We start from the raw sequence: 72,089 nt of genomic DNA, 5'->3' as shown, positions 1-72,089 counted from the left end.
GTTGTCGATCTTTCACTTAATCAATAACTTTCGATTATTTGTTTTATCATCAATACCAACCTGTGGGTGTTCATGTAACAATGCATTAGGAAAACTCCATACTCGATAATTCCAATGATCGATAGACATACATGTTATCCCTTCTCATTATGAATATACCTTGACGATTATTCACATGAGAATCCAATTTTAACGACCCCCAAAGGCTCACATTAGGACATGGGCATACATGTCCAAGGATTATTTTGATGATCGATTGGCATACAAGTTATCATTTCTCAACATGAATAAAACTTGCCAGTTATTCATATGAGAAAACTAATTTCGACTGTGCGCGACAATAATGTGTCGTCAAGTTAGCAAATCTGGACTTTGAATGTTCACATTTTGCATTCTGCTCAATTTTTGAATTTGTGAGGAGAATTAATTTTAACATGATAAAAAATTGAAGTAAAAAATGAGGCTTTATAGATGACTCTTTAACTTACTATCCCGTGTCGAATCTCAGAGAGATTGAGATTTTAATGAGAAGTCATCATATGCCTATTTTTTCTATTTAAGTTCAATTAAACCTCATGACTTGAGAGTGACCAACTAATTTTTATAAAACAAGGAAAACATTTGACGTATTGTGCGCGACAAAAATGTGCCGTCAAGTTTGCAAATATGAGCTTTGAATGTTTAACATTCCGCATTTTGCTCGATTTTTGAAATTACGAGGAAAATTAATTTTAACGTGATCGAAAATTTAAGGGAAAAAATGAGGCTTAGGTTTTGTTTGATAATTTAACTTATCACTTAATTAAATATATTAATAATTTATTTAAAATAAATTTGTTTTATCACTTAATTAAATATATTAATAATTTATTTAAAATAAATTTGTTTGATAACACATATTTATAATCTAATTTAAGTGAAAATATGTTTAAAATAATAAGCTAAAATATGAAGCTTATTTTAAAAGTGAAGAAAAGATGAACACGTTACTCTAACAAAATATCATCAAAATTCTTTTAAATTTAATAAAATTATTAATCTAACAAAATATCCTCAAAATTCTTTTAAATTTAATAAAATTATTTCTGTATATAAATATAAAGTCGTATTACTTTTTTATTTTTTTCTTATTTTTTATTTTCTTTGATGATTTATTTTCAAATATTATAAAATAAAAATAGGATTATTTCTACATTAATTATTAAATAAAAAACAATATATATATATATATATATATTATTAACTCATATTTAATGCAATATATAAATTCATGTTATTTTTTTTCATATTATAAGTACCCGACAATTTTTTTTATTATCATAATTCATTTAATTATGTTTGACGTAGTTATTTTTAAACATTATCAAATAAATAAAAATATAATTATATTTAAACTAATTATAAAATAAAAAATAAGATATTATATATATATATATATTATTATTTATATTATTATTATTATATATATATATATATTACTATCTCTCTTATTTACTATCTCTCTAATTGATTTTTTAAAATTTTCTCATTAAACAAACTTTCTTCTTCTTTTAAGAGAAATATATATATTTTTAATTATCTTTTATAATATATATATATATATATATATATATTACGTTAATAAATTATAATTTAATACACTAGTTAACAAAATATAATATTTATTTTAATTATTTTTTATTTTATATATTAAATTATATAATCAAATATATTAAGTTTGTTAGCTATAAGTAAAATATAAGAGTATAATATATATATATATATATATATATATATATATATTACTTAATAAATTATAATTTAATATACTAATTAACAAAATATAATATTTATTTTTATTATTTTTATTTAATATATTAAATTATTTAATTATTAACTAATATAAGTAAAATATAAGAATATAATAGTGTAGATGTATTTGTTCAGATATTAATTTTAAATATTATGAAACCAACTGAAATATTGAATAGTTAATATTCAGATATTTTTATTTGTTAATTTTTTATTTCTTAATATTTAAGTCATTAAGTACATAGAATTTAGTGTTCATATCTTAATTTTCAGTTTTATTAAACATAGTCTCTGTAGATAACTCCTTAACTTAGTGTCGAATCTGAGAGGTTGAGATTTTAATGGGAAGTAATCAAAGGCCTATTTAATTTTTTTTTAAATTTTAGTTCAATTAAACCTCACGATTTGAGATCATCACCAATTTTTTTTATAAAATGAGGAAAAGTTTTAACATATGAACGTCAAAAGAGATTTTTTTCGAGTTTGATGTTTAATTACGTGTGGGGAAGAGTTTTTTAAACAAGTTATGTCCCACAATGCCTTGATGGTCTCTACTAAATTCTAATTAATCTTGGCCATTTTTTTAATTATTTATACTTTATATATATTTTTTTATATTATTCTAGGATCATATAAATCAAAAACTTAAAACAGTTCAAAAACCAACACAAATCGAAAACATAAAATAAATAAAGTCCAAATCCATTCATAAAATAAAAGGAAAAGGGAGACAAACCATGTGTGATCATCGATCGATCTCTTAAAGAACTCTTAGTCGAAATATATGACGTTGCTTAGGTGTGGTCTGGATCGAGTGCAAAAAATGCGACCAAAAACCATGTCATTCCTCGGTCTCTGAAAGAAGAGTTGATGTTCTCGATTGTGGTAAAAAATTAGGTGCAGAATCCTTGATCTTGATTTACTTCTCGGTCGAGCGCAACCATGGTCGAATGCCAACACCTTTTCTTGGTCGGGTGGAGGCAGCGGTGAATTTCCTTGGACGGGTGTAGTTCCATCTATCGATCGCAATAGTAGCAATACCAATGTCTTCAAATTCTCGGTCATAGCCACGGTCGGGCAGCAAACAGAAGGAAAGAACATCGGTCGAAAATCATGTCTACTCTCGACCCAGTCATGAGCTGCCAACAAACAACGACTATCAGGTGAAAATTTATAGTCAGTAAGTACTTAGTCGCAAGCGTTATGAAATTTAGCCAAGGGTCAACTCTCAGGTGTAGGAAGGTGTCTTCGGTCGGGTGGAAAAAACATGATAAAAATCATGCCAACTCTTGGTCGTAGTATCGGGAAACTTAGTCAGCGACTAAGTTTTTTCGGTTGGGCGAAATCAACACCAACATCGAGACAACAGCAGGCTTCCTCGGTCGGAAGCGTCGCCAAACCTAGCCATGCATGAAATATGGTTCATTTTCTCGGTCGGACGCGCACGCAATAACAGGGGCGTGTCAAACCTCGACATCTGAGCGTCGCAATGCCTTGAAGAAGCGCTAAAATAATTGAAGAACAACGACTACAATAGAAACTTGGTTGTTATTCGGTTTCTCGACCTAGATCCTATTTTTATAACTAAATGGTGGCCAAGATTAAATCCAACTCAAGTAAACTTGCATAGGATTATTATTAACATATAAATAAACAAAATCATGCAAGAGAATTATACAACAAATCGAATCAAAATAAAATAAAAGGAAGAACAAAGCATAATTATTTTTATTTTTGTTCTTAGTGAATTTTAGGATTATTTTGATAACTCTCGGTCAATCACTCTCATTTCGTTATTAAATTTAGATCATTCTGAGCTTAAATGTTCAAAATATTTATTAAGAATTTTGAGGAAAGATCCAAATTCAACCCCGAATTTGGAGCTTTTGAACGATCATCATCAAATGCTCAATGACTATCAGTAACGGTTTTCGAACGCCGTTACTGATACCTGTGAAGTTTCTGTAACGTAATTTTTTGTAACGATTGGTAACGGTTTTATGTGCCGTTACAAATAAGTTTCAGTAACGGCGTTAGATGCTTTCAGTAACGGTTTTAGCCCTTACTAATACCCTTTTTTCTACTAGTGTCATGGACCAATTTTTGTTAGAAATAATTTTGATTTGAGTTTCTGTTTTAATTTTGTCTTCTTAGTTTTCGTTTATAGTATGTACATGTTTATGCATATGTTACATATTTACATGATTAAAGGTAAACAAAGTAAATCAAGATAAAGATAACATGCAAACATGCAAAAGAATTGAAGAAAGTAAAGGCATGCATTCGATTATAGACAAATGCAAAGAAAATATTAAAAGGGGATAAGAAAGCTTACATGAGGAAGCTTTCTTGATCCTAAAGTAATGCTAGTCGAAAATTCCATAGACAATAATCTTGTGACCTCAAAACTAGGAGGTGTTCTTGCTAGGATTTTCTAAAATGGAATGGGCAACCTAGGGGCGTGAAAATGCAAAATCAAGAGATTTGTTGGGAAACCTATGGGCGTTAAGTTGTGAAAAATTGAGGGTCATGTGCAAGTGCGAAAAATTGAGGGTCATGTGCAAGTGCTCTAAGGGTAGTCTTTTATAGGGAAAGTCTAAGAGAAACTTTAAGGCCCAAATCCCATTAAAACTAACTACACCAAGTCATGTGTGGGGCAACTAACATCTCTAAGAGTCTTAAAGAGAATTAAAATGTCATGGAATTTTTAAATTTCGAAATCCCTTAACTCATTTTTCATGTATTGACCATGAGGTGGACACCTATCCATGTCATAAATAAAATAAATAAAATGACATGTCAATTTTCATCCAGGGCCATCTCGTTCATTTTTGGGGCCTGAGCGATCTAAGATCAAATGTTCCTTCCCTACTTCAGTCTAATTAAACTTTGAGTCTTTGTTGAAAGAAGGATTTCAAAGATCTAATTAAACTTTTGAGTCACTAATGAGAGAAGGATTTGAGAGAGACGAATAGAAAGAAACATAAAATCTATTTTTTTTTATAGTACCGCATAAATTTTTTTTTGGCCTTCTTAATTTTGGGGCTCTTAATTTTGGGGCCCTAGGAGGTGGCCCATATTTTCCACCCTAATAGCCGACCCTGTTTTCAACCAATATAATTAAAACACCTCGTGGTTTTAATATCAAGGCTTCATGAACTTGCTTTACACCTCATGAACTTAACATGTGAATTTCGAAATTCAAGCTTCTATCTGTTTTCTTCATGACTCACAACTAGAAGGTTCTAGGAGGTTCCATATGTTTCTTCATGGATCTTTGGTCGGTTGTTAGGTCGACTCACCGGTTGGGCCCCCTCGGTTGGGCTCACTCCTTGACTTGATCTTGACATTAACATGGGCTTGAACCTTCATGATTTCAAAATTAGACCTTCTCCTTGATGGATCTTGGCATTCTTTTGAGTTCTTGACTATTCTATATGGACCTTAGCCCATTCTTGGAGAATTTTCATGGACCCTAGCTTGGTCTTGATGGATTTTTACCCATAAAATTCCATGATCTTCACATTTTTTTGCTATTCCATTTATTCACCTACAAAATAAAATAAAATAATATAATGAAGATAATTAACTAACTTTTAACTAGTCTAACTAATTTTCTAAGAGAAAGGCTAACTAACTTTCCAAAACAAGAAAACTAACCAACTTTCTAATTTAAAATTTAAACAAATTTTTTAATATAAAAGAAAGATTAAGTCTTATATCCTTTCACATAATAATTTTATTTTCTTAATTAACTTAAATCTAATTAAAGAAAATAAAATTAAAACTTTAATAAAAAATCACAAATTCGTTAATATATATAAAATGCATATATATATATATATATATATTATTTTATTATTTAAGGTGATTTAATTAATTAAAATTCTTATTATTTTAAGTTTGATAAAAGTTTCAATTGTTCTATCCTATAAAAATTATCTTCTTAACTTATTAGAAATCTGAAATAAACTATTCTTGAAAATTCAATTATTTCAAAAATAATAGCTTATAAAATATAAAAATTTGGGGTTGAAAAATGAGTGTCTACACGTATGAACATCGATTAAGAGATTCTTTTCTAGTTCGACATTTGGTTACATGTGGGAAATGATTTTTAAACAAGCTTTGTCTCATAACGTCGTGATGATCCCTACTAATTAATCATGGCATTTTACAAAATATATACGCTTTACATTTTGTTTTTATTATTATGCTAACCTAGGATCAAATAAATCGCAAAATTACACCATTTCAAAACTAAAAAAATCCAAAACATAAAATAAATAAATTCTGTGCATAAATTAAAAAGAGAAAAGAAGGATAAACCGTGTGCAACCGATGAATATTGATCGCTTGGAGAGGCTCTCGGTCGAAGATGATGCCATCGCTCGGTCGAAAAGTAGGTAGGAGCACCAGCAAGGTAAGCTCCTTTCTTCGGTCGTAGCAAGAAGCACAGTAAGGCATAGTTCTTTGGTTGCGACATCGATCGACAACAAGTATCGGTTGCAAAAATCTTCGGTCACATCCTACTTCTAGTGTAGAAATCCTCATTCGAAAATAGCACCAGCCTTCGGTTGAGCGCATAACAACACAAGTTCTTCGGTCGGGTGCAGAATCCTCGGCCGGGTCTTGTATCGGGTGCAGAAACCTTCAGTCGCGGCTTACTTCTCAATCGAGCACAACTATGGTCGAAGCCAACACATTTTTCAGTCGGGTGTGATAGAGATTAATCCCATGGTTATTATTGATAAACAATGTTACAATATATACTAGTCAAAAGACTCTTAATAAGGTAAACCACTAATCTAGGAATCTAAACAAGGTAACCCACTAATCTAGGAATCTAAACAAGGTAACAAGATATATACAATATACTAATACACCCCCGCAGTCGAAACGGGAGATTCTCGGACGCTGAGACTGTCTCTGAAATCTTCAAATAGTATGCGCGGAAGTCCTTTGGTGAATATGTCAGCGATTTGAAAACGAGAAGGCATATGAAGAATGCGAACTTTACCTCTATCTACTTTTTCCCTTACAAAGTGTATGTCCATTTCGATGTGTTTGGTACGTTGATGTTGGACCGGATTTTGGGAGAGATAAATCGCACTTATGTTGTCGCAGTAGACCAGTGTGGCTTTGTCCAATGAGATACGAAGTTCTAACAATAAATTGCGAAGCCAACAGGATTCGGAGACAACATTGGCAACTCCTCTATATTCAGCTTCAGCACTAGAACGAGAAAGTGTGGATTGCCGTTTTGACGACCAAGACAGAAGATTATCGCCTAGGAAGACGCAATAGCCAGATGTAGAGCGACGGGTATCTGGACATCCTCCCCAGTCTGCATCAGTATATGAAACGAGTGTAGACAGTGAGGATTTGTAAAGATGAAGGCCATAGTGCTTTGTACCCTGTAAGTATCGAATGATTCTGTGTAAGGCAGCCAAGTGAGCCTCTTTCGGATCATGCATGTGGAGGCAAATTTGCTGGACTGCATATGAAATATCAGGACGTGTGAAAGTAAGATACTGTAGTGCTCCGGCTAAACTTCTGTAATGAGTGGGGTCAGAGACTGGTGGACTAGTTGATTTTCCAAGTTTGCCATTTGTATCGACCGGCGTTTGTGTTGATTTGCAAGTAGACATTCCAGCACGATCAATAATTTCTTCAGCATATTTCTTCTGACTAAGACAAAGTCCATCCTTAGTATACGATACAGCAACTCCCAAGAAATAGCTTAATTTACCTAAATCCTTCATAGCAAATTCTGCGCCTAAGCTTTTCATGAGAGTCTGACGTAACTGATCAGACGAAGCCGTAATGATAATGTCATCAACATACAAGAGTAGATAGGCAATTTCGGACCCATGTTGATAGATAAAAAGCGAATGATCAGTCGTGCTGTGTGTAAAACCGATTGTAGAGACAAAATCTGCAAACCTTTGATACCAAGCACGAGGAGCTTGTTTTAAGCCGTATAAAGATTTGCGCAATAAACAAACATGGTCGGGAAAGATTTTGTCTCTAAAACCGAAAGGCTGATGCATGTAAACTGTTTCGTTGAGATTACCATGTAAAAATGCATTCTTGACGTCCATTTGGTGAATGGACCAAGACTTCGATAAAGCAATGCTCAGAACAGTTCGTATGGTGGCTGGTTTGACAACAGGACTAAAGGTTTCTTCACAATTGATTCCAATCTGCTGAGACCTGCCATCACCAACAAGACGGGCTTTATGCCTCTCAAAAGAGCCGTCAGAGTTAGTTTTATGCTTAAAAATCCACATGCATCGTATAATATCAACACCCTGAGGACGCGGAACCAAGTCCCAAGTCTTATTACTAATTAAAGCGTTAAACTCATCGTCCATGGCGGCTTTCCAATTCGGGTCTGATAAAGCTAACTTTGGGTTTTTGGGAATAGGCGATGGAGATGTGAGTGTGTTTAGATTGAAAATGCGTTTTGGACAGACAATCCCATCCATTGCGCGGGTTCGTATTGTCCGTGTTGGATTGATGATGGTTGGTGAATGATTTGGACGGTTTGGTCTTGTGGACGGGCTGGTCGTGTTTGGGTTTGGGCCTGGTGAAGTGGTGATGGGTGATGGTGGGTTTGGTGGAGTGTGTTGAGTTGATAATGGGCTCGGTAATGGAGTGTTGTTTGGTGGGGAAATGGACTCGGTGATGGGCGGGGTTTGGATGTGTATTGGGATGGTTATTGGTTCGGATTGAGATGGGTGAGTTGAGTTTGGGTTTTGGACAAGAGAAAAGGGAAATTTTGTTTCGTCAAAAATGACGTGACGAGAGATGATAAATCTTTTTGAGGCTGGGTCGTAGCATTTGTAGCCGCGATGATTAGAGGGGTATCCTAAAAAGACACAAGGGGTAGAGCGTTTATGAAGTTTGTGAATAGTGGTTGGAGGAAGAAGAGGATAGCAAAGACAACCGAAAATTTTTAGGTGAGAGTAAGAAGGAGTTCGGTTATATAGAAGTTGAGTGGGTGAGAAATTTCGAATTTGTTTATTTGGAAGAATATTTAGGAGATAAGTGGTCATTTCGAGGGCGTGATGCCAAAAATTTAACGGGAGAGAAGCATGAGTAAGCAATGTTCGAATCATGTTATTTATGGTGCGTATTTTTCTTTCTGCTTTACCATTTTGAGGAGAAGTATAGGGGCAAGAGAGGCGAAATTGTAGACCATTTTTGTCACAAAATGTACGAAATTGACTGTTGTTATATTCAGTTCCGTTGTCACATTGGATTGTTTTAATGGGCTTTTGAAATTGTGTTTGAATTTGATTTTGAAGTGTAGAGAAGACGGAGAATACTTGGGATTTGTTTCCAATTGGAAAAGTCCAAAGGAAATTTGTGTAATCATCAAGAAACAGAATATAGTATTTATGTCCATTTGTACTTAGCACAGGCGACGTCCACAAATCACTATGAATAATATCGAATGGGGAAGTAGTATAAGAGACAGAATTGGTAAATGGTAACTTAACTTGTTTACCAAAGATGCAAGACTCACAGAGTTTAGACCCTAAAACGGGCTTACAAGAAATAGAATTTGATTTATTGAGAGAATGCAAAATATCGACACCGGGGTGTCCTAATCTATTATGCCATAAATTTGACGAAATTGCAGTAAACGAAGAATTAGTTGGGGGTTTTTGGCTTTGGCTCGACAGAGAGAGTGGGTAGAGATCCCCCGAGCTATTGTTCCTCATGATAACCTTCCCCGTCTGGAAATCCTTTACAGAAAAACCAAGTGAGTCAAATTCTACAGAGACGTTGTTATCACGAGTAAACCGACGAATAGATATAAGATTTTTAATGAGTTTGGGAGCATGTAGAACATTGTTCAGAAGTAAGGGTGGTAAGGGTGGTTTTAAGTTAGTTTTACCAATACCGCGAATCGGGATTTCCTGTCCACTCCCAACAATGATATTTTTAACACAATTTAAATTAGAATAAGGCGAGAGACTACCTGAGTTGGGTGTCATGTGTGAAGTTGCTCCCGAATCCATGTACCAAGTATCGTCAGGCGGAGTAAGGGATAAAGTGTGCATCGCCTGATTGATATCGGTTGCAACGTAACTTTGGGGCTGCTGCTGGCTCGTCTCAGCCATGTAGGCCTGCTGTGGCCGAGAACCGAGTACGCCTGCTCCTGTTGTCCGAGTGTGTTGCTGCTGATAGCCAGAACCGCGCCAGGAGGCGCCTTGTTGCTGTTGACCAGATGCGTGCCAGGGGGCGCTTTGCTGCTGCGGCCAGATCTGTTGTGTCGGGTAGGGACAAGGGGGTGCTGTCCAGCCCGCAGGCGCCCACTGTGCCCATTGCTGTTGGCCAGGAGGTGCCCAGAATTGCTGCTGCTGGTGGTATGTGCGGCTGGTGTTGCGACCGCGTCCTCTGCCGCGCTGGCTGCGTCCTCGGCCCTGGCCGGCCTGTTCCTGCGCGCTAGAGGTGCCCTGCTGCTGCTGCTGGCCGGTAGCACGGGCTGATTGGCTAGAGTTGTTTCCGCGGCCTTGGCTACGATCGTCCGAGGCAATAAAAGAGGTGTTTGTGTGGACGAATTCATCCTTCCTTGTTTCAACAAGGAGCAAATCAGATCTAGCATCGTAGAAAGATGGGAGAGGCTTCTTTTGACCTATTATGGTGGCGATTGTTTCGTAGTTTTCATTCAAACCCCCAAGTAGACGCAACACCAGTCGATTTTCAGAAACGGGGCAATCAACATTAGCAAGTTGATCCGCAATCATCTTCAATTCAGTGCAATAAGCACTCATGTTTGGGAAATCATTGAGACGAATTTGAGAAAACCTATTTTCAAGATACATAGCGCGAGAACCTGTGTTATCTTGAAATATATTCGCTAAACGTTCCCAAGCCTGAGCAGCCGTCATACCAGGTTTTTGGATCGTGTTTAGTAGATCCTTGGATATTGTTCCAAATATCCATTGCTTGACAAGGGCGTCAAGGCGTTTCCACAGAAGAGAGTCGGTCTCGGAAGATGTTGAAGGTGTTTCGGAGGCGTTGGGAGTTTTTGGTTTGAGATGTTCGTAAACATTGTGAATCAAGCAGTGGTTTTCGAGAAGGTCTGCCCAAGAGAGATATTCCTCGCTACCCATCTCTAGGGTGATAGGAATTATGGAGCGGAGATTGTTAACAGAGAAAGCAGAGTGGTATTGAGAAACAGACATGGTGGTGGGCGTCTGACTTTGATTGGAGGAGGAGTCTGAATTAGTAGGTGGGACAGACATTAGAAGTTTGTGCGTGAGGCAGCAAGGTGGGAGGAAGAGAAAAAAAAAAAATTCGATTGATGATCTTGAGAGGATCTTTACTCTGATACCATGATAGAGATTAATCCCATGGTTATTATTGATAAACAATGTTACAATATATACTAGTCAAAAGACTCTTAATAAGGTAAACCACTAATCTAGGAATCTAAACAAGGTAACCCACTAATCTAGGAATCTAAACAAGGTAACAAGATATATACAATATACTAATAGGGTGAAGGCATTAGTGTATTTCCTCAGTCGTGTGAAGTGAGTGCCATCCTTCGGTGGAAGCAGCAAAAACAAGGCCTTCAGATTCTCGGTCGCAACCAGGGTCGGGTGTAGCATTATCAGCAACAACAATTACACAAGCTACTATATAACGTAGCACACTGAAACTATTTTAAATTTATTAGATATTTATTGTTTTTAAATAACAAAAAGAAATATAAAAAACAATTTTACACATAAATGAAATAAAATAAAATATACGAAGAACAAAATCACTGATTTTGAGAGGTTGATTCAAGGCATGTGTTAGACACATTCCCTTAAAATAGTTTTATCGTCTCCCGTTTTTACTAAAAATTATTGCAGATGACGGTCTCTTATGGTACAACGAATCAAGTAGTGATTCTGTACTGGAATCACCACGCATCGAGCATGACAAAGATACATTAATTTTATTACCGGATTTCAATAGAAATAGTTGAGTCAAGAACTCGAAAAATACTCAGAAAGAACACTTATGTACAAAGATAATGAAATAACTATTGGAATTCTAGAGTGAGAAATGATAAGATGATAAATATGATGAAAATGAATTAGAGTGATATATATATATATATATATATATATATATATATATATATATATATATATATATATATATATATATATATATATATATATATATATATATATATAAATTAAACTTTAAAACTATTCATCAATTTTTTAATCCAACGACCACGAATACATCCATCCAATGGTTAACCTTGATTGCATGTTCATTACATTGACATTTTTTATTGACATTTTTTTATTAGTAAAATGCAAGTTACATCTTGCAATAAGTATTTTGTAGTTACAATATCAATTAACAATATTTGTTAATTTCCTCATTCAAGGCTTAATTATAACAATTAACAAATTCATTTTCATTTAAATTAAATTTCACCTTAATTTACATTTGAATTTGGTGTGAATTTCATTTGAATTATATTTCACCATTAATTAACATTTAAATTTAGTGTGAATTTTATTTAGAATTAATTCTCATTTTTATTAAATTAATGGAATTAGTTTAATTATAATTAATAGTTTTCACTCATTCAGGTAGTCATAAGTAATCTTAGGTGATAAATTTTACACTCATCATTTTTAACTAGACCAATAAAACTTTTTTATTCAAGGTGCATATTACAAATCAATCAATTATAAGTAGTAGTATGTCATCCATTATAATTTTGAGTCCTTTTTTCTTAATTGTCAGTATCATATTGTTTCACAACTTAAAAGAATGTTCATGGTGTCCAACTGTGAAAATCATTCAAAAATTCCACAGATGTGATTTGAATAACTTGAATCAAATAACCACATATTGTCTTCCTAATAATATTTTAAACCATCATTTATAGAATTATCAATATTTTTCAAAAGATGTCATTAACAACACCTCTTCTTCTTCCTATTTATTCAGTAAAATTCACTTCATTCTTTAAGTTTGGACACTCTACTATATAATTTCCGAGTTTGTGGCATTTATAACACTCAACTAGATATTTATCAATCATACCCTTCCTCTTCCTCTAATAGTACCCTCTACATCTACCTCATCTGATAGTAGTAATGTATGTTTTTAGAGATTGCTCATCTTCATTCTCATTACTTTTGAATTGTTGAAATATTAGTATAGTAGTAGTATAAGTCTGTAGAGATTGTTTATCTTCATTCTTATTACTTTTGATTTTTTTCATTCTCATTAATAGATAAAGTATTTTTGAAGTTTATCAGTCATATTGGTAGTATCTCTTTCTTTTTTAATTGACACCACAACATAGGTGAATCTTTTTGTGCGTTAAAGTTCTCAAAAAAAAAAAAAAAAAACTAATTTTGTGTCTACTATTCTTCTTCATTACTTCTCATTTGAATAGCAACTGAAATAACCCTAGCAAAATAATCTATAATCACTTCCAATTTCTTCATTTTTTAATACTTTAAATTCTTTTTCTTATAGAATTATCATTGATCGTTTTATTATATTATTTTGGCAGTTTTTTGATTCAATATTTGCTCAAAAATAATACGATCAATTGATAGAAATAGACCGTGTTTACCTTAGAGTCTTTAGCTCGTAAATCTTACAATGCAATTTGTTGTATTTTAGTTAGAATCGCTCCTCCAAACTCCATAGACTCTTTGCTCGGAGCTAATTCTCCATAAGTTCGCTCCAATGTTCGTGGTGCTTATCATTAAATGTTGGAATTATGGTAAAACTAATCGCCTTTTTCTGTCTCCCATCTTAGGATTGCAGTTTGCTTTGACCTCAAATCATCTAACAAACAAAACTAGAGTCTACAAGTAGATCGAACTCATTCAATCTCTTTTCTCTCTTGAGAGTGTTGATTTTGTACCAATTATAACTTTAGAGCATAAAAACAGAACACACTCACATCACAGAAAAACAGAACAAGTATTTCATCAGTTTCAAATGAAAATTATAGAGAAAATATATCCACTGCACCCCATTACATACTACATAAATAAAAATATCAACAATATTAATTAACTATGTATTATTAAAGGATGTGCACACCACTTTCAAATTTAAAACAACATAAAACTAATTAAACATGAGTGAAATATTCAATAACTATATGGCATTCACAATTCATGTCATTTAGAAGAAAAGAAAGGAATACATTGGATATCCTAAATGCGTTCAAGAACATATTCCCCTTTAATTACCATAATCACCAAGATCATCAATCTACCATAAGATATTTTGAGGATGATATCTTTATTGTCGTGGATGGAGGGTTTACTGCGGACATAGTATGTGACTTTAACGATGAGATTATTTGTGATTGTTTGAACAAATTTTTTATTTTGTGTCCAGGTAAATTAAACATTAGAAAATACATGATTGAAAAGTTGTGTTTGCGTTTTTCTAACTCAATTAGAACGATTCTCGTATTCAATTGTATCGTCATTTTGTAATTAAATCGATTCAACTTTAGTTTTGTATCGTCATTTAATTAAATCGATTCAATCTTTAGTTGTTTTTTATACTATCTCTATTCAAAATATTTGAAGGAAATATTAAAAACAATTAATATAGATTTTCTTTTGTAGTGTTATGGTTGCTAACTAACTCTAAAGTGACCTTCCTCTTTATCCATTTTTTAATAAAATCAGTAAGAAAGTTCATCACTTTTCTTTTGTTAGAGTGATACCTTCCTTCTTAGTCTTTCCTCTATTCTATATAACATAAAAAATGGTTTGTGTAATTTTAAAACTCGGTTAAGAAGACTCTGTAATGTTATATTTGTATTATCATTTAAAATTTGTTTTAGTTTGTAAAAATTAAGTTTAATTTTAAGCTTAATGTTAACATATATTTTATCCCTTCGGCACCTCACTTAACCCATCAATTGATTGTCATCTTGTGATTCACACTTTTTCATATGTCTTTTTTATCCCCTCGGAGAATCACCCATCAATTTAAGTCGACCTCACACTTGACAAATCACTCATCTGACCTCCATCTCGTGACCTCATACTTTCAAATGCTCACCAAAACAATCACTAATTCCGACCACACACTCGACAAACCATCTACCACCGGACCTCCATCTCGTGACCTCACACTTTCAAATGCTCGCCAAACCAACCAATAATTCTAACCTCACACTTGACAAACCACCCACCACACGACATCTATCACGTGACCTTACACTTTCAAATGTTCGTCAAACCAACCACTAAATTTGATCTCACACTTTCAGATATTTCGTATTCGAACCATAGTCTCAAGCATAAAATGTGAACACTTTAACCGCTAGACTATTTGAGATTGTTGAAATAATTTTATTATTTTGTGTATGTGTAAATATTTTGTATTTAATATTTATTACCAATTAGTTGATTTTTATATTAATCAAAAAAATTATTTATAAGAGAAAAAATGTATAATAAAAAATAAAATATATTTATATAAAATTAATAATGAAAAATAATAATAATAATATATATATATATAAGAGGTAATTAAAATTAATATATATATAAATTATTAATAAAAAAATTATATATTTTATGATGGGTGAGTATATATATATATATATATATATATATATATATATATATATATATATATATATATATAATTAATTAGGAGAAAATAATTAGAAAAGAAAAAAAAATTTAAAATAAAATAGTTTTTAAAATTTAAAATTTAATTAAGAAATAGAGTAAGAGAGAGGAAGAGAAAATACTAAATGACGTGATTATATTGATGATATGATTCTTGTTGACTGAAGCATCATATTTTATATATATATAATTTTAATTATTTTTATACTATCTTTATTAAATGTATTTGAAGAAAATATTAAAAAAAACAATTAATATATATTTTCCTTTGTAGTGTCCTAACTTAAAAGTGACCTTTCTCTTTATCTATTTTTTATAAAATCAGTAAGAAAGTTGTTCACTTTTCTTTTGTTGAATGATACATTTTTGGATTATCATATAGACGTTCGATCTTGCTTCTTAGCCTTTCCTTTTCGGTTCAATATAACATCCAAAATTTTATTTTACCTTTTAACTGAAAACTCAAATTTATAATTATATAAATAAATATTTACAAAATTAAATACTTATCATTAAAAATAAAACAAAAATCTTGATTATATATCAACTAACTAAATTATATTTTTTATGCTTTAAATATATCTCAAACGAATTAATATCAATTTTTTTCCGAGATGAAGATCCACTTGTTTCTCTTTCACTCTTTATATGTATATTCAGGGCCGGCCCCGAAGTTATGTGATTTTGGGGTCCCTAAAATAGTAAAAAAAAAAAATTAATTTTAATTAATAAAATAAAATATAAATAATTAATATATTATAATACGAGATTAAAAGAAGATAAAAAAAGTTATTTTTATAATATATATTTAATATTAAAGGAGAAAAAAGAGGAAAAAATAATATTAATAATATAATATTATTAAATATAAAAAAATGGAGACCCAATAAAAATAGGAATGGAAAGCCTTATACAAGTACATTGGTTGCCTTATCCCGAGACTGACCCTTTGTATATATATGGCTTCATCTACGTTTTAGTTGCTGCAAGGAAAACCCTTTCATATTTCTTATCTTAACAAGAGAGAATGTTGTCATGTAAGAAAGAAGTCCCATGCAACGAGAAAATGAAACCTCTTCATGTAGCCATGTTCCCATGGTTTGCATTTGGTCACATGACCCCTTTTCTCCACCTTTCCAATGAGCTCGCCCAACGCGGCTACAAAGTCTCATTCTTGCTCCCAAACAAGGCCTTGTCCCAGCTTCGACAACATAATCTCCACCCGGACCTCATCACCTTTTACCCTATCTCGGTTCCCCACATTCCGGGTCTACCCACAGGCACTGAAACTGCTTCCGACATCCCCATCGCACTCACCTCACTTCTCGCCACCGCTATGGATATGACTCGACCCGAGGTCGAGACCCTATTGATCAGAGACCTTCATCCGGATCTCATCCTCTATGACACTGCACCATGGATCCCGGATATCGGGTTCAAGACAGTTTGTTATAATGTTGTCTCGGCTGCATCTCTTGCAATAGCGTTGGTTCCAGCACTGAAGCGGCCGCAAGAAGACGGTGAGCTACTTCAGCCACCGCCGGGGTACCCTTCATCTAAGATAGTGCTGAGGAAACACGAGGCCCGAGCTTTATCCTTCATATTCACAGAGTTCGGTAGTGGCCTCACGTTCTACAACCGAATCACAACAGCTTTAGCGAAAGCAGACGCCATCGCAATTCGTACGTGCCGTGAGCTCGAGGGAGAATTGTGTGATTACATGGAATCACAATATGGAAAACCAATGCTTCTAACCGGGCCAATTTTGCCTAAAATTACAAACTTAGCATTGGAAGGCGAGTGGGCCACGTTTTTCAACCGGTTCGAGCCACATTCCGTGATATTTTGCGCATTGGGTAGCCAATGGGTACTCGAAATAGAACAGTTCCAAGAACTTGTCCTCGGCTTTGAAATGACCAAAATGCCCTTCTACATAGCGGTTAAACCACCCATTGGTTTTACTACTATCGACGAAGCATTGCCCAAAGGGTTTCAGGAGAGGGTCAAGGATCGGGGAGTGGTCTTCGGAGGATGGGTCCCACAGACTCAAATATTGAGCCACGGTTCGGTTGGTTGCTTTGTGAACCACTGCGGGTTCGGGTCAATGTGGGAGACTTTAATGAGCGACTGTCAAATAGTGTTAGTGCCTCATTTGGGTGATCAGATCTTGAACTCCAGATTGTTGGCAGATGAGCTTAAGTTGGCAGTGGAGGTCGAGAGAGAACCAAACGGGTGGTTCTCGGGGGAGAACCTTTGCAAGGCCATTAAATCAGTAATGGGCAAAGATAGTCAGATTGGAGAATTATTGAAAGAGAACCATTTGAAAATGAAGGAAACACTAATAGCCCAAGGGTTCATGAGTGGTTACATGGATAGATTCATACAAAAGTTGCATCGACTTTAGTTGCAATTCCATGCACTTAAAAAGGGAAGATCAAAATAAAAAAGTTAATACACAATAAGAAAAGGGTAGTTTATTTTCGTTTTTGTTTTTTTGATGTGCTGGCATAATTCCCACTCATGGAATCGGAGGCTTCACAACCATCGGTGATATCTTCAATCACATTGGGCCTAACACTTTCTTGGTTTATTATTCGCATCTCTTCAATTTCATCGAGCAACAATTGGTCACACACAAATCTATCAGCATGCAAAAATTTAGGACATCCTGATACAAGAGCCCAATATCAAGGTTATGAACAGGTAATTTTGGTGTAATAAGTGAAGCCATTGACAGAATGATCAGACAATACCTGCTATGGCGCATGGTTTATCCTTACTCTTTTTAATATGCTGCAAAATAACATTCTTTTCGTATATATGCCCACAGTCCAAACTATACCACAAACAGCAAAAGTCAATAAAATTAAAGAGGGGACACATAAGGAGTAAGTCTTTTATATACTTGAAACTGAAAAAGTAAGAAAATAATTCCTTTAAGGATGAAATGAAGGCCTTATAAGTAGTTCTTATCAAATAAACTTGTTTGATGTAAGTTATTGAAAATCAGATTATTTGGGTTAAAAGACAATATGGGTATAAATAATAAGGAATCAATAAGAAAAATTGTTTATCTAAAGGTATTTTGGTTCGTGATGTGAATCATGAATAGATAAGAGATTGTTGATTGGATAATAAATTATTTGAAATTAATCTCAAAAAACCAAATCAAACAAGGCCCAAGTGTTGTAATTGTAAAGGTATTGTTTTAACATGATGATGACATATACAACAGTTTTATGTCAGCATCAAAATCACATGCAGATGGCAACAGCATATTCAGCTTCCAAGGGCAAATATCGGTCTAAGTCTATTCTGCATTTGTTTTTTCTTGATAGAGACAAAAAACAAATATTTCTCTGCAGAGAAAAAAAATGAGACAAGTAAAATCATCTTATACCTGCGAACCGGTTCCACTAATTCAGTAACAGGCTTTCCACTCAATGGGCAATTTAGATTCCGAAGATTGCATTGTGTACTGGTAATAACAATATCCTCCTGCTCTTCACCTGGCATTGGTTGTCCAGCATGGTGAACACTCTGCAGAGAAGGAGCAGCTCTAGATCAAATAAATCCACATAAATTGAAAACAATTTTTTGTCTGAAAAATTGTTACTTTTTTTTCATTATTTTCTCGTAATGGTGTAATTTTTTGATTCATTAGGTATAAAGATTAATCCAGACTATCTTCAACATTTTCAGTTTTGACAAGCATAAAAAATGTAGAATTTTTCGAATCATGATCTGGATGATAAAATACAACAAATGGTCTCAATTATAAAAGGAAAAAAACTTGGATATGATAGACAAACCCTAGTCCTATGCTACTGCAAAATTGACTCGAGACTGTAAAGTACGACATGCCATCCTAAAGTAAACCGCATAACAGATTTTGTTGTTTTCAAAAACTAATGTTGTAGACTTTTTCCTGAAAAAAGAACTCAACTTGTATATAAACTTAATTTCTCTCAAGTCTTGTAATAAATTATTCAGTTATATTGTAGTAGTACTTTTGCTTTCTCTAACAGCTGCAACAGACAACATCACATTGATCTTCCATAGAAATTTCTTAAGTAATCTAGGCACTGCCTCTCTCTTGATGGAATTTATGTAAGGCAAACAATCATAACCCATAGATCACTTTTCTCCACATTTTCATTATGTGACAACCCATAATCAGTGTGTAGCCAATGCGACATGCACCAAGAAGATGATTGTGGATAAATGTTAGGGTTGAGTATAAGGGTGGTTGGGTTGTGAGTAGATGGGCTGATAGTGGGCTTTGGTTAATATTGTTAGTTGGTTAAGGCTAGCTAAGTCAGTTAGTGGTACAAATAGTGACCTCAGCTTCATTTGTAAGGCATTGAATATGTTATGTAATTATGATTCTATCACTTAGTAGATTTCTTCTATTCTCATCTTTAATGGTTTCTTCTCTATCTCAACCCTAGATTTCTAGTTACATTGTAATAGACTGACAGTGATGAGTTTTGTGAAAGCCTTACTATCTACATGTTAACCCTCCATCAAGATTGATTTTGTCGATCACCGGTGTTGTACAAGTCAGTGCCAAAAAGCTAGTAGTCAATCAAAAAAGGAATGCGAAATCATAAAGTGGAACATTTCCTACTTAAAGACATCATCATAATTTCATGTGACTGACTTCTTTAATATAGGAAAAACAATCTACAAATAGAAAAGAAAGTATAGACATGTACAAAGCTCGTCTATATCTAAAGGGTACACTGAATCATATGACTGATTATTTGGACACCTTCGCTTTAGTAACAAAATTTAGCACACCCCGTTGTTAAGTGCTGCAAACTCATTTTTTATGGAGATTATGACTATCCCAGTTGGGTTTGCGACTAGTGACACAAAAGAAAAAGTTTACAAACTGAGGAAAGCATTGTATGGACTCAATAGGAATTGCTTTGATAGATTAACTAAAGTATATTGAGGAATAAGGCTCAGCATGCCCTATTTACAAAGCACTCGATAATGAGAGAATTAAAGTCTTACAATTGTATGTGTTCATGATATTGTTGTCTTGAGGAACCATGCAACATTATAAGATTAAAGTCTCTCATGTCCAAAGAAATTGAATTCAATGACTTGGGCCATGTAAAGTGCTTCCACGGGATGAAAGTAGCACAAAACAAAAAAGGAATATTAGTCTCCCAATGCAAGACATGCTTGATATTTTTTGCATGAGACTAGTATAAGTGGGTACAATGCCCTTTTTTGGGAAGCTGATTTAGGTAAATAATACCCACCCAAATATAGGCTTTCCAATAAGTTGTGTAGTTAGTTTTTGTGTAATCCATTCATTGATCACATGGAAACAGTGTATCACATAATGAAACATCTTAAAAAGGATCCAAGGAAGGGCCTCATTTTCAGAACGTTAACTAAACCGATCTAGAAGTGTATACTGATGCAGACTGGGAATGATCTCCTAGTGATCCGCATCCATCTTAGTACTGTTCATTCATATGGACAAAACTAGTGACCCAACACAAGTATGTTGAAGCATTATTGGAATTAAGGAAAAGAATTTCCAGCATATTTTATTATAGAAGGGTAAATATCTAATAGATAATTATGTATAATTTAATACATAATTATCCTTGAATATGTTTTGACTTCAGTATCTTGATCCAAGGATATAATCACTATCTTAAAATACCTTGACTCTAGAATAGAATCCCTGCCCAACAATCCCATGATATCCAGGATAGTGTATATTGTAATTACTGTGTATAAAGAAAAAGTATTACCATCACAATAAATCTATCAAAATTTTCACTCATAAATTCGGCACTACAATGGTTACTCTAAGTAGTGCAATTGGCAAAAATCTTCATTGCCATCATGTGAAATACATGGCGATTGAAAAATGTTAAAAATAATTGAAACCAAATCTCACACACTCAACTGAATTATATCAAAGCAACAAGCAACTGATATTCTAACTAACACCTTGTTCAAGCATAATCTAATCGAAATGAGTTCAAACCTTTTTTTAGATCAATCCCTTGGAAACAGTCACATAACATGAGGGGGGTAGTAGAGAGAATTAATTGATTATTCTCAAGTTCTGCAAATGATTATGTTTAGAAAGAATATAACTCTTAGAAAATTTATGAAAAAACTACCCATAATTAGTTAGGTTAAATAATGTAATTCATTAAGAGATAATTGAAGACATCCAATCCCTAAATTAAGAGATTACCCTCTACAATCATATAAATACATCATATGATGTACAGTTCAAATACAACAAAATCTTCAATCCTTCATAAAAAACCAGTAAGTGTCATTCAAGGATAATGAAAGGACAATGCAGAAGTTTTTCCTAATCAACAAAGGAATCTTCAAACTAAGGAATGCAATTGATTCTGATTTCAACAACCCTTTTAGCTTCTAAGGTCTAGGAACTTTTGTACAGAAAAAGTTCATTAATTATTGTAACCAGGAAACAACATACCCATACTGCTTGATGAAACTGACGTAATAAGCGATCCTCAGAAGCAGAAGTCGATGAATTAGCTTTAGATTTTGCAATCTCTTCATCAAACAACTCCTTGAAATCTGTTAACTGTATTTTGATCATCATAGAAGGAATAATTCAACAAACCATAGAATCCTTTATTCATAATTATTACTAACAGTTTGTTAGACTATACAAAACTTTTGAAATAATAATAGTAAACAAAAGGACACCATTCACCTGTGGACCTGGCTGGTAATTGTTTCCAACAGATTGAAGTGCCAAGGAAAAATGTGTACATTCTCCAGAAGCTTTTAGTAATTCTACTAATGCATCTTCAAGCACCTTTACCTGCAATAAGTAAGCAACAAATTTCATCATAGCATCACCATCATCAACCATCTTAAAGTCATAGTTGTCAACAACTTAAAATAGCATCAAAAGCAAAATTGTAATTCACTAATTCAAAATAGGGTTATAATAATTTTCAACTAGTTAACCAAATTTCCAGCAATATACAGTAAGTTAGTAAATCATTTCTGAAAATAATTTAACTCTCTTTTCTCTTTCACAAAAACATCTGTAGGTGAAGACACATCAGATAGAAAGCATAAACAAATGAGAAAATGAGGAATATGCATCAATCAACAGAGGTTTTACGATAAAAAAAACTAGGGTTTTGTCATTCTTGCCATTTGAGACTGATCACGTTTTTCGAAGTCGACTGCAACTTCCTTCATCGTGTTTATGGTTTTTCTAATTTCCTGAGGAAAAAGATAACGTATCCTCAACATTCAGAACTTGAAGCAGTAAGACAAAATCAAAGTAGAAGCTTTTACTTGAAAACTGAGCCTGAAGAAAAGCCGACTTACAGAAATTAGGGATTGATTTTCAGAAAACATCATCGTGGCGGCGGTTTTGAAACTGTCGGCGCCGACATGATGGCGGGAAGTGGAAGCCATTATCAACCTGTTCTTTCTCTTACTTGAATTGAGATCCAAAATTCCCTCTTCTTGAAATCCTCTTTTATATTAATCAATATTCACACATTAGTCCTTTTGATTTAATCAATATTTATATACTGCCCCTCCAATTCTTAATTAATTTAGTTTTTTTCTTCAATTTTTATTAATATTTTTTTTTATTAAACTACAAAAACTAACCCACATAATTCATTAATTAGGTTAGTTTTAATTTATTTATTTTCATTTAATTTTCTCCAACCTTTTAAATTGTTTTAAATATAACCCTCAATTTAAATTTAGGTTAATTTTTATCAAAATTTTGGGATCAAATTGTTCTTTAACTTTTATTTTTAATTAATTTAGTTATTTTTTTCATTTTATTATTATTATTTTTTTTAATTAAAATACATAGAGTTCTAAAATAAAATAACTATTTGACATAATTCATTAATAATGTTAGTTTTATTTTTTATTTTTTACATTAATTTAAATTTAGATTAATATTCATCAAAATTTTAGTATCAAATTGTCTTATAACTCTTATTGGACTTATTGGACAAGGATAAGAATGGTCGATTTCTTTGAAATTTGTCATAGTATCAAACATGCGTTTGCGACTCATCTTCGTCTTCTTCCTCGTGACAAGGATAAGATTGCTCGATTTCTTTGAAATCTGTCAATCCTTACCTCCGTCCACACTCAATCAAGAGAGAAAGTTCGAAAAGAAAAATGTTCACAATAGTTGTGTGATTATTTCTCATACGATAATCATTGTCGATATAGGTCAATTTCAGTGGAGCAAATTGAAGCCATTAATGGTATTTGGCCGAAATTTAACCGACAAAGCCATCAACCGACATTGGATGGCTATAAACGGGATCATGACCAAGACGAAAAAGAAGAACCCAACCTCATGCCATCAATCAATCTCTTTCAACATCTGCCATTAAAATTTTCAAGATTTTTTGAGTTTTTAGAAACCTTTGTTTAGAGCTTCTAAGTTCAATTTTGCTTCAACTAGAGTTAATTAATAAAGAGTGTTCTCCAACTCACTATAAGTCAGCAATCTCATTATAATTCGTGTCATGAACAAAGTTTGAAAATTTTACATTTTAATACATGTGTTCTTAAATATCCTGTAATCACTCGAAATTTTGATTTGAATCTAATCCTAAAATTGTTTGTAAGCTTTCTATTGAATTCAATGAGATCAATTCACCTTAAATAAGAAAAGACCAATTTTAATTTAAAATTTTCAAAAAAGACAATAGTTGTTCTTCTAGCTCAAAAACAATCATTTAAAAATCTTCCTAACACATTCTCAACAATGTTAGAAATGTTTTCAAATTAACCCCGAAGAGTTGAGGCATTTTATCCAAATTCGAAAATTTTCTAAAAGGTCTCGGGTTTAAGTTTTAAAAATGATCAAAATGAATAGCTAGTTGCGTTTAAATGATTGAGTTCAGTTCTAATAAACCTAAGGATGCTATTAGTAAATTTTGATTTCAAAATTGAGTATTAAAAATTTAATACCCATTTTTTCTGATCAAAAATACCATTTTTTGTCGGAGCTCCAGTTATACCCTTGTCGGTTGAATGAAGACCTTGAAATATGCGAAACGAGTTCCATATTGGGAGACAAAGTTCTCCATGTCCTTGGATTCACGAACAGAGCCTCTGCCAAAGATCAAAACCTACAATTTTTGTTTGGTTGGAGGATGAAGAAGAAGCAAGACTCGTCCAAAACCTGATCTCTAGCGCTTGAGTTAACCGCACCTCACATAGTCCATCCATGCACGTCTCTCCCCATGTCGACCAACGATTGAACTGCATTGTTCCCGCCCCAAGCCGCGTCCCAACCGGCCTAAAGTGCTCTCGAACCACGTCCCTCAAACTGATGGTCCACCCAGGGTCGGTCTTGGAGTAAGGCAACTATGCAGTTGCACAGGGCTCCCAAACTTTATAGGCCCCTAATTTTTTATAAAATAATTATATTATATTATTAATATTTGTTTTCTCTTTTCATATTAAATAAATATTATACAATATTTATATATATATATATATTTTTTTTTTCTCTTTTCTGTATTTTTTTTTACTTGTTTATATCTAGTTTCATTTTATATTATATATAAATATTATTTATATTTTACGCTACTATTTTGCCGCTCTTTTCTAACATAATATCTAAGTAATATTAGTAATATCAATCGTAAATTTAACCCTACTCCTAATCGGCTAAGCGGTCGTTGCTCTTTTCTAACCTAATAAGTAATATCTAATATTAATCGTAATTTTTTAGCCCTAATCGTTTAATATTATAAGTTCCTAAGTCTAACCTTAAATCACAACCGTCATTTTTCTATTTATTCAAGTTTACAAAACTTCTTAACAACAATCATCTTTTTGAGGTAATGATGTTACTTATTTGTTTAATATTTTTTATTCTTATTGTTAATCTTTACCACTTTAAAAATTAAAATATTTATAATTATTCTTTTTCTTATAGAGTAGAGTAGAGATATCATATTATCAATATTATCTTAAATCAGGCTATTACGAAAAACATATCACTAGACACTATATCACCAAGTATTTTTTTTTTGAGAAGGATATGTGTGTTTTTATAGTTGTTAATTGAAAGATTAGATTGATTAACGATCGATGATATCAATTGAAAAAGGAGAGTTTAGAACAATTAGAATATTACGACTTAATTGAAAATTTTGCTTCCAAAAATGCAAGGAGAAGTATGTTTTCATAGTTTTTTTTAGAACGATAAGTGTGTTTCCATAGTTGTTAATTATTATTGTTTAAAACTTATTATATTAATATTTTTATATATATTATGAAATGTTTTATATATGAGATATTGTTGTTATATATTTAATTCGGATATATATTTTGTTAATTAAAATATTTATAATTATTAATTAAAATAAAATTAATTTTTTTTTTATAGTTTTAGAGGCCACAAAATATAAAATTGCATTGGCCCCAATCCTCAGGGTCGACCCTGGGTCCAACCCACTCTCAGTCCAACAATCTTTAGGCCTATTTGTTTTAATCATTTTAATTTTAAATGTTGTAGACACTCATTCTTTACTCATCAATTTCATAGATTATATATTATAATAAATTCCGAGACTATAGTTCTTGTGAAATTCATATACGGGCTTAATAAATGAATTATTAAACAAGTAATTATTTTAGGAACTATTGTTGTGTCAATCGAATTCAAAAAATAATTGATTTTGGGTTCTTAATAAATAATAAATGGGGTTGTCGTACTCAAAAATCCCTTGTCCCGGAAAAGCTCGAGATTCTAAACAATATTTTGGATTTTAAAATAATCAAATAACAATTTTATTATGAGAAATTTGTATCTTAAATTAATTTAAAATAATTAATTACAAGATTATTTATTTGATGAAAAAGCCGTCAATTGATTTTGATTTAAAATCAATAAAACATTTGTATACGTAAGAAGCTTTTAAAACTATAATTTTTGAACTAGAGCTAAAGAATAAAAACCCAATTTTGAAAATTTTCATAATTGTAATCTTCGTAAAACTTTTATCTCAAAAAAGCTCGAGGTTCGAGAAATTTTAACATCAGTTTGCGTGTCAAGAATTATTTTTTAATAAAACATTATTGTAAAATATTTATGGAAATATGTCCTGACCTTTTTAAATTAATTACAAAAATAATTCATTTTTTATCAAATTTGAAATAATCTTTTAGATTTAAAATTATCAAAATAAAATTTGATTAAAGAATATATATTTTAAATTAATTAAAAATAATTAATTTAAAAAATTATTTAGTTATAAGAGTTGTCAATTGATTTTTAAAATCAATAAAATTATACGTTTATAAACGTATTTTTGACTAGAGTATTTTTTTGTTCGTAGTTTAGTGATACTCGGAAAAGGACTTTCGTGATATATATTCTTTGTACCCGTTTAAAATGGTCTTTATTTTATAAAGTTTTGGCTTTTGAAAGATTGGTTTTATTAAGTTTTATTTAACCAATTATTCTTCAAGTCCTAGACATGCGTAGGTTTTTCGTGTATTTAAAATTGTAAAAATAATATTTAAATGTTGGTACCTGAAGGTGATGTCGATGATTAATGAGGAAAATACCTAAAAAAATATCAGTTTTACGTTATTAGTATCTAAAAATAAACCCAAACAGGCCAGTATCAAAATATTTTTTATGAAACATTCTTAAAATATTTTGAAATCATTTTATATTTTTTCATATTTTTATAAAATAGTTTAGAGTTTCAAAATTATAAAAATAATTTTCAAACAGACCCCGGATTGATCATCTCGATCCTAGGTGCAATTTCCTTCGGTCATGGGACGTGGTGCGGGACCCCACGGTCGAGGTGATGGAGACTCTTGATCGGGTGCGGGAGTCATCGGTCTTGGGTGTAGGAGTCATCGGTTAGGGTGCAGGAATACTCGGTCGGGCGTGGGAGTCATCGGTCCTAGGTTAGCCTTGGAATAACTTTCTTCGGTCTTTAGTGTGAAGAACACTCGGTCCTATGTTAGCCTTGGGCTTACTTTCTTCGATCCTTGGTGTGAAGAACACTCAGTCTTGGGTTAACCTTATGCTAACTTTTACTAGTCCTAGGTGCGAAGGACTCTCGGTCCTAGTTTAGACCTAACTTAAGTTTCTTGGTCCTCGAGAACATCAAACTGCGGGCTTGATGATTTTATTTGAGGCACCGATCCTTTGATCCGAGGGTTGTATAGTTCCTAAGATCATTTATAACATCTTCTTGAGGTGTCATTCGATCGGGATGTTTTTCCACTCAATTTGAACAATTTTGGTATAAAAATGTGTTTTCGATTTCAGGCTTTAAAGAAGCGTAAAGAGCTTGACAATAACTTCCTTATGCTTCATATAGTTGAATGAAACAAAAATATGAACACTAATGACTTGTTTATTTTTTTGAGAAAAACAACATAATGTCATTAAATAAAAAGACCCGAATGAGAACAAAAGCGAAGGACATAAATAACGAAACTTAGAGCGATGTGAAATTAAAAGTAAGGGTGATTTTCTCATATGTAATGCTCCATCTTTGACAAATTAACCATTTTTTTCACAAGTGGGAATTCGCCTCCACGTTCGAATGAGTGAGTTTCCATCAAAGATAATTTCAATCTAAACAAACTCCACATCATTTTGAACCTTTAAAACTGTTTTTGCGTTCCTCTCCATCCAAATATGATAAATAATGTTTACAAAGAAGCACTTGAAGACATTTAAACTAAAGTCATTACTCTTTGTCTTGATGATTGTCATTTCCTTGATATTAGTCCTTTCTTTTGGGAAGCTAAGGAGACTCATTTATGTGGAGAACTTACCTAAAGCAAGAAAGCAAATGGACAGTCCCCATAGAAATGGTCAATGGTCTCCTAATTTCTTATACAAAGAAGGTAGCTGGGATTCGGGATATTCATATATTTGTTAATTCGATCGCGCGTGTTAAGTCTTTCACGGAATACCAACCACAAAATTAATTGGTGTCTATGAATAACTTTCGTGGACCACACTAAATGGGACCATAGAACCACCTCCCATCTATCACGAACAATATTCCATGCTAATCCCAATTTAAACATGCCTTCATTTTCAACACTGCAAACTCAAGAATCCTCACAATTATTAAAGTGATAGGAAGACGGGTTATTGAGGATCCTCGTACCTTCTAGAATTCCCCTTAAAAGTTTATTCCATTCCCCGTTTTTACTTGTTGAACAGTATCTAGTTGACATTTCTGTTTAATTCGAATAATAAAGAAGACACTTTTATGAATAATAGGGTGATACTCGAACAAGGGGTCATGCCTAAATAGAGTTTCTTTCCCATTCCTCATATGAAGTTTGGTCATCTTACCAGCACTATTTTTGAGCTTCATAATTGTTTTAAAAGACCATGTCCCATAATGAGTCTTATTTTTTCTCCCATGCCAAAAAATGTCGATAAGTGAGAGTTTTATTCCAAGTAGCGCAATCTTTAATTCCAATCTCACCTTCTTCCTTTGACTTACAAACATCAAGCCACTTCACCTTTTTCCTTTATACCCTTCAGTCCCTTAGATGAAGTTCCTCATTAATTGATCAAGTTCTTTTATAACTTTCTTTGAGAAGACCATCTACTGTGCCTAGTATCCGATGATTCCCATAGAAACTCTCATGACTAATTCCATCCATCCCGCATAAGATAATCTTTTTGTAGCCCATCCCACAATATAGTTCTTCACCTTTTCAATCAATGTCTTGCAATGAGAGATTTGGAGTTGTTTTGACGAGAGCGGGATACCAAGATAACGAACTGGTAATGACCCTTCAATTATTCCCATGATGTCGAAGACGATTGCCTTTGTTTTCTCATTCACACTACCATAGAAAGCTATAACTTTAATATGATTAATGTTAAGACATGTAGCACTAGACAATATTTTTAATGCTACCTTGATAGTTTTGACGGATTCAACATCATCATGTGCCAAGATGAATAAATCGCCTGTGAAACAAATATGAGTGATTCTTTCTTCCTTACAATATGGATGGTGAGTAGATGGGAGATACTTTAGATGCATTTTAACAATCAAAGACATTCATGATGAGGACAAAAATGTAATAAAAGAGTGAATCCCCTTATTTAACCCCATTTCCCCCTTTGAAAAACCCATCATGAATACCATTCATGCTAACAATAAAGTGAGGAGTCGAAACACACTACATAATCCACTCAATAAAAATGGAAGGAAAATCAGAAATAGTTAAGAACTCTTGAATAACACTCTATTTAGTGGAATCAAAAACTTTTTGGATATCAATCTTAGAAGTCACTCGAGGTGAAATTGACTTCCTGCCATAACCCTTTAATAATTCCTACATAAGTAAAATTTTATGAGAAATAGATCTAGCAGGGATGAATGTCGATTTCCTAGGACTAATCAGGTTTAAAATAACAATTTTAAAACATTTGACTATGATTTTAGAAATAATTTTGTAGATTACATTGCAACATGATATGAGACGAAAGTCTTGAATCCTTTCGGGTGTAAAATTCTTTGGAATAAGGTTGAGAACAATGACATTCCATTGCTTAAGCATCCTACGGTTCCAAAAGAACTCTAAAACTCCATCACTAACACTTTGTCCGACGATCCATTAACTGCTTATTTTAACCAATTAAAGAACTGATTTTTTTTTAAAAAATGGTTTTTGATCAAACATGACTGGGATGAACTGAAATTGACTCAAATATGTTCCCAACATCCTTAGAAACATGTTTGACAACTTTCTGGGTTGTTGTTCTTGAGTAACAACGCAAAAACAAAAACCCAATTTTGAAAATTTTCAAAATCAAGTTTGGGGTTTTCTGATTTAAGTTGATTGATTGGGTTTTATTTAAACATAAAGTTTATAAATGATCTTATGATCGTTTTCCAATAAAAAATCAAACAATCAAGTAGTATATAAAACTAGTAAAACTAAAATATAAAAATTCAAATTCAAACTTGTAATTTGAATTACAGTGTGATTGGAATCATACATGGAGTTGGAGAACACTCATTAACTCTTAAAGAAGCTTCCTGAATGCCTAAATCAGAACCTTACAACTTTATACAAAATTTTCAAAATATTAGAAAGTTTTGAGCTCTTCAATGGAGGATTGGTGCTTGGACTTGATTGAGAGGTGGAGAGTGTATCTCTTGCCCTCAGTTTTCCTAGAGGAGGCTATTTATAGCTTCTCAAGATCGGTTCACTAAGCAAGTGAATCAAATTAAGTCAAAAGGTCATTGATGGTCTTTTGTTTGATCTCCAACCAGTTGTTGGTATAGGCCATGATGATGCATTGAAGAGTAGGGGAAATGATCACCGGAGTAGGGTGATCATTTCACCTTTTGAACGAAGTCAAAGATGGAGAAACGACAAAGTTCCATCTATGAAAAATCAAAGATGGAGCTTTGTTCTTATCTGGTTCTTCATTGCGAGAAAGAAGACAAACCAGGCAAAAAGATGTCGTTTTGGGCGAAAAATCGAACGCGGGATACTTTGTTCGCATTCCGTCTACGTTTTGTCCCCGATAGTGTGTTCCGTTGTGTCTGAGTTAAGGGCACTAAGGTGCACGTTAATTGATACAATGCTTCGCGGGTGGGCGCGCATCTCCTCCGTTGCAAAAAAAGCCTAAGTGAAGCAACTCTTTATGTCAAAGGTGATGACATCAATTTTGTTGTCATCTATTAATATGTTGATGACCTATTAGTAATATGAAGCAATGCTAAGGTTGTTGAAGAGTTTAAAAGGGATATGCAGAGTTCTTTTAAGATGACAGATTTAGGAGAGATGACCTATTTCATTGATATGAAAATCATGCAGAAAATTGATGAGATATTCATTTATTAGAAAAATGTATGCCAATGAGATCTTAAAGAAATTCAAAATGGAGGATTACAAAAGTATGGCTACTCCTATGTGTCAGAAGGAGAAAATAAGCAAGAATGATGAAGCTGATAAAGTTGATGAGGTTCTCTATAGAAGGTTGGTTGGTTGTCTCATGTACTTGACATCAACCAAACCTGATATACTGCATGTTATAAGTATTTTGTCAAGATTTACTAAATGTGTAATTGAAACTTATCATAGAGCAACTAAGAGGGTCCATAGATATATTAAGGGAACACCAGACTTTGGCATTAAGTTCAGTACATGTCTGAAGTGTTCTTTATAGGGTTCAGGAGTGTTCTCTTGGTGCTGTAAGAAGCATGAGATAATTGCACAATTCACAGTAAAAACAGAGTTCATTGCTGCTATGGCTGTTGCAAATCAAGTTTTATGGTTGAAAAAAGTGCTAATTGATTTGAGTTTGGGACAAGAAGATTATATAGAGGTGTTTGTTGACAACTAAGTTGTAATTTCTATCTCAAACAATCTTGTTTTTCATGAGAAGACCCAACATTTCAACATCAAGTTGTTCTTTCTTAAGGAAGTACAAAAAGATGATATGTTAAGCTGAAGTACTGCAAGATTGAACTTTAGTTAGCAGAGATGTTCCACCAAGCCTTACCAAGGAACAAGTTCGAGTTTCTAAGGGAGAAAATTGGCATCTACAACAACTTAAGTAAGGAGGAGTGTTAAAGTTTGCTTGGAACTACTGTTGTTTCCCATTATTTTTAGAATTTCAGTTTTAGTTTGTAGTGTAGTGAGTGGTTTCTATTAGAGTTTCTAATAGATCATGTCAATGTATTTGCCTATTTTTTAGCTCAACTATCTACTCATTTAGTTGTATTTAAATGATTTTATCTTAATGAAAAACTATTATGTTTCCCTTCCATATATTTTCTATTATATATCAATAGTGACGACAACAGAAACGTCAAACTCACCGCAAATTCAATTATCAGCAAAAAATGAAAGAAAGAAAAAAGAGACGTAAATTATTTTTGCTAATATCTACTTAGATCTACGGTTTTATAATATCTACCTTAACTCCTCAAATTTACAGTCCGAATTTATCATCCTTAACTCCTCAAATCTATAATCTCTTCCTCATTTTGTGCATTGCGTGCTCTTCTTCAGACCTATAGCTCTTTTTCAGCTGGAACTTGGGTTCTCGGTAAGTTTATCATGTTTACGATTATCCTTCTATTAATATTTTCTATACTGGTAGAGTGAATTCTATATGTATTATATGAATTGGTTGGAATTATATAAAGCGTTGGAGCTAAAGGGGTAACTCATATTGTAGACGAAGAAAAATAGAAAAATATGGAGTGACGGTAAGTAGAGAGAGTTGTTGATGAGATTAGGAAGGTAATGAGTAAGGATGAAGAAGGGAAGGAGTTACTAGTTATGTATGACATGTATGTATGATATTAATTTAATTGTAAGGAATTATGAATATTGGTATAATATTAATTTAAATGGCAAATTATTGAGTTTATATAATATTTATTTGATTATTTTTCATATACCTAAATGATTTTATATACAATTTATGTACTAATATATTAAAAATAAAAATAAATCCGGTCCAACTAGTGGTTCAACTGGTTGGACCGGTCGGACCGATGTACGCCTAAAAAACCGACTTAATGACCGAAACTATTTTCAGAACAATTATTTTCTAAATGACACTTTCACCCAAAAAATGAAAATTGAACTCATGAGAAACCTCGGCAAATAAGCCTCGTTTGAAAAGTCCATGTTACGTTCGAGTGAGATAGTCCAACCAAAATCAACCGAAATTGAAAGTCACACCTCCTTACAAGGACCATCCAAAACCTGCCACAAATTTGAGATCGACTTAAACATGACCAACTCGACCCGATGTTCAGTCACGCACGACTCCAATGACCTCTTCTTTTGTAGATCAACAAATTTCTCCCCAACTCTTTTCTCAATTAATGTTCTTAGTGGCATGTCTATGTAGAATTGTGACATCATATATAGTATATGGTGATATATACCCATTCTTAATTGTTTTAATATTTCTTTTTTAGAACGTTGAGATTCATTTCTCTGTTGAAGTGCGATTATTTCCCGCGGGTTAAAATGTTGAAGTCGTCAGTCCAATAAGTTAGTGTTAGTCGAGTTTTTAGCAAGTATGTCCTTTTAGAAATCAATTATGTTTAATTTAGTTTTTTTTCATGTAACCACTAAGTTAGTAGTGATTCCTATTTTTCTAATTTTGTAAGTAACATCACTAAGTTAGTAGTGGTTCCTATTTTTCTACTTTTGTAAGGCTATAAATAGCCATCTCTTTTTAGTTATTGAATAACAAAGAATACATACATTTCCTATACATTCTTGTCTCTAAATTTGGTATCAGAGCCATCTAGAGCTAATTTGTCAAGAAATTTTGTGAGTGTGAAGAGTAATAGTCTTATCTGTGAGTGATTTGAGTGATGAATGACAATAGAAAATAGTTTTGTTCAACCATCAATTATAAAGTTTGATAGGTTTATGATCATTGGTCCATGTTGATGGAGAATTTTCTTAGAACAAATGAGTATTGGGGTATCGTAGAAAAAGGAATTCATCTGAACCAGAAGAGAAAGTTGTTGAAGTTAAGGTTAAAAAGTACAATGATGGGAAATTAAAGGATTTGAAGGCAAATATTTATCTTTTTTAGGCTATTGATAGAACAGTTCTTTAGACTATTTCAGATACTAGATCAGTCAAAAGCATTTGGGATTCCATGAAGAAGAAGCATAAAAAATTGATCATGTTCAACGATCACAATTGCAAACTCTCAAAAAGTATTTTGAGGTATTACAAATGAAGGAAGAAGAGTTTATGAAGGCATACTTTTTGCGTACCTTAACCATTGTCAACAAGATGAGGTAGTACAAGGGAAAGATAAGTAATGAGGATGTTGTTGAAAAGATATTAAGATCGATGACCCCTAATTTTGCCTATTTAGTTTGTTCAATTAAAGAGTCAAAAAGATTTCAACATTATTTCAATTGATAAACTGCAAAACAACTTATTGGTTAATGAGCAACGAATGACTGCACATGTTGATGAGGAGCATGTCTTAAAGGTTACATATGCAATGTTTTCAAGAGGACATAGACATGGTAGCTTTCAAGGTAGAGACAGAGGTAGAGGCAAACATAACTATGACAGGTCAACTATTGAATATTTTGGCTTTCATAAGCTTGGGCATTTTCAGTATGAATGTTTAGACAAATTACAAGAGAGGGCACACTATGTGAAAACAAAAGAAGAAATTTTGTTAATATCTTATATGGATGAAAGAAAGATAGATCAAGATTTAAATATATATATATATATATGGTACCTTGATTCAGGTTGCAGCAACCACACGAGTGGCAAAAAAGAGTTGTTTTCAGCTCTTGATGAAGGTTTCTGAGAAACTGGAAAACTAAGAAACAACTCAAGGGTGAAAGTGTTGGGAAAATGAACTGTTGTGATGATGATGGTGAATGACATTACTCATGTCATCACTAGTGTGTTCTATGTTCCAAATTTGACAAACAATGTGTTGACCATTGGGCAACTAGTTAATAAGGGTCTGTAAATAGTCATTAAAAAGGGAAGTGCACACTCTATCATGCTCATAGAGGACTAATTACAGAAAGTATAATGTCTTCAAATCGAATGTTCAAACTCTTTGTAAATATAAAAAAGGAGGAGATGTGCTTCTCTATTGTTGAAGATGTGGTTCAATTGTGACATCCTTGATATGGTCACTTGAATCACAAATGACTAAAACTTCTTCAACCAAAGAAAATGGTAAATGGCTTACCTTCACTTGGAGTAATTTATAAAGTATGTGAAGTGTTTTTACAAGGCAAGCAACACACACTTCTTTTCTCACTAAAGACTAAATGGAGAGCTACTCAAGTTTTTTTTTGGAATCAAAGGAGAACTAGCATGACACTCCACAGTCATGGTCCCCATTTAAACTCAAAATGTTTTTAGATGGTAAATGTGCCACAAGAGAGTTAAACACATAATCTGCAAACACACTTAACCATTTAACTAAGCACATAATTTGTTGTCTGATGAACTCGAACCCAAGAACTCTTAAGAAGGCTGGAGATATCCACCTCTTATTGCCGCTAGATAGAAAAGGGAATAACTACTCAAATTTTAACTAGTGCATGCTGACATATGTGCACCTATCAAACGTTATAATAGGGCTTACCTAGGGCCGACCCTATTATAAATAGTCATCTTTTTTCAGCTATTGAATAACAAGAATACAAACATTTCCTAATCATTCTTGTTTTTAGATAAAATAATTCACAAACACATTTAACTAATTAACTAGGCAAGTCAAATTTAACACCTAACGGGCCTATACATTCTTGTTTTTAGATAAAATAATTCACAAACACATTTAACTAATTAACTAGGCAAGTCAAATTTAACACCTAACAGCTCGAATCCAAGGAGACCAAGGATATTACTCATTTTAGCTTCACCTTCATAATTGAGATCTCCATTGTCTTCTTGTGTGGAGAGTCAACCTACCAATACTCTTTCTTGTTTTTTAGACACATTCGCATCAAGACACACTTGATTATTGCAAACACAATTTGTATCAATATTAATATATTAATTTATTTAAATAAAAATATTGTTAAATAGTTTGTAATTATTCTCATTTTTTAAATTAAATATCACAAATTGATTCTAAATAAAAATGCCTTAAATTAATAAATCATTTCTCACTTAATTTTTCAAAATCCAAAATAAATATAAGTTTTTTTTTTTTATAGATTGCATACCATACAAAAAGATGTTCAAAATAAAAAATAAAAATAAAAAATAGAAAGTAGAGAAGATATGGACATGATCAGATTCTGATACCATAAATCTTATTAATCACACAATTTTAGGAGATTGATTTAGTTACAGTATTTTTTTTTCCTTTTCACAAAACCATGCCAATTAATTTCTTTTCTTTTCAAACTATTTATGAATCATGGAGATTCCAAATTTCTAAATACCTTCCAAATGAAGTATTGTACAGATGCAAGCTACATGATGGATATCGAGCTTTAGGATATTATTATCAGAGCAAGCAGAAATTTATAGAACAATAATGTAAACATTAAGAAAACATTCTCAAATCTGAAAGGCTTCTCATTCTTTGTTTCTAGGGATCTAGCACAAAGTACATAGTATGGTTAAATTTGTTTTCGATAGAGCATCGACCTTCAGATATCAGCTCACACTAAAACCTAAGCACCCGTTGCATATAGACGGGTCCATTCTTTTGCTGCATAATTGCGATAGAATAAGATCACCAAAAACTTGCTTTTTCTTTTTCTTTTATTACATATAAAATGAAGATAAAAAAGCATAAGAATAAATGTTGTACCTGTCTCGACAGCTTCAGCTTCATTTGTCTTCCAATGCTTTGCAATATTCTCTGATAGAGGATCATCTGGATTAGGTGCACTCAGAAGAGCTTGAATGCTACATACAATCAAAACCAATATCAATACAATTTGGAATCTCGTAATTTGTGACATTCGCAATCTTATCAAAAAATCGCCAAAGTTAACCATTGTTTCGCAAACATAGTATAGATTTTTCTGGATCATAATCTCAATTATAGAGTGAACTACTACATCTCCCAAACAATAACAACGAATTTGATGCACCACGATGTTTTTATACCTTAAGAGCACTGTTCGAATTTGAAGGGCAGGGCTCCATTTATCCTTCAGAATGTCCAGACATATCCTTCCTAGCTGCATTTGTATCACAATAATCCATTAGAGACAAAGTGTGGGAGGCCAAACATAAAAAAATGTATGGAGGAAAGCATCATGGCAGACCTTGTCAATGTTGGGATGGTAAATTTTTGTCAGGAACCGAACCTGCGAGAGGAGGATAATGGCTATGTAATTACTATAAATGATTTTTTTTAATGTAGGGCTGTTCAGTAAAACATATTATCATTTAGCATAGTTTAGACTCCAAAAAAACCTGTAATAATTGATAGTAATATGTAATCTAACTTGTTCAGTTAAGTGGAGAATTTACCTTTGGAGCAGCCATTGGATATTCTTCAGGCAAAAATAACTCTAGCTTGAAAACTCCTCCTGTATAAATGAAGGCCACTGATTAACTATCAAGTTCAGATGAAGGCCACCAGACCATTTGAAGATGCTTATAATTTTTGTTTTGTATCCGGATCCAAACGAGGACAACCAAAAAAAATTCTGAATGTCCCCATTTGGAAACACTTTTTTTTGTCAGATATCTCATATGGGTGTACATCCAGATGGGATCACATTTGGAAACAAAATTTAGTTAGACACATATTTATAAATTTATATTGGCGGTTTTAATATAAAGTGTTTCCAAACATATCTGGATAGGCCATAAGTTTAGTTTCCAAACATATCTGGATCCAAAAGCATAATTAGTTTCCAAATCAGCCCTAAGTTTAGTTCTCAAACATAACTTCATCCAAATATGTTTCTGGATCTAGAATTTTTGTATCCAGGTGTTTCCAAATGGGATCTGCTGACTTGTCCTTGGAGCATAAAATCCAACCTGACAACTTTGTCATATGCCCCCACCACAACTCAACCAAAGAAAACCAAACAATCATAACGATACTCATCAAACAATAAAGGGTTGCCCTAATTGATCAGTTATATGGTTAATAAGAAAACATATAAATGAAATAGTGACTACCAAATGCCCATGAAGGTCCTAAACAGCTTAGCCACTGAGTCAACTCTAACCTATGTTCGCCACAGTTAACAACAAAAGATGTTTTGCCTCCTTCAAACTGTTGAAGCAATCTATCTGTATGCTACTTAGATTATTACATGAACAAACTCAAACTGGAAATGGGAAATATAACATTAGCAGAAAATCCAAAAACAACAATTGAAGAGACATTATTGCTAAAAGCCAAGCCAAAGAAACAACCAAACCAATACACTAAGAAAAACAAACTCCCTCGATTGAATTCTATTGAGTTTATGTTTCTTTAATTGCAGAAATTGAAGCTATTTGTTGGGGACACCATATGGCTGAAAATTTGCAATTGCAAATAAAAGTTCATGTGGAATCAGATTTGCCAAATTAATATTGATTGTTGTTTAGGGCGACTTAATATGTGGGTGATCAAAATCCAGCTGTGAAAGAAATCAAAGAAGTTCTAGCTAGAAATCCGGATTTCTGTCTAACTCGGATTTTTAGGTCCTCAAACAATGTAGCTCATTGTGTTGGTCATACTGATTTAGCTTGCAATAGTTTTACAATGGTTCATATATAATATAAGCAGTTCTTAATAGAAAAAAAAACAAGAAAGAAGGTGCCTAGTAGTAGTAGAGATTAAGGAACAATATTTCCAATTAGTTTACCTTCATACGGAGACTGAGATGGTCCAAGAATCATAACATTGAAATATCGCATATTCTCTTCAGAAGGGGATGCACTAATTCCTGGTGCTGCAAAACAAATCACAAGAAGATGTCAAATGCAAAATCCAGAAATATAATCATAATCGTTATTCAAGCAAGAACCAACTATGAATATAAACAGAAAAAACAAAGAGAGACTAAACGGTAAACCCCTATAGCAAATAGATTGAAACATAAAACTCGTAGTACCTGGTTCGCTTAGGAGACGTTGAGTTTCCTGTTAAATCAAAGAAAACAAATCCATTAAACAACCAGAAGAGGAGTATCATAATCTATAAAATAAAGAACACAGCAAGCTACAGAAAGATCTCATCCAACAACTCAAAACCGATCGAACAAAACACCGCGGAAAACGTAGATGTTGAGAGTGAATCGTTGAATTATGAAGAAATTCACCCAAGGATAAAGGAAAAGGGACAAATCTAAAGTGATACCTTGATGATTCTGCGAGGTAAATTGCTGTTAGCCATGGCCGAACGGAGGTCCCTTCGCAAGTAAACCTCGAGAGGGAGGAAGAAAGATGATCGATTGACTAAAAAGGGCGAATACTGGAGGCGATTTAAGGCGAAAATATTTCTATTTGGGTTTTATTTTTTATTTTATTTTTGGTTATCACTCAATTTATTATCTCTTTTTAAGAAAGTGTACCTAAACTTTTTTTCCCTTACCCAACCCACAACCATCATCTCTCCATTAGGGAAATTTGACCAATGACATTAAAGATGTCTTATTTGACTCGGTGACCAGCGCAACCACTTTTATTATTTTGGACAAACTTTTTCCTTTGCAAGACGCAACCACAATTGTGGTTGCGTCTCACACCAAAAACTCTATAAATTTTTTTTTTTTCATTTGTTTGTTCCCATTCTCTCTCTTATTGCTCTCCGGTTACCTTCTCCACCGTAAATCTAAGACGCCTTTCTCTTCTCTTCATCGCCGCCTCTCTCTTCTCTTTCGCCTCCCCTTCGCGAAGAACACAGCGGCGAAGACAAGTGCGAACGGCGAACTGCCTGCCTCGACGACACTTTCGGCTCGTCTACTCGTTCATTCATCGACGAAGATAAGCCGCATTTCTCTCTCTTCTCTTTAACCCTCATGTCATTTATAAATGAATGTTTTGTGTTTAATTGATTCGCCTTGATTGAATGCAGGTGTTGATGGGGTCCCTGTTGATGATGTTGGATTCGGTGGTACGGTCTCATGTTGATTTGTCTTGCGGAGCGATCACGATTATTGATCGCTTGATAGTTATTGATTGCATCTCGCGATTGGTTGCGTCTCGCGAATGCGTCTCGTGAATGCGTCTCGCGAATGAATTCGCGAGACGCATTCTGAGTCTTGAAAGTGGATGAAATGTCAGACATGAAGTGTGAAGAAAACATATTTAAAAAAAAAAGAGTTGTTCATGTCCAATGATTATCCCTGTTTCTCCTTCAATCACTTAACAAGGATATGTTTTGAATTAAACAAACCAAAGTATTGAATTGAGTAAAACTGTAAAACAAGTGAGTTCAATAAGATCATTAGGTTGTTTGATTCGTAAATTACTTCTTACTGTCATATTTCATTTTTATGCTTGAAGCATTTATATGTTCGAATGCAGTCCTTATGTCTGAGTCCATCTCAGAAAAAAAACAGATCTTCAAATGGAATTCCATTTTCTCAACAAATTTCTTTTTAATTCAAAAGACGAGGGATTTGTGTCATCGACTCATCTATTGCTGGTCTGGGTGGCTGCCCGTATGCAAAGGGAGCCTCGGGTAATGTCGCCACAGAGGATGTAGTTTACATGCTCCATGAACTTGGTAGGTATGCGGCTATACGGCTTTCGCGCAATCCCTTGCTTGTTTGAAGTAGGATGTGGAATGTTCTTGGTGATGGATGGTGGTTCTTCAATCGGTTCGGGATCATCTCGCATCTAGCTCTGCTGTTGAGGCGGGAGAGAACAAGAGATGGGCTTTGTTTCATTGAAAAATCAATGCCTCTCTATGACCGACACCGTTTTAGGCTAAGTCTTAAACTCCAGGACCACACTCATCATGTCAGCCTCAAGTTCCTCGGCTAGGCAACGACTAATCCTTCTTCTCTTCTTTCTAGCCTTTATGGATGGAATTCCATAAAAGTGTTTTTAATGCTGACTTGGGAATACTCTTATCAGTTGGGAGTTCCTCAACAAATACTTGGGTCGCAGTTCAGGTTCCAAGACCGTCATTGTTTTAAGACGGTTGACAAATGATGCATCAAAGATATGATAGGAAGACCATTTAAGCATATTATTGTCAATTTATTGTACAATATAATCAATAAAAAAACTGAAAACTCTTGTTTGTTTCAGAATCACCAATTTGGAGCCTAAGAATTCAAACTCATTTTTTTGACAATAAATACCATAATTTTCTATATTATTTGATGCCAAGAGTAATAATTGCTAATAAAACACGTTGTTTGAGAAGGACCATTTTAAAACGAGGACAATCCTCTAAAATCAATTTAGAACAATTTTTTCTTGTACATTGCAACATAAAACAAATGAACAAAATTCCACTCATAAAATCAGTGATTGCAAGTCTTCATATAAAATTTAAAAACCGATAATTCTCAAACTATTCATCGGAGGTCGCAAAACTTCTAGCTGCATTTAAACTGAGTTCCTTGTACACCTGAGGCCAAAAACAAGAAAAGCTATTTAGAAGGTATTATTTGTCAGAAGATATAAGGGAAAAACTTTTGATTTTCAGCACTATACTACCATGTTTTGCTTACTTACTAGTTGGTTTTGTGAATTCTCTTGAATGCATTGCAAAAATTTTCCGCCTCCACTTTGCCCACCTTTAAGAAATTGCAACAAAAATATCAAGAGGGATCCTGATAGAGAAAGGAAATTTCTTTAAATTTCATGTTCAACCCAAAAGTTGCATCAATCGTGGAAATAAAAACATTATCAATTTAGTACAAAAAGTACAATGATGGCATTGTAATGCCAAAAAAAAATATACGAAAAAAACAAAATCTAAACATGCCAATCCCTAATGCCTGCATGCTTTGCAAGAGTATCGGCATGTCTTATAACAAAGATTCACCTAGGAATCCAAATGGTCCATTCTTAAGGACAAATAAACCAAGTACAGAAGTTTAATCTAATTGGCCTCCTCAACATCCAAAATAAAATTACTATGCATATTTTCTTAATATAGTAAAAACTCGATAAATTAATACTCGATTATTTAATCAACTCTCTAAGATAATATTTTTGGCCGGTCCCGACTCGGGGATAAGGTGTTAAATTAATAATTCGCTAAAATTATTTGATAATACATTTTTGATAATTTTTTTAGACCCCATATAAAATATAAATTAATAATTTCTTATACATGAATGATTTATGAAGGTTTCTTGAAAAATGACTCAATTGCCTTTTGTTTTTTTTATTGAAATCAATTTCCCCTTGAATGTCGTCTCTAATTTTCCTTAGCATGGTAATAACTTTTGGTGTTGTTTTCTCATAGCTCAACAAGAAATTGTTCAATGTGATTGTCACTTTAATAGCTTCGTTTCGCGAAGGGGGCTCCATTGTAGAACTTTCATCATCCCAAGTTTTTTTTTCACACCTTTAAAATGGGAAGCCATGTTGTATGTATGATTTGTTTGTGTTAACCTACAATATTTTGATCTTGTTTATATAAAAAATATTTTTAATGTTCATAAAGTGATACATTGAACACAAGAAGCATAATAAGGTGGGAGATTGAATATTTCTTTTAAATTGGGTCATTCATTTGATAAACAGTACATTCATTGTATACAATAATTAAGTGGAAGCTAAAAAGTGTTTGTAAACTAAGTATTTTACTATAAATTTAATAAAATATTAATTAATATATAAATTAATAATTATTAATTTATCGATTAATTAATAACTCTTTTAATTAATAAATTTTGGTCGTCCTAAGTGTACTATTTTATAGAGTTTCTACTGTATTCTCACAGTAAGAAAATCTACAAACAGAGAAATTACTATGAATGTGGATTCAACTAGATAATATATATTTAAAAACAACACTTAGCCAAGCACTAACTCATACTCATTTGATTGGCAGTTTCACATATCTATCATAAATTATCACCAATTTTTCAGTTAATGAACAAGAAATCCATCAACAATAATTATGTTTTTTTTCTCAATTTAAGAGACATCAATCAGAATTAAAAATATTAATGAATGCTTAAATCAAGAAAATTTTGAATGAGAATTCTCTCATTTTTAAATGGTAAGAGTTGAACCCTTAATGGATCAAGTCTTGAGTTCACAAATATAATGATAATGCAAACTTTTAACAAAATAATAGAATATGCAATACCTCGTTTCCTTGTGCCTCCAGTTGATTCAGCCTAAAATGGTCAAAGATGAGTCATGTGCGGAATAAGTACAGAAAAAAGTTATAAATGATCTGGCTGCGAGACGCAACCATCATTTCATTCACGAGACGCAATCGCGAGATGCAACTGCATTCCGCCGCAACGGAGACATTTGTACCAGTATACCAATCAATCCCTAAACTCTAAACCTAACAATGAGTTCAAAAAAAAAACAACAAGAGAAGGATAAGGAAGCATACCAGTACCGGACATCATGGTTGCCTGCCTTCGCTGGGATTCCGACGTCGGAGTTCCGTCTTCGACTGTTAATATTTATAGAGAGAAGGAAGAGAAGAACGTGAAGAGAGAGATCAGGGAAGAAAGAAAAGAGAAGAAAATGGGAGAAAGGGAAAAGTACATTAAATAGAAAGGGCATTGTGGACTTTTCACAATGTAGCCGGTTGCGTCTCGCAACCAGCGGTTGCATCTCGTGAAAGGGGCAATTTTGTCCAAAAAAATTAAAGTAGTCACCAACGGATTTAATTTTATGCGCTGGTCACCAGGTCAAATAGTCTTTTATGAGGGTCATTTCGTCAAATTCCCCCTCATTAAAGGTTAGAAAAAAATTCCTTAAAACAAAAAAATTCTTAAATATATATATAGGCTCAAATAAAAAAGTATTAAATATCATCCTTAATACTAAATCTTAGTTTCAAAAAAATATATCTCAAAACATTTACCTCAACAATAATCTTATTCAAAAAAATTAATTTTGTTTTTATATTGTGGATCCGAATACAAATCTTTAGAGCATATTTGTCTAGGATCAATTCCTTCATTCAAATAATTTTTTTTCATAATTTCATTTACTTTCCCAAAATACTCATCTTCTTCTCTAAACCTATTAATCATAGTTTTAGAATTCGGTCTAGCTCATCGGTTGGACCAACAAACCCGGTGAACCGATTGTCAAACCAGGTTGAGTTTATGAAAAAATCAGAAATGCAATCAATCTAGTTAAACACGGTCAACTCGCCGGTTGGACCAGAAATTTGGCAGTCCGAGTTAACCCGGGTTTATATTATTTAAAAAAAATCACTTCTTTTTATTCTCACTTATCACTCAATCAATTCTCCTTTCCTCGTTTTTTTGGTTTTCAATTGGTTTACCTCTTTCTGGTTTCATGTGTGTAGATTACCGATTTCTAGTTTAGACACTGAGAATGACAAACTCTTTCATTCACCTCAAGTTCCACCTCCTACCTGAACCAACATATTTTGTTTTTACCAGATTAAAAAAAACGATTTAAGGTGAAATTATATATCATAACCTAAAATATTACGAAACAATATTTTGAATTTTGATCTCTACTTTGATGATTTTTTTGTATTATTTTATTATTATATGAAACTCATTAATTAGTTGAACCAGTTGACCCACCGGTTGAACTAGTGACCTAGTCATATCAGCAGATTGCTGATTATGATATTAATAACGCACTGATTACATGTCTCTCCCTAACCTTATTAATTATCTTTCTTTCTCTTTAAACGCATTAATTATTTTATTTTATAAATATAAAATATATATTTTTATTTTATTTTATTTTATAAATATAAATATAAAAATATATACAAAATATTATTTATCTATAAATATTTTAGATAAAATTATTATTATTCAAATCTAATTAATTTAAAATTGGTTTTATTTTGTAAAAATTAAGTTTAATTTTAAACTTAATATTAACATATATTTTATCCTCTCGGCACCCCACTTAACGCTTAATTGACCATCATTTTGTGACTCACACTTTTTTATATGTCTTTTTTATCCCATCGGTAAAACACCCACCAATATTAGTCGACCTCAAGTGATGACACATATCTTATCTCTCGTCAAACTCAACCACTAACCCCAATTGACCATCATTTTGCGACTCACACTTTTTCATATGCATCTTTATCCCTTGACAAACCATGCATCTTGTGACTCACACTTTTTTATACGTCTCTTTATTTCTCGACAAACCACTCACTAATCTTAGTCGACCTCTCTTTTACTATCACTTCAACAAATCAATAATCAATCTCAATTGATCACATGACTCTTATCCAACTAATAAGAATATATACAAAATATTATTTATCTATAAATATTTTAGATAAATTAATATTATTCAAATCTAATTATTTTAAAATTGGTTTTAGTTTGTAAAAATTAAGTTTAATCTTAAACTTAATGTTAACATATATTTATCCTCTCAAAAACCACTTAACTCCTCAATTGACCATCATCTTGTGACTCATACTTTTTCATATGTCATTTTTATCGCCACAACAAACCACCCACCAATTTTAATCGACCACAATTGATGAAACATCTCTTATCTCTCGTCAAACTCAACCACTAACCCCCAAATTGACCATGATTTTGTGACTCACGATTTTCATATGCCTCTTTATTCCTCGATAAACCACTCAACAATCTTAGTCGACCTCTGTTTTACTCCCACTTCAACAAATCAACAATCAATCTCAATTGATCACAAACATCTTTCCAATGTCAAACCAATCACTAACCACTACCCGACTTTTATCCCGTGACCTCACACTTTCAAATTCTCGTCAATCCAACCACTAATATCGACCTCATACTCGACAAACCATCCACCACCCGACCTCCATCTCGTAACCTCACACTTTCAAATGCTCGTTAAACCAACCACTAATTCCAACCTCACATTCAACAAAATACCACCATCCGACCTCTATCTCGTGACCTCACACTTTCAAATGCTCGCTAAACCAACCACTAATTCTAACCTCACACTCGACAAACCACCCACCATCCGACCTCCATCTCGTGACCTCAAACTCGACAAATCACACTCGCCAAACCAACCACTAATTCCAACCTCAAACTCGACAAACCACACTCGCTAAACCAACCAGTAATGCCAACCTCACACTCGACAAACCATCCACCACCCGACCTCCATCTCGTGACCTCAAACTCGACAAATCACACTTTCCAAACTAACCACTAATTCCAAACTCAAACTCGACAAATCACAATCGCTAAACCAACCACTAATTCCGACCTCACACTCGAAAAACCATCCACCACTCGACCTTCATCTCGTGACTTCACACTTTCAAATGCTCGCCAAACCAACCATTGATTTTGACCTCACACTCTCAAAGCTTAAGATCAGGTGCAAATCCTAATAAAGAGGAGTTTTTATTAAATCAAAACGTTTTTTGGAAAAGATTATTGGCGTTAGCGTTAGCCTAACACCGACGTTAATTTGTTATAATATTAACGTCGACATTAGGGTAAAGTCGACGTTAATAAAGAGAAGTTTTTGGAAAATATTATTGGCGTTAGCATTAACCTAACGCCGGTGTTAATCTGTTATAATATTAACGTCAACGTTAGGGTAAAGCCGATGTTAATATTCATTAAATGAATATTAGTGTTGGCACACGATAACGCTACTCTGATATTCATTAAATAAAACTCTACACTTCTTATTTTTTCTTCTTATCCCTTCTTTCTTCTCCACTGCCATCGCAATTCTTCCTCTTTCTCGCTCTTCCCATTTAGCCTTCCGTTTTTCTGCCGTTTAGCCTTCCTCCGTTTGTCCGACATTCAACCTTTCGTCGTTCAACTGCCATTCAACCGCCCTCTATTCTCCGCTCCAGGTAACATTCTTTCAAATAATGTTTAGATTTAAGGTTTATTTTGGTTGATATTATTGATAGATTTTAGGTTTGATTTATGTTTTATTTGATAGATTGTTTGATCTATTTCCAAATAATGTTAGTATATTTTATAGATTTGCGGATAAGTTATTAAAAAATTAGGTTATTTGATAGGTTTGCTGATAGGTTATTGAAAAATTAGGGACGGTTTGTTGATAGGTTATCCGATTATTTTTCTTGTTTTATTGCTAATAGGTTGTTGTTCTTTATTTTCAGTTTTATCGGTTAAAATCAAGTATTCGAGATTTACTCTTCGTCGGCATTCTCTATTTGGTAAGTTCTAAAATTTTCCTATGTTTTTTATTGTTAGGGTTGCATGTTTAGATAAATGACTTACTTGGATTATTAAGGTTGTATGTTTAGAGAAATGACTTATTTGAATTAATATGTTATGTTTTTTCATTGTGTTTTGGTGTTATTTGATATGTATCATAGATATTGATTTCATTAACTGGTTAGTATGTTGATTAATTGATTATATATTGCTAGTAATAAAATTGGTATTAATTTCATTAACTAGTTAGTATGTTGAGTAATTCTTTTCAAGTGTAGATGGTTTGCTGTACAATCCAATGACCATGACATAAAAGTAGATAAATATGGGTTTGTAAGTGTTAATGTGAATAGGACATTGAGAACTCAGAGCCATGATCCATTTGTAATGACAAGTCAAGCACACCAGGTTTTTTATGCTACTGATATGGCATCTAGACATGGATAAAAAATTGTTATAAAGATAAACCCACGTAATTTGTGTCTGTCAAATAAGATGACTTCTTTAAAACTTTAACTTTATTATTTTACAGATATCATGACACCTAAATGGGCTACAAGACGAGCATTATCGAGACATTTAGACAATCCTCAATCTCGTACAAATGATGTACAGTCTGATGAGCATATGAGCTATATGTGATCACTTCTAGACATTGAGGGACTATATGATTCCACCATTCTCGCGGTGTCTATCACCCCGGAGGAGGATTCCCCCATTCTAGAGACTACATGTAGTTAATTACAAGTTATACGTGATATTTAAATGATTATATAAATTTTAAAAAATGTTGTTTCACTGTTATTTTGTAGGGTCTTCATCGATGAGGGGATGGGGGAAGAACAAAAACACGGTTATCGAGAAAATGGAAACCAGGGAGAAGATGGGCTTGGAGTTTAGGAAGATGGATGGAAATTCCACATGCGATAACGTCTTCTATCGGTCTCGGCATATTGGAAGCATTGTCCGAAATCACGGGGTGGTGCCACATCGTCTAAAAAATTGGTTTGATCTGTCACATTGCCAGTTAAACCATATATGACAACATCTTAGTGAGTTTGATATTTCTAATGTGTTATCTTATAATTTGAAGCTTTTATAATCATAAAATCTATTGTTATTTTTCAAGATCCTTTCAAGTCTACAATAATCAATCTCATTAACTCCTACAGAGCTAGGGTGATGTCACAAGTGAAGAAAGCATGGGATAGGTGGAGATATACGAACAAGAAGAACTACATCGAACCACATAATGGCAACAAGGAGAGAATCATATTAAACCCCTCCTCCCGAATTTGACTTCGAAGATTGAAATTATCTCCTTGACCATCACTACTTCACAACTAAATTTAAGGTATACTAGTCATTTATAATTCATTATATATTTAATCAACTATAACTATCTTATATCTGCAAAAAAAAAAAGTACGACCAACGCGGTAAGAAATCGAAATTGGTATACGTCCACCACACCGGTAGTAGACCATTTTCGCAAGTGGAGCGACATATGGTAAGTATTAGTAAGAGTGTTAAATTTTCATAATATCTAACAGATGATATATATTTTATTTGTACAGGAGAGGGATTGGACACATCCCTAGTTATGCAGACTTCTTCCCACATACGCATACTAGGAGAGCAAACATCGAGGATCCGACTCCCGTGCCTTCTTCGCATGTTCAGCATGCCGTCTAAAGTTGTAATCCTTTCTATCATTTTAGTTTGCACGTCTAAGTTTAAAATTACTAACAATGTTGTAAGTGATTGTAGACTGTGATGCGTGAGCGACTATAAGCAAACTCTGATATGTCGTCGTTTGATGTAGATGAGGCTACTTTGGGACCATAGGGACACGAGAGGGTGACCGGGATGGGATTGGGAATATGTCCAACGCACTTTAGAGCCAATCAATGGGGAAGTTCTTATTCGAGCGTCAACAGCTCACACGTGTCATAACGTCAACAGACGGAAGCGTTGGTCGAGGAGAATAAGAACATGCAAGTACGGATGGAGGAGATGCGCACACAACAAGGATGTGAAATGGAGGAGATGCGCGCACAACATGGACATGAAATGGAGGATATGCGCGCACAACATGATCGTGAAATGAAAGAGATGCGCGCGATAATGCATGCACAACAAGAGGCTATACAGACACTTATGTCTAGGATGCCCATCCTCCCCCGATCAGTAGTTATTGACATACGATTTGAGATTTTTGTATTAATACGATTTGAGATTTTTTAATTTAGAATTGATTTTTATTTATGAATGATCTTTTTTACTAATAGTAGTAGAATAAAATATGAAACAAGTTTTAATAAGAATATAAAAAAATGCAAAAAACCCGAGAGCAAACATTATCAACGTCGGCGTTAGGGAGCGTCGACGTTGATAAAGAACAATAATAATGTCGGCGTTAGGGGAATGTCGTCGTTAATTAAAGAACAAAAAATGTTCCAAAAACCCGAGAGCAAGGATTATTAACGTCGACATTAGTAGAGTGCCGACGTTGATAAAGAACGATATTAATGTCTGCGTTAGGATAGCATTGACATTGATAAAGAACGATATTAACGTCGGTGTTAGGAGAGCACCGACGTAGATAAAGAACGATATCAACGTCGGTGTTAAGAGAGCGCCGACGTTGAAAAAGAATGATATTAACTTCGACGTTAGAGTAGGGCTGCAAATGAGCCGAGTCGAGCTCGAACCAACTTGAGCTCGAGCTCGACTCGATTTAGTATTTATTAGCTCGACTCGAACTTGAGCTCGAACGAGTTTATAAATTTGCGCTCGAACTCGAGCTCGACTATTAACCTACAAGCTCGGCTCGACTCGAAAATTTTGAACTAAAATTAAATTTTCAAACTCAAGCTCGATCTCGAACTCGAGCTCAAACTCAAACTCAAACCCAAACTCAAACCCAAACCCAAACCCAAACCCAAACCCAAACCCAAACTCAAACCCAAACCCAAACCCAAACCCAAACCCAAACCCAAACCCAAACCCAAACCCAAATCCAAATTTATTTTCAAAATGAAAATATCAAACTTTCATACATATTCAACATTTAAAATATTATATTTCAGAATAAAATATTAAACAATCATAAATATTCAAAATTTCAAAAATTATAGTTAAAAGTCCAAACTTTAAAAATATCAAACTACTATTACTAATCAAAATTCTAAAATATAAAATTTTAAAATTAAAGTACAAAATATTATAAATTGTTTGAACAATCAATATATTAATCTTTTTTAAGTTTATTCTTCAAGCATAACACACGTAATACCTACTGTCAATAATATAAAATGTTTAATATTAAAAATAATTAATATAAAAATACATGTTAAAAAATATTTAAAATTTAACTTATATATTAAGGAGTAGATACTGTCAAAAAATATTTTTATAAACTTATTTATAACTAGAATCTACTAATTATATATATATATATATATATATATTATAATATACTATTAATATTATAAATTCATTTTTTCTCTCAATATATTATATATAATATATATACTATAATTTTTTTATCCCTTCATATAATATATAAAATATATACTAACATTTTTTAATTTTTATTATATATAATATATTATATAATATTATATACTAATTATTATATCTTTATTTAAGCATTTTTTTTATCATTAATCCAACCATAATATAAATTGAAAATCATTTTATATAAACCCTGATATAAATTGAAAATCATTATATATAATAATGATTTTATATTTATCCAACCTCTAATATAATTTCATGCTTTTATATATATATATATATATATATATATATATATATTAGTGTTTTCTATATTCATCCTATAAGCATTAATTTCTCATCATATATCTATAGTATAAGTAAAAATAGATAGATTTTAATTACCTGTAAGCCTTGTGAATGAATGAGAGAAATATTGTAAATGAAAGATAATATGAGAAATGGAATCAACCTATTATCAATGAGTGAAAAAAATAGTAAGGACGAAAAAAGAAAAAGAATATGAAGTGGTAAAAAAGAATAAGAAGATAAGGAGAAGATGAAATGCTTGAAGATGAAATGGCAATGAAGAAAAGAAATTGTGAAGACGGAAGAGAGAGAAGAAAAAAAAAGATGAAAAGTTATGTAGATTGAAATTAGGGTTTAGCTTTAGATAATATAATATAATAATATGGATTGGACCTATTATATGGGCTTTGAAAAAAAGAGGAGGAAAGAGAAAAAATATTGTTTTAAATTTTAATATTAAAAATAAATAAAAAATATATTATATTACGAGGCTCGAAAAAGCTCGACAAGCCATCGAGCAAGCATTATATGAGCTCGAGTTCTGCTCGAATATTAAACGAGCCGGCTCGAACTCGATTAAAGTCAAGCTCAAAACAAGTTTTGACCGAGCGACTTGACTCATTTGCAGCCCTACGTTAGAGGAATGTTGACGTTAATAATAAAATCAGAAATGTTCCAAAATCTTGAGTGCAAAGATTATCAACGTCGGCGTTAGGGGAATAACGCCGTCAATAAAAACCATAATCTCTTAACGACGGACGACGATTTTGTTCGACGACGCTAATAATTATTAGCGACGGAATTAGGACTTTTAGTGACGGTCTATGACGTTGGTAATGATGTGTTTTACACTGGTGATTCAATATTAGATTTATATGGACTAAACCACAAAATAAAAAAATAAAAAATATTGTTTCAATAACAAGAATAAAATTATTAAGCAACAAGATCAAAATAACTTTTCCAATACATCATCATCATACGTTAATTTGAAGTCATCAAATTTAGAAAAAACAATGACAATGTTACTGCATGCAAAACCATACCTGATTAACTAGAAATCCTCTCAACATAATCAAGAAATTATCATGCCTCTCTTTCTCTTGCCTTTCCAGCTCATCTTATTATTTTCCAGTTTCATCATCCAAACATTATTTCGAATCCATTTTAACATAGTGTTGTTGGATCTCATGTTTTACAGATGATGTATATAACACAAAAACAACATTCAACTCTTCACTTTATTAAAAGTGTAAACCACATTGTTGTTGTGATTTTCTTAATCTAGGTAATGACTCTAAAATATAAAGGGTTGTCATAGGTTACATGACAAACACTTAATAAATGTTATAGATTCTCTGCCCTAGTTCAATAATCTTTAATTATGCTTGTACATTCATTTCAATTTTTTCTTACTTTTGATATTAGAAATTAATTGTATGTAAAGATGTCATATAATACTACTATTGTAAGCAATTAAATCTTCGATACATTGTGTCGTCCAAAGTTAAGAACCCTAGTTATGTGATTCCCTTGACCTTCCAAAAGGAGAAAATTTTGGGAAAAAATGGAGGAAATAAAGGGGTTTGGAGAATGTATTACAAGGTTAAAAATACTGTAGTTATGCCAATGTGGAAAGTCTTTTACAGCTGTTTATTTTATAAGAACTTATATGTTTTACCTACGAATTGGTTATTGTTACATTTTTTTCTGTTTCTGGTTAAGTAAAAATGAGTCCTAGGGAAAGAGGAGTTCATTTTGTGAATCAATCAAAAGATATTTGAATTAGGGTTTCTTTTCATTCATTTTAATATTTAATTAGAGGCATGCATTCATATTTATCTTTTAGTTGTGGATGTTGTTTGAGTTTTATTATTGTTTATGTAAATGCTTATATCAACTCTTCTCATATTTTGTAATAATTTTTTTATTTACTTAATTATCTTCACTAAACTTTTATTCTTTTCACAAAAATATTCAATAAAAAAATCTTACTTTCAATAAATATTTTTTTTTTCAACAAATGGATCTTTAATTTTGAGTTGTGTAGTTGAGATTCAAACAATCACAATTTTAATCTTTAATTGTATAAGATTTTGTCTCAATATACTTAATTAACTTAGCATTGTAACTTATAAGGCACCAAAAATAGCAGGATGCCTAAAAAACTCTAATGAGATATACTCTTATTTAGAATATGGTTATAATTGTGGGGTTATGATTATCGGTCGTACTAGTTACCAACTTATTTTAGAAAACGTAATATTTTTTTAAAATTATTTTAACCATTATTTTACCGTTTAATATGTATAATCTCGAAAAAATACCAAATTTAAAAACAAATAATTCCAAAATATAAACAATATACTGTACTAGGGGTGTAAGCGGTTCGGTTCGGTCGGTTTTATAATCAAAAAATTCATTTTGATGTCGTTTTTTTCAAAATCTTCATCCGTTGGTTGGCGGTTAAAGATCGGTTCAATTTAATTGGTTATAAAATCAGTTCGGTCGATTTATCCGTTTAATCATTTGAAAAATAACAAATATATATAATATAATAAACTAAAAAAAAAATAGTTTAGTTTTTTTTTAAAAACAAATATATATAATATATAATAAAAGGGAAATTTGATGAAATGGCCCCCCATAAAAGGGGAAATTCCATAAAAGGCCCGCGCCTGCTAATGTTGACAAAAAGGGCCCTTTTGCCCTGCGAAATGTCAGAAATACCCCTCCGGCGCCAGTTTTTACGCTCATTGACGCAAATTACTATTCACGCGATTTAGATTAAATCGCATGATTTCATTCACGCGTTTTAGATGAAACGCGTGAATGACAATTCGCGTTTTTCAATTAACGAGAATTCCCATCCACGCGTTTCATCTAAAACGCGTTGATGAACTCACGCGTTTTAGATGAAATGCGTGGATGAGAATTCGCATCTTTAGTCTTATATATAACTTTTCGGCCCTAATTTAAAACAAAACCTCCCCGATTCTCCCTCCCACCCCGACTTCCAAAACCACGTCTTCTCAACTACCGACTTCCTTCAACATCGATCAAGATCATCGTTCCTCAACATCGTTCCTCGTCCAACATCATCGACTTTCCGCCGTCTATTCGACATCATCGTCTTTTTCCGCCGTCTCTTCGACATATTCCGGTGAGTTTAGGGCTTTAAGGGTTAGGGTTAGGTTTTAGAAGTGTATTATGTCGTTTATATTGATTTATATTGATGTATTTAGGGTTTAGGGTTTGGTTCTGGTTTCGTTTATGTGTGTAAATGCTTTTAGTGTATATGACGAGTATTGTATCAATGTTCTTATTCTGTATGCATGCATTTCACGCTTATTCATTCATTTCTCGTTTAAGAAATGGCATTTCCGTGTTTGTTATGTTCTTGTGAAGAAATGGTATTTTTGTATTTTCTTTGACTGTGTGGCTTAGGGTTTAACTTTTGCTGCTTTACTGCTTAATTTTCGTCTGTTCTTATTCTTCTTTACTACTTTACGTTTAATAGAATGCCAATGAGACAGGATGAGTTGTTGATTTAAGAAATGACACATCATATGCTTAATGTATTTAGAACTGTCCATTACTGCACCTTAATGTATTACTGCACCTTTACTGCACCTTAATGTATTAAGAAATTTGCAAGCATTTCTCAATGGTTAATTCGATTTGCTTATTCCCATCTTGTTCCTTGTTTTGTAGATGGAGTCCACTATAATACCCGAGTTTGCTGGAAGGGTATCTTGGAAAACCAATATGGGAAATATTGCGGCCAAGTTTGCGAAGATGAATCTAACTGAAAGGGTAGAGGAAACCCAATTCAGATTCTTATTCAAAGGGCACCCGTTACTGCGTTTCTCAGGAACGATTATACACCACATGCTCCTCAGAAAGTCCAGATCAAATTCTATGGAGATGAAGTTCCTTGTGAATGGAGAAGAGTTGTGCTTCGGGATGAGGGAGTTTGCATGGTTACAGGTCTCAATTTTGGGAGATTCCCTGCGGAGCAAACGATTTTCAATCAGGTTGAAGAATCTCCAACTTTGGTTCTTAAATATTTTAAATGTATTCCACTTATTAGAATAGCAGACCTTCATTCAAAATTCCTGTCCTGCTCTGATAGGGAAGATGCATGGAAATTGGGGCTGGTATACATTGTTTCCCATTATCTCTTTGCCCTTGACCCGAAGAGGATAATAAATATGAAACTCTTCAGCATGGCCGATGACATCGACACCTTCCTCAATTTTCCATGGGGAAAGGTGTCCTTTAGAGCAACCATCAAGGGTTTGACCAAAGACCTTGATCGCTACAGGAAGCTATATCTGCAGAAGAAGAATGCCGCCTCGGGGAAGAAGAACAAAGACAAAGACAAAGATGTCGATGTTTCTTATACCGTATATGGGTTCGCACTAGCCTTACAAGTGTGGACTTATGAGGTGATCCAAACGTTTGTCCCCAATCTTGCAATTAAAACGACGCTTCAAACGGAAGAGCCTGTCTGCCCAAGGATAATACAGTACAAATCAAAGAGGAAGAGCACTGCCTCTGATCTTCACACTACCCTGCAAGGCACGATTGTTAAGAAAATGGAATTGTCTGAAGAAGAGAAGATCTTATATGCTGGGGATGACTTTAAAGATATGGGAGGTAATGTTTATGATGTCCTTTTTGATCTTGACTGCAGAAAGAGGAAATTTGGAGATATTGACGATGGAGTTCCTCATAAAAAAACTGTCATGAGGAAGAAAAGACAAATTACTCCAGCCAAAGCCAAACCTTCCACGAGAAGAACAACCCGCAACCCTACCCCCAGCACTAGCACCAGCAGCTCTTATTCTGTCGAGAGCGCCACGAGTAGAAAAGACGAAGACGAAGACGAAGAATCCTCTCCCCCGACTCCAACAGCAACAACTCCCCAGGATAGATGTAGATTGGATGAACTTTCGAAGGAGCTAAATGAATTCAAAACTGAAATGAGAGATGAAATCATTCTCATCAAAACTGAAATGAGAGATGAAATAATTCTCATCAAAACTGAAATGAGAAATGAAATAATTCTCATTAAACGGATGTTAAACCAACTACAACAAGACTTTGCCACACAAGGGGAGAAAAAGAAGGAGAATGATGAAGAAAAGGACGAGGAAGATTTTGAGGTGAACACTGAGGTATGAGTTTGAATGATGATAAATTTCGTGCATTTGGCATTTCTTGCATTTGGACTAATTAAAGGATTTTTTCTTTTTTGTAGGATGGGAAGGGAGACAATGTTGTGCTGATTTTGGAGAAAGACAATGTTGGGCTTGTGGAGGAGAATGATGTTGAGGTATGTATTTCTTGCATTTCTTGCATTTGGACTAATTGGTGCATTTCTTGCATTTGGACTAATTGAAGGCTTTTCTGTTTTTTGTAGGATGGACAGGAGGAAGACATTGTTGGGCTCTTGGAGAAAAACAATGTTGGGGAGGACAATGAAAATGAAGATCATGATTTGTTGAACGAAAAAAATATTGAGGTATGCATTTCTTGCATTTGGTGCAATTCTCGCACTTTGCATATTTCTTGCATTTGGACTAATTGAAGGCTTTTCTGGTTTTTGTAGGATGGGCCGTTGTTGGAGATGGACAATGTTGGGATTTTGGAGGAGAAGACAGATGAAGATGGTGAATTGAATATCGAGGTATGCATTTCTTGCATTTGGTGCAATTCTCGCACTTTGCATATTTATTGCATTTGGACTAATTGAAGGCTTTTCTGGTTTTTGTAGGATGGGCCGTTGTTGGAGATGGACAATGTTGGGACTTTGGAGGAGAAGACATATGAAGATGGTGAATTGAATATCGAGGTATGCATTTCTTGCATTTGGTGCAATTCTCGCACTTTGCATATTTATTGCATTTGGACTAATTGAAGGCTTTTCTGGTTTTTGTAGGATGGGCCGTTGTTGGAGATGGACAATGTTGGGACTTTGGAGGAGAAGACAGATGAAGATGGTGAATTGAATATCGAGGTATGCATTTCTTGCATTTGGTGCAATTCTCGCACTTTGCATATTTCTTGCATTTGGACTAATTGAAGGCTTTTCTGGTTTTTGTAGGATGGGCCGTTGTTGGAGATGGACAATGTTGGGACTTTGGAGGAGAAGACATATGAAGATGGTGAATTGAATATCGAGGTATGCATTTCTTGCATTTGGTGCAATTCTCGCACTTTGCATATTTCTTGCATTTGGACTAATTGAAGGCTTTTCTGGTTTTTGTAGGATGGGCCGTTGTTGGAGATGGACAATGTTGGGACTTTGGAGGAGAAGACAGATGAAGATGGTGAATTGAATATCGAGGTATGCATTTCTTGCATTTGGTGCAATTCTCGCACTTTGCATATTTCTTGCATTTGGACTAATTGAAGGCTTTTCTGGTTTTTGTAGGATGGGCCGTTGTTGGAGATGGACAATGTTGGGAGTTTGGAGGAGAAGACATATGAAGATGGTGAATTGAATATTGAGGTATGCATTTCTTGCATTTCTTGCATTTGGTGCAATTCTCGCACTTTGCATATTTCTTGCATTTGGACTAATTGAAGGCTTTTCTGGTTTTTGTAGGATGGGCCGTTGTTGGAGATGGACAATGTTGGGACTTTGGAGGAGAAGACAGATGAAGATGGTGGGAATGTTGAGGAAGCTGTGGAGGAGCAGATGGAGAAGCAGGTGGAGGAGCAGGTGGAAGATAATGAAGATGAGGTGGAAGAGAAGGTTGAAGAGAAGGTTGAAGAGAAGATTGAAGAGAAGGTGGAAGAGAAGGTTGAAGAGAAGGTGGAAGAGAAGGTTGAAGAGAAGGTGGAAGAGAAGGTTGAAGAGAAGGTGGAAGAGAAGGTGGAGGATAATGAAGATGAGGTATGCATTTCTTGCATTTGGTGCAATTCTCGCACTTTGCATATTTCTTGCATTTGGACTAATTGAAGGCTTTTCTTGCCTAATTCAATGATTTCTTTGTAGGTGGACGATGATTTCGTTGTGCAGAGGGGTAGTAAGGGGGTGCAGAGGGGTAGGAAGGGGGTGTAGAGGGGTAGTAAGGGGGTGCAGAGGGGTAGTAAGGTGGTGCAGAAGGGTAGGAAGGTGGTGCAGAAGAAGGTGGACGATCATTTCGTTGTGCAGAAGAAGGAAGAGAAGAAGGAGGACAAGCAAATAGATGAGGATGTGGTGGTACTGAAAGATGCATCCCACATCCTATTTAAGAGAAAGAGGACAGCGTCGAAAGCTGTACTTAGTCCCTACATCGTCCCTCGTCCAAGAAAGAAGACGATTGTTGTCGATCCTATGTCGACTTGTAATGAGCAACTGAAGAAAGAGTTCAAGAAAGAATTTGCGAAAGGGGCTAAATTTAAAGACATCCAACTCTCTGATGGCACTGGAGACCTTAAGTTCTTCACTACACCCTGAAGTACCAAAAGCAGAATGGAGTGGGGACTGTGGCGTTTTTGTATTAATGTATTTAGAGTACCTGACTGCTAAACTTGGTCTAGAAAATTTCATATCAAACAATATGCAATTATATAGAGAAAAGTGGGCAGTCAGGTTGTACCACCAGATTTTAGAGCCATGAAGTTGTAAACACTGAATTATTGTTGTAACATGTGTGAATACTGAATTATTGTTGTAACATGTTTTGTAAATACTGAATTATTGTTGTAAGATATTGTGTAATACTGAATATTGTTTATCATCATCATCACATACATAATGTTGTAATAGGTACCATAAAAATGTGTAATAATATGCGTATGCGTGAGTTATGACTCACGCGTATTACAATATGCGTCTTTTATGACTCACGCATATTCTAATATAACTCACGTGTATTGTAATACACGTGAGTCATAACTCACGCGTATTACAATATGACTCACGTATATTGTAATACACGTGAGTTATGACTCACGCGTATTACAATATGACTCACGTATATTGTAATACACGTGAGTTATGACTCACACGTATTACAATATGACTCACGTATATTGTAATACACGTGAGTTTAGCATTGTGCAATATATATGCGTGAGTCACTGTATGGCCAACCTGGATGTATTATACAATCTGTGTACAACTTTCAAATAAAAAAACATAGACAATATTCAAAATTGAAAACCAACAATCAATCAGTATACAACTTTCAACTTTCAAATAAAAAAACATAGACAATATTCAAAATTGCATAGACAATATTCATGTTTGTGGCTGAGATGATGGCGACTGAGATGATGATCCTCTTGCAGCTCTTGCAGTAGAGGGTGCAGGCATTACTGATTTGCATGTTGCCCTGTTATGACCCTGACCACCACATGAGCTACATCTTCTCGGTACCTTACGAATTTCACCTTGGGATGACCTACGCTTTGTTTGAGGTCGCCCTTTCTTAACCTTAACAGGTGGTTTAAGGCACACTCGTTGTTTGATATGTTCTGCTTCATGTAAAAAGAACTGCTTCATGTAAAAAGAACTCCACATCCACATCTTTTTTTATATCAGTTATATAAGAAAATTTGGCAATCATGCCAGGAGCATTATACTTCGCTTGAAGCAATAAATCATATCTAGATTTGTCAACATCGGTAGCAGAATAAATTTGATCAACTAATTGGGCATAAGTAGAATTTTGGGGAACAATCATACCGCTGTTTGACTTTGCAGAAAAATGAGTAAGATCATCCGTAGTTTTCCACTCTCCATCAAAGTAAAGAAGTACAGGTACTTGAGCTGCAATTGAAAATAGTTCAACAACATCACAAGAATTGAAAAAAGTTCAACAACATTACCATAACCGAGGAGAGTTTGCTCGTAGAGTTTAAGGAAATCCAATGCCGCAACTTTTTACCATAAGTTTGCTTCAATGAATCTAATGGGATAAGAGCTCCCTATCCAATAGGTCCATTGAAGCAAACTTGTGGTTAATTCTTGGAACATTGTATCTCCACGAAACATACCAGTAAACTCTACCTCAAAGCTTAATTCGCGTGAGCGTGAATCAGCTACACTATGCCAGCAAGCAAACCCTAAACCTTAATACTATAATAACAACATAGTATTGATTCCCATTCATTCGAATACAACCTAGCTAAACTATAATTTAACTAACCTAGTGTTCATAATCACTAAAAACCATAAAATAAACATACCCATTTTGAGAACGAAGAGTAGTGGGTCAGCTGCTGCTGCTCGTAGTCGAGTTCTTCAGGGGAGGGTCTCGTGGTGTCGTCGTAGTCGTCAGCTGCTGCTGCTCGTGGTCGAGTTCTTCAGGGGAGGGTCGAGTCGGAGTGGCGAAAGCGAGAGAAGAGAGAAGGGGAAATTAGTGATTCGTGGTTTTGTTATAAATTAGGGCACAAAAATATTATATACGATGAAAGACGAGAATTTAAATTCACGCGTTTCATCTAAAACGCGTGAATAAACTCACGCATTTTAGATGAAACGCGTGAATGCATTTCATCTAAAATGCGTGAGTTTATTCACGCGTTTTAGATCAAACGCGTGAATAACAACATTGTTCCTTGTTGTTTGAGTTATGTTGTAAACAAAGAATGCGAATATGCGTGATTATAAACAATACGCGTGAGTTATGTTGGATTGTTCTAAATAAGCATAAGTTATGATATTGTTAACAAAAGTAATAAACCATAAATAGAAGAATATTCAGTAATATAAACCACCATAAATCATAAATATCCAAATTAAGTATTGTTATAAACCATAAATATCATAAATAAACCATAAATAAAAGAACAATAAGTCTAAACAACTCCAAATTAAGTAAGCAAATGCTGCAAATCACAAGAAGCAACAGATTGAAGCAACTTTGTATGAGGAACAACATGTTCATCCAATATCCAAGACATAGCAGCCGCTGTCTCATAAAGCCAATTGTCGGGAAGAACATCAAAATCCTTTTCAATTGGTCGACACCTGCTGTATATCTCGAAATATACTATTATAGTTTTCGCATCCCTTGGCTCAGCAAATGGATAATCTAGATTATCCGATTCTTTAATACTACCACCTCCAGCAACTATTAACTCAATGAGATCCTATTTGTAAAGTGTGTTGAAATTCCCTATAAATATAAAAATGTAACCGTCGAACAGTTTCGAACGCTAAAAAACAAACAAAGAAAATAATTTCAGTTATCAAGCAAAATAATAAAAGTACAGATAAGAGGAATAAGACCAAACTCACATTATTCAACAACAGAAGTCTGCCTTTTCTTAGACCACCTTGGGCTCCATGATTATCATGTTTAACCTCATAAGGTTCCTCATCAACACAGTTTTGGGTTTTCAATGATGATTTTATCCCTACACAAAACAATTTTTATATTAATTTAACAGACATATGTATGAAACAAATCGTGTTAACAAAGACTCACAATCAATAGTAAGGACCCATTTCCCGTTCAGAATTGTCTTCAATACTTTTTGAGTTCGGCCGCATGCACCATTGGGATCAGTGTAAGCAATAACATGGGTTACATCTTCTCTCCACTTCGGAGACACCCTTGCACCAAAAGTGCGAGCAAATTCAACTATCAACAACTGTGTAAAACAATAATATAATGGTTATTACATTCAAAACTAGTTAATATGGACATAGTAGAGAGAATAGAACATACATTATTTTCAGGTGATAATTGATTGGGACATAAGGTCATAACAGTGTTTGTTGCCTGCATATTATAAAAAAAAGAGTTTTGTTATTAAATACATAAATATGAACATTTCAATTCAATATAACAACCATTTTATTACATACCATTTTGTTTAACGAACTGAGAAAACCACAACGGCAGCTCCGGATCTAAATACTACAATATCCATTAATATAAACAACAGAATATACATCAATAGCTAACCATACAATATTCATGTAATTGAAAACCAACAATCAATCAGTATATATAGGAAAACCAACAATCAATCAGTATATATAGGAAACGACATAATATACATCAAAACCAAACCTTAAACCCTAAATACAACAATATCCATGAATATAAATGGCAGAATATACATCGAAACCTAACCCTAAACCCAAATACTTCGATATACATAGGAAACAGCATAATATACATCAAAACCAAACCTTAAACCCTAAATACACCAATATCCATGAATATAAACGATATAATATACATCAAAACCTAACCCTAAACCTAAATACATCAATATATATATAGGAAACGACATAAAATACATCAAAACCAAACCCTAAACCTAAATACATCCATATCCATGAATATAAACGGTATAATATAAATCGAAACCTAAACCTAAACCTTAAGCCCTAAACTGACCTGATGATGTTGAAAAACGATGATGTTGGAAGGATCCCGATGATGTTGAGGAACGATGATGTTGAGAAACGATGATGTTGAGGACGATGATCATGATGGATGTTGAAGGAAGTAGGAATGGAAAGTCGGCCGTAGTCGGGGTGGGAGGGAGAATCGAGGAGGTTTTGTTTTAAATTAGGGCCGAAAAATTATATATAAGACTAAAGATGCAAATTCCCATCCACGCGTTTCATCTAAAACGCGTGAGTTCATCAACGCGTGGATGAGAATTCTCGTTAATTGAAAAACGCGAATTGTCATTCACGCGTTTCATCTAAAACGCGTGAATGAAATCACGCGATTTAATCTAAATCGCGTAAATAGTAATTCGCGTCAATGAGCGTAAAATCTGGCGCCGAAGGGGTATTTCTGACATTTCGCAGGGCAAAATGGCTCTTTTTGCCAACATTAGCAGGCGCGGGCCTTTTATGAGATTTCCCCTGTTATGGGGGCCATTTCATCAAATTTCCCTAATAAAATAAAGAATAAAAAGGTAGTTGAGTTTTATAATAAAATTTTAATAAATTAAATAAAAATAATTATTATTTAACTTAAAAATATATATATTAGAATTAATTAAATTAAAATGAGTTAAAAAAAGAAAAAAAAACATTAAATATACAAAATAATAGATATTTGTTTCAAGATTCAAATCCTGAATAAAAAAAATATTAGGTTCATCATTTATCACTAGGATAAAAGATATACATTTATAAAATACATCAAAACACATCTATAAACGGATCTATAAACGGTTGGTCAGTTAAACCGTGAATTTTTATTATATAAACCGTCAACCGAACCGGTTAGGGTCAAAACATGAAATTATGAACCCAGTCAGAACTCAGCTCGATCGGTTTATAATTATTTCGGTCGGTTTTGATCAGTTCGGTTTAATTTTTTTTTTATTTTACTTGTACCCTTATATTGTATACAAAGTTACGTCGTTTCGAAATTCTATAAAATTAAATATTAAATAGTTTAGAAGGTGTAAATCTTCAAAAGAATAACAAGTAAAAAAATAATCCTTGTCTTTCTCTTGTCATTTAAGATAAAATCTTAAATAAATAAAATTATGATAATTCAAATTCATATAATATAATTAAAATTTCATACTCAAATGAAAATATCAAGTTTAAGTTTTAAATAGACATTTGATGTAACAAAAAAAATGATATATGTATGACTTAGTTTTATATTCCAGAATTGATTACTACTTTACTTAGTTCTTCCTTTCCGAATCCCACCATTTCTGCAATTCTTGCTATCTCTTGATCAAGCTATCTACTACCAAGAGAATTGTGAATTAAATGCTTATCCAAAGATGGGCAAGAACTCTAAGCAAAGTTTATGAGAAATCAAGGTAATAGTTCTCTTTTTTCGATATTAAAAAGAAGCAAAATGTTTGTGAAACAAATGAACATGAAATTTGAAAAGAAACATTCATCTACTGGTAACTATTTTCCTAACATACTTCATGATTAAATCCAATTTTCAGCCTTTAAATGTATATTCAAAATATACCTAAACTTTCACTTCTTTGCAGCAACAATCAAGCTGCAACGATTCTCCTGTTGGGTTCAAACACGAACTTGATCAACGACTCCTTTATCGATAGTAACTCCGGGAATTCCTTCTTCAATTTAGATGCACACATCTCAATATTACTTTGAGGGATTACTATTACCTTGGCTTGTTCTTCAAATGTAAAGTTATTCCACTTGAATTCAGGATCTATATATTTCTTGTACATCTCAAGAATCTCGTTCTGGCTCACAACTCCCGGGTTTGTAATGTTCCAAATGCCTCTTAGATTTCTCTTCGCTATCTCGATTGAGATTGGTAGAAGCTCGTCCAAGATTGTCATGCTGTTTGGAATGTTAACCACCTTATTATATCTTGATATCTTGGTTATCAAGTTGCTGGGATTGCTTAGATCAGATGATATTGGCATAGCGATACGAAGAGTGCAGACATTATCGTACTCTTTCAGTTGATTCTCAACCTAGTCACAATCAAAATTCAAAATAAGCCATCATGTAGGATAGGATGAACAAATATTGGATTTACCCAAATCCCAATCGATGCTAAAACAAAAACAATTTTAATTACCATGGCATTGGTCTTTGAATAAAATAAACTTGTAAATTTGGCTTTGTCCTCCTCGTTGAACCCGATACGATAACCTTCAGAATGGCCAACATCATACTCGAAAATGCAACCAGTTTCGAAATTCATCATTAGAAGACCATTCTCTCTACATGCATATGCTAAATTCAAAGTCCCAGCCACATTTGTTCTTATAGTCTCATAATTCGTTCTACCAGTCACACCAGCCGCATTGAAGACATGTGTAGGCTTAACATCTCGAATATCTTCCAAAACCTGTGATCGATCCTCCAACCGTCCTTTGCCATACTCGAATTGAATACCTTCCTTCTCACATAACTTCCCAAGCAATCCGCCGATCCATCCAGTCCTACCATAGATCAAGAACTTGTTTCTTTTAGAAACCGGAACAGCCACCTTACAGGTCTGGCGAAACTGATAAGGATCGTGGCTGCAAGTCTCAGGCCCGTCCAGATGCCTTTCCATCCCGCCTGACATCATAAGCATCCTCGGATGAGGAAGTAAAGCACCCGAAACATCTCCCCACCAATCGGGGTTATCGATATACCATTCCATTGTCTTCTTCAAACCCTCTTCCCAACCCATCCTCTCCGACCACCCTAAGTAATTCAGTTTCTGATCGTCCAGAAAATACCTGTGAAACAGGAAGCAATACATTGAGTTGAAGCAGCAATGAAACGAGAAGAGAATGGACATATAAATATACAGTATACTATACTACCTCTGGTCATTAAACGCTCTGTTATCAACAAACTCGATGCTCGTTTCTGGATCCATGTTAAACAGCTTACAGATATCTCTAGCAACATCAATCACCCGTCTTTCCTTCTTCGTACCCACGTTATAAACATGACCAACTTCACCCTTATGAAGAATCACCTCAAACGCTTCCGCCACATCTTCACAGTATAAAAAGCTTCTCACATTCGAACCATCTCCGTGAATCGGAAGAGATTTCCCTTTCATAGCCAACAAGATGAATTTAGGGATGAGCTTCTCAGGAAACTGTTTCGGGCCGTATACATTGTTTCCTCTAGTGGTGATTACAGGTAAACCATACGATCTAGCGTAGGCCATAACAAGCATTTCCGCCCCTGCTTTTGTAGCGGAGTATGGATTAGAGGGGAGGAGTTGAGAGGCTTCGTGGTTACCTACAACCGCGTCTTGGTCTGTTTCACCGTAGACTTCGTCAGTACTGACGTGGATGAAGCGTCTGATCTGACCGGAGGTGATTTTGCAGGCCTCGAGGAGGACGTGCGTGCCGTAAATGTTGTTCTTGGTGAACTCGAAGCTGTTGCCGAAGGAGTTATCGACGTGCGTTTGAGCTGCGAAGTGCATTATGGTGTCGATTGATTCGGTGGTGAGTAAGTAGTTGACTAGGTCAGGACTGGCGATATCTCCTTTGACGAATTTGAAATTTGGGGATGATTGAGAAGATGGTGATATGTTTTTGAGATTAGAACAGTAATCGAGCTTGTCGAGTACGACAATTTTGTAATTAGGATGGTTTTGAATCAGTCTGTTGGCTACATGAGACGCGATGAATCCAGCTGCTCCGGTAATAAGGATGTTCTTCGGGATATATGTTGATGTTGATGTCGTCGCCATCTTTCAGAATCCGTCTGTAGTCAGTACGCAAAAGAAATGAAATTATCCATTACAGATTCATAGACCTAGTATCATTCATATCATCTAAACATATATATATATTCATGGATTTCAGGTTGAGAAAGACAAAGAAATGTAGCAAATTCAAGGCAGCAAATATAAACCATTATGTTGAGCATGAATGATAAACTTATCTGCAGATTTACAGTGAATCTCCAACAACTACAACTTGAATGAAAAGACGTATAGAAATCTGAAGGAGAAGGATCATGAGTTTACCAATTTAGTTGCTACGGGAGGGCGAAGAAGAAGAATCTAGACTGGTGAGATGATTTGAGTAAGAAGAAGGCTTCAAGTATATATTCCTACTGATCATATTGGGAAATTTAAAGAAATGGCCTCATATTGGGAAATTTGATGAAATAACACTCATAAGAGGGTTATTACCCTATATAGCATGCTTTTACTAATTTTTTCATTTTTAACCTTCACTTTTGCCCTTTATTTAAAAAAAAAAAAAATTAATTTTCTTTTCCGTCGTTTCCCTTTCCTTCTCCTTTCCCTCCCTCTCTCTCTTTTCAACTTCCCCTACCCCCGAAGACGACCGATCAAGCCGAAAGACGACGACGACGACGAAAAGCCCCTGAAACATCGACGACGTCCTCTCCCCCGAACCCCCAACGAGCCCCCGACGACAAATAAGAGCCTCCGACGAGAATCAGAACTCCAGAACGACGAAGGTGAGTTTATCTTTCATGTTTTCCCGTTTCTATCCGAGTTTTCCCGTTTTATATCGTTTATATTCCATGCATGCTATAATGGAAGAATGGTTTAGGGTTTATTGTTTAGGTTTAGGTATGAGTTTAGGTTTATTGGTTGAATGAATAATTTTGGGTTTAAAATGCTTCTGTCGAAGGCTGTTGCAGGCTGTCGATGGCGACGATGCATTTTCGCAGACGACAGTGCATGCGGGAGATGCATCTGTCGTAGGCGACGATGCATCTGTCGCAGGCAGAATATACTATTCTCCTGCGATAGATGCATCGTCGCCTGCGAAAGATGCATCTCCCGCCTGCGACAAATGCACTGTCGTCTGCGACAGATGCACCGTCGTCTGCGACAGATGCACCGTCGCCCGCGACAGATGTCTTATTTCCTTTAAAGAAGTGGTATTTACTTTCATTATTCTGACTTAATGTTTTTTTTGCAGATGGCACCAACCAAATGCAAAACCAAAACGGTAATTGAGAACTTTCCTGGACGTGTTTCATGGAAATCTACTTGCACCTGCTTGTTAAAGACCAAGGACAAGTTTAATCACTTTGGTCTTATGGAAAGGACTATGAAGAGTCAATTTCAGTATCTATTGAAAGCCCCGACTGTAATTTTCTCAGGAACAATAATCCACCAGATGTTGATCAGGAAAAGCAGTTCCAATTCGAAGGGAATAACTTTCTTAGTCAATGGTCAGCAGCTGTACTGGGGCATGAAGGAATATGCCTTGGTAACAGGAAAGTTCTCAATTACCGTTTTGGTTTTGCATTTGGTTGAATCCATCTGCAAAAAACGTTAAGTCAGAATAATGAAAGTAAATACCACTTCTTTAAAGGAAATAAGACATCTGTCGCAAGCGACAGTGCATCTGTCTGCGACAGATACACTTCTGTGCTTAATTCATTTGATGTTCTGTGCTTAATTCATTTGATATTCTGTGTGCTTATTTCATTTTCTCGATTCTGTCGTAGGAGATAGATACAGCATGTTACATTCTTAAAAAAAGGGTTGCCAATTTCCCCAAGACTTATCAACCGATAGATTTCTCAATATGTGACTGTAATGTCTCTACGAGGTTGTCGTTACGTTATTCAAAGTTCTCCAAAAATCCACAAACATACGAATTTGACGATGACTTGATGAAATATTTCATGGGTGATGAACGAAAATTTATGACTTCTTGGATCATTGTAGATAAGGTATATTTTCATATGAATCTGAATATGAAGCATTGGGTCCTGTGTGAGGTGCAACTACAAGATTGGTGCATCAATGTTTATGACTGCGAATAGGGATTTATCAAAAAAAAATCAGTATGACAAGTTCACGAAACCACTATGTGAAATGATTCCATATATAATTCTAAATGGAACGACCAAGTTTGACAGGATCAAGTATCCTAAGTTCAGTTTGGAAGGAATGTCATATGTTATAATACCACACCCAAGAGTCCCCAAGTGCACCAAGAGTGAAGACTTTGGTCTTTTTACAATCATGTATTTGCAGTACCTTATTGCCAAATTGGATATATCAGCTGTGACAACAGAAAACATGGTTTTTTGGAGACAAAAATGGGCAGTTAGGTTATTCTACCATATAATAGACCCATAGAAAATGGACATAATTTAGCTATGTATATTTTTGAATGTAAACCATATGTATTTTTGAATGTAAACCATATTTATTTTTTAATGTAATTTAGTTAGCAGTTGTATTATTTTGAATGCAAATGGTTATATAATGTAGTATAAATATAATGTAGTATATATATAATTAAGCACAGAACATAAATGCATCTGTCGCAGGCGACAGTGCATCTGCCGCAGGCGACGATGCATCTGTTGCAGACGACAGTGCATCTGTCGCAGGCGAATAATACTTAATCGCCTGCGACAGATGCACTGTCGTCTGCGACAGATGCATCGTCGCCTGCGACAGATGCACTGTCGTCTGCAATGTCGTCTACGACAGATGCACTGTCGTCTGCGACAGATGTATTCCTGCTATTTCTCTTTGTCCTGCTGTTAATAAAATACACAATCCACATCAGATGACAACACTTAACAACAGATGATCAAAAAACAAAAACAGTTTGATTAAAATACAAAAAAAGTTTGATCAAAATACAAAAACAGTTTGATCAACCAACAAAAACAGTTTGATCAAAATACAAAAACAATTTCATGCCAAAGATTGGGCACTTGATTGTGAAGGTTGTGTAGATTGGGCACTTGATTGTGAAGGTCTTGCAGTAGATGGTGCAGGCATCACTGCTGAGCATGTTGCTCTGTTATGACCTAGACTGCCACATGAGCCGCACCGTCTCCGTTCTTTACGAATCTCACCTTGTGATGATCTACGTTTTGTTGTTGGTCGTCCTTTCTTAATCTTCACGGGGGGTTTTAGGCAGACTCGTTTCTTGATATGTTCGGGAATGTCCCAAGCTTCATTATGATGAAAAACTGGATAACATGTCTCTACATATGCCATGCACCACGATTCAGTTGAGTAAAACCTGAAAAATTATACAGTGAACATAACATAAATTGAACATAACATAAATTAAACATAACATAAATTGAACATAACATAAATTCTCTAACCTTGCGCACAACTCATATGGAACCGATTTCCAGAAACGGGCAGCAGCTAGGGCATGCGTACAAGGAAGACCGGATACATCAAATACCCTTGAAGTCAACATGAAAATCAAATTCACCGTCATGCACATGGAACTGAAATCGATTAAGTGGATAAACGCTGTAGAATCTAGCATTTTCGCCTTCCTCACGTAATAACTTTTCATAATATGGAGATAAATGTTCGTTGTGGTTGGTTGATTTTTCTCTTTAATGATAAAACAAATCTTGTATTGTGAATCTTAAATAGTTAGCTAATGTTGTTATGGGATATTTCCTAGCTTCTCTGCACTGACTATTAAAACTCTCAGCGTAATTACTTGTCATTTGATTGTATCGCGAACCGGGGAAAAATGCACGACTCCATCTCTCCACTCCAATTTGTTCCAAATATTCAGCAATCCTAGGGTCTTTAGTTTTGATCTTGTCAAAATGCTTCTAAAACGTGGACTCGGTGTATGCGCGATAAGCCAAATCAAACTCAACATGGCAGTTATCAGTTTTAAATTTGGCCATTATATTCATTTTGATGTGGTATGTGCATACACCGTGATGTGCTTCTAGAAAAACCGCGGACAAGGCGTTGGTAATACTTGGATGTCTATCGGATATGAAAACGAGATCCGGGACTGATCCAATTGCCAACCTTAATTGTTGCATGAAATATGTCCAAGAGTTATTATTCTCCGAATCAACGACACAAAAAAAAACGGGATATAGTTGCTCGTTCGCATCCAATGCTATCGCAACCAGTAGTTGACCTCTAACTTTGTGCTTAAGGAAGCTGGCATCTATGCACAATACAGGACGACAACATCCTATGAAACCCCTAATTGAAACCCCTAGAGACATGAACATATACCTGAAGTATCCTTCCTCATCCGTCTGGATGTCAGTTATGGTACCTGAGTTCTTCTTCTGCAACATGAACAGGTAGGATGGCAATTCACCATAGGAATCCTCCACAGTTCCTCGCACCGCCATTAAGGCCTTTTCCCTTGACCTCCAAGCCTTATTATATGTCAAAGTTAACCCATAGCTTGTATGCATGTCTTCCATTATTTTTTTAGGCATGTGGTCATGGTGATGGTCAATGTATTTACGTTTGATACACTCCGCAATTACCCATGATGATGCTTTCCTCACATTGTCTTGTCTCGTCAAAATTGAGCATGTGTGTTCTTTTACAAATTTTCTGATCTCAAACATCTCCGAGAATTTTCCTTTCTTAGCACGCAATTTCCACTTGCAGTTCTCAGCCATACATTTTACAAACCAAAGATTTTTTGTTGACTTCACCACTTTAAGGATAAAATGATTAGACATCGCATGTCTATGCAACCTCAATTGTATTTCTTTTTTGTTATAAAAAAATGTACCCACTTCCAATGAATTTTCAATTAATGGAGTAGGTGTTTCGATCTCGAGTGGTTCATATGAAAAGTAGTGCTTGGTTCCTTCAGTATGGCTGAATGTTTTCCTAACATGGGAAGTGCTTGGTTGACTTGGGAAGACATTTTCCTGCTCAAAAACATCTTGCTCCTCACATACATCTCTCTGCTCAAAAACATCTTGCTGCTCAAATATATCTCGCTGCTCAAACACATCTTGCTGCTCAGATACATCTTGTTGCCTTGGGAATACATCTTGCTGCTCAAATACATCGCTCTGCTCACATACATCTCGCTGCCTTGGGAAGATATCTTGCTGCTCAAATATGTCATTTTCTGATCTTTCACTTTATTGAGTTGAAGGTATTGACTTCTCTACTAAAGAAACACATAGCGGGGCGCGATGATTGGGCAGTGAAGACGAGAGTTCTTGTAAATAGAACGCCACATCGCTATCTCCAATGATTGTTGTAGGAGGAGAATTCATCATTAACATATTATACTTCACCTTGAACACTAAGTCATATCTTAATTTGTCCACACCAATAGAATTATAGACAATTGAAGCTAATTCTTCATATGTAGCATTTTGGGGTACATTCACACCACGACACGAACTTGAGACAAAAGAACTAACACCACCATCATCAGTTTTCAAGTCTCCATCAAAGAGGAGAAAAACACCAACATTCATGTGTGATCTGAAATTGATAAAAATTCACAGAAGTCAGTGCCAGTGCCCAGTTAGTGTTAATTGCAAGGAGGAAAACGCAAGGAGGAAAATGCAAGGAGGAAAATGCATCTGTCGCAGGCAAAAAATGCATCGTCGCCTGCGACAGATGCATTTCCCGCCCGCGACAGATGCATCGTCGCCTACGATAGATGCACTGTCGCCTTCGTCACCTTCGTCAGATGTATATTTCACCATAAACAAATCAGCCAAGCTCTAAAACCATTCTTCCATGACCTAACCTAAAACCTAGACTCTAAACGACGAAACCCTAAACATTCATCCATTTCCGCGATAAAACGACCAAGGTAGCGTCTAACCTGAATGTTGAAGACGTTCCGGTTTTGT

General features: G+C 34.1%; 5 protein-coding genes across 5 annotated transcripts; 2 read left to right on the top strand and 3 right to left on the bottom strand.

Annotated features, from left to right (window-relative positions):
• Positions 1-16,493: 16,493 nt before the first annotated feature.
• On the top strand, positions 16,494-17,895 carry LOC124942875 (anthocyanidin 3-O-glucoside 2'''-O-xylosyltransferase-like). Its single transcript, XM_047483444.1, has one exon. It carries the CDS (start codon positions 16,519-16,521, stop codon positions 17,854-17,856), a length of 1,338 nt encoding a protein of 445 aa, XP_047339400.1. The 5' UTR covers positions 16,494-16,518; the 3' UTR covers positions 17,857-17,895.
• On the bottom strand, positions 17,772-22,960 carry LOC124942876 (E3 SUMO-protein ligase MMS21). The gene is made up of 7 exons (XM_047483445.1): positions 22,818-22,960; positions 22,638-22,709; positions 22,186-22,296; positions 21,943-22,053; positions 18,853-18,992; positions 18,206-18,288; positions 17,772-18,120 (listed from the first exon to the last, which is right to left on the bottom strand). Exons 1-7 carry the CDS (start codon positions 22,905-22,907, stop codon positions 17,927-17,929), a joined length of 801 nt encoding a protein of 266 aa, XP_047339401.1. The 5' UTR covers positions 22,908-22,960; the 3' UTR covers positions 17,772-17,926.
• A 13,504-nt stretch (positions 22,961-36,464) lies between these two features.
• On the bottom strand, positions 36,465-39,461 carry LOC124941457 (ubiquitin-conjugating enzyme E2 36). Its single transcript, XM_047481790.1, has 8 exons — positions 39,301-39,461; positions 39,056-39,083; positions 38,807-38,893; positions 37,470-37,528; positions 37,262-37,303; positions 37,101-37,174; positions 36,799-36,896; positions 36,465-36,696 (listed from the first exon to the last, which is right to left on the bottom strand). Exons 1-8 carry the CDS (start codon positions 39,334-39,336, stop codon positions 36,659-36,661), a joined length of 462 nt encoding a protein of 153 aa, XP_047337746.1. The 5' UTR covers positions 39,337-39,461; the 3' UTR covers positions 36,465-36,658.
• Positions 39,462-56,157: 16,696 nt separating this feature from the next.
• LOC124943620 (acidic leucine-rich nuclear phosphoprotein 32-related protein 1-like) lies at positions 56,158-58,526 on the top strand. The gene is made up of 11 exons (XM_047484101.1): positions 56,158-56,256; positions 56,340-56,360; positions 56,502-56,603; positions 56,691-56,717; positions 56,856-56,882; positions 57,021-57,047; positions 57,186-57,212; positions 57,351-57,377; positions 57,516-57,593; positions 57,690-57,806; positions 58,323-58,526. Exons 1-11 carry the CDS (start codon positions 56,158-56,160, stop codon positions 58,524-58,526), a joined length of 756 nt encoding a protein of 251 aa, XP_047340057.1.
• Positions 58,527-63,988: 5,462 nt separating this feature from the next.
• LOC124943619 (trifunctional UDP-glucose 4,6-dehydratase/UDP-4-keto-6-deoxy-D-glucose 3,5-epimerase/UDP-4-keto-L-rhamnose-reductase RHM1-like) lies at positions 63,989-66,207 on the bottom strand. Its single transcript, XM_047484100.1, has 3 exons — positions 65,321-66,207; positions 64,582-65,233; positions 63,989-64,474 (listed from the first exon to the last, which is right to left on the bottom strand). Exons 1-3 carry the CDS (start codon positions 66,205-66,207, stop codon positions 64,022-64,024), a joined length of 1,992 nt encoding a protein of 663 aa, XP_047340056.1. The 3' UTR covers positions 63,989-64,021.
• Between the last annotated feature and the right edge of the window lie 5,882 nt (positions 66,208-72,089).

This window comes from Impatiens glandulifera, chromosome 6 (genome assembly GCF_907164915.1).
Source record: "Impatiens glandulifera chromosome 6, dImpGla2.1, whole genome shotgun sequence".
In the NCBI taxonomy this organism is placed as follows: domain Eukaryota; kingdom Viridiplantae; phylum Streptophyta; class Magnoliopsida; order Ericales; family Balsaminaceae; genus Impatiens; species Impatiens glandulifera.
The sequence above is the reverse complement of the archived record's forward strand: the minus strand, read 5'-3'. Positions and strand labels throughout refer to the sequence as shown.

Bases quoted from the DNA above. Each gene is read 5' to 3' on its own strand.
- LOC124942875 (XM_047483444.1), top strand. From the start codon at position 16,519: ATGAAACCTCTTCATGTAGCCATGTTCCCATGGTTTGCATTTGGTCAC.
- LOC124942876 (XM_047483445.1), bottom strand. From the start codon at position 22,907: ATGGCTTCCACTTCCCGCCATCATGTCGGCGCCGACAGTTTCAAAACC. The intron at 18,993-21,942 runs GTATGTTGTTTC...CCTTCTCTGCAG, and splicing joins AGTTTCATCAAGCAGTATGG to AGTGTTCACCATGCTGGACA. The intron at 18,121-18,205 runs GTATTGTCTGAT...CTCTTGTATCAG, and splicing joins TAAACCATGCGCCATAGCAG to GATGTCCTAAATTTTTGCAT.
- LOC124941457 (XM_047481790.1), bottom strand. From the start codon at position 39,336: ATGGCTAACAGCAATTTACCTCGCAGAATCATCAAG. The intron at 39,084-39,300 runs GTATCACTTTAG...TTGATTTAACAG, and splicing joins TACCTCGCAGAATCATCAAG to GAAACTCAACGTCTCCTAAG. The intron at 38,894-39,055 runs GTACTACGAGTT...TTTGTTTTGCAG, and splicing joins ACGTCTCCTAAGCGAACCAG to CACCAGGAATTAGTGCATCC.
- LOC124943620 (XM_047484101.1), top strand. From the start codon at position 56,158: ATGTTAAACCAACTACAACAAGACTTTGCCACACAAGGGGAGAAAAAG. The intron at 56,718-56,855 runs GTTGGGATTTTG...TGGTTTTTGTAG, and splicing joins CGTTGTTGGAGATGGACAAT to GATGGGCCGTTGTTGGAGAT. The intron at 57,213-57,350 runs GTTGGGACTTTG...TGGTTTTTGTAG, and splicing joins CGTTGTTGGAGATGGACAAT to GATGGGCCGTTGTTGGAGAT.
- LOC124943619 (XM_047484100.1), bottom strand. From the start codon at position 66,207: ATGGCGACGACATCAACATCAACATATATCCCGAAGAACATCCTTATT. The intron at 65,234-65,320 runs GTAGTATAGTAT...CCTGTTTCACAG, and splicing joins AGAGCGTTTAATGACCAGAG to GTATTTTCTGGACGATCAGA. The intron at 64,475-64,581 runs GTAATTAAAATT...GATTGTGACTAG, and splicing joins ATTCAAAGACCAATGCCATG to GTTGAGAATCAACTGAAAGA.